This window comes from Coregonus clupeaformis, chromosome 32, assembly GCF_020615455.1.
Source record: "Coregonus clupeaformis isolate EN_2021a chromosome 32, ASM2061545v1, whole genome shotgun sequence".
Taxonomy (NCBI): Eukaryota; Metazoa; Chordata; class Actinopteri; order Salmoniformes; family Salmonidae; genus Coregonus; species Coregonus clupeaformis.
The window spans coordinates 4,856,612-4,928,700 of record NC_059223.1 but is presented as its reverse complement, the minus strand read 5'-3'; positions in this window follow the sequence as shown (position 1 = coordinate 4,928,700).

Below are 72,089 nucleotides of genomic sequence, written 5' to 3'. Positions count from 1 at the left end.
CTCAGTAATTCCTGTGGTGTAATTACTAGGACCCCAACCCTATAATGGATTTTTTACATGAAAATGTGACATTTAGAACTAGAGTACCAAGTGAATGGCAGCTAAATTGGCAAGAACTTAGTGGAGAAAATCACTTTATCAAAAGTCAAAGTGTCGTTAAGGGAGAATGAGAAAATGAGCAGCCTTAAAGGAACATTTATAGAAATACAATATCAAGAAGTATGACTCCTTTTGGTAACACAAACTGGCAATTAGCTCCTCAAAAAGCAAATATCTGAGCCTTCTGGAATAGCAGGGAAACACTCCAGCCAGAAAAGCACTAGTGTTATTACTCAAAGTGCTAAATCCTCTCACTGTATGTTTCAGAACTGTATGTGTACAAAAAGCGATCATAATAAAGCAGGAAGTCAAAAACTGAAGTTACCATTACCGGATAATCTCTGACCATAAGAGGCTTTTCAAAAACACATGCTCATTTCAGGATAATCCTACTGCTGGTAGTTATTTTACTGAAAAACAAAATGCCACTCAGGAGTTCTTTATCCTCCAACCCATTGATGCAAGTGTATAGTGAGTACAATATGATTGTGACAGCATCAATCCTCCTTACCAGCATCTTATCCCCTTCTAACAAAACAATAAACCACATTTATTGATGAACACATGGAACTCATTGTCTGACAAATACTGCATCTCCTCTGGCAGGTTTTTCTAAGGATATTTCCAGTAAGGCATGCAATCATTTACATTTTAGTCATTTAGCAGACGCTCTTATCCAGAGCGACTTACAGGAGCAATTAGGGTTAAGTGCCTTGCTCAAGGGCACATCGACAGATTTTTCACCTAGTCGGCTCGGGGATTAGAACCAGCGACCTTTCGGTTACTGGCACAACGCTTTTACCCACTAAGCTACCTGCCGCCTGTGCTGTCATACACTTGGGCCTGTGACCAGTGTCCAGAAACCACTTTTGGCAAGATTGCTTGAGTTCAAAGGTCATCTAATGACACGGGGGTGGCAGGGTTAAGGACAACCCTTAGGTAGCGTACTTGAGTTGTGTCCTGTTCAGTTTGACCAATGGTTTAAGTTAACACCCAGCGTCTCTCATAAAGGTGTAGATTATTTTGACTGTATGTTTCCCTTGAGCATGATGAAAGGAATCCTATGAAGCTACAGACGAGCAGGGTGAAGCTACACCCCAGAGAATGTCAGCCCCAATCACCATCAAATATTAAGAACCCTCAAGGGTAGAATAATTATATGTCACACAATATTGGGTCAACTGGGGGGTGGGGATAGACATAATGGGCTCCATTTTAAATGGGATATGTACAGCCTGTGCTGTCATACACTTGGGCCTGTGACCAGTGTCCAGAAACCACTTTTGGCAAGATTGCTTGAGTTCAAAGGTTACTTTCTAAGGGATCAGTCCACTAGGCTGGCCAGTCTGGACCATAGCCACTTCTGTCATGTGTAATTAAGTTAAAGCAATGTGATGAGTCTCCTTTGTGGATATGGGTATGACCCCATTATGGAGAAGTGAGAGCATGACCCTTAGTCTGCATGGTCTGGAGAAGGATTTCACCACCTGTCCCTGTCATGGTATAGTTAGATTACTGATGCTTGAGGTAGGGCCTTCAGCATTTACATTCATAACACAATTTTGTCTGATCTAGACATTTAGAGTTATGTTGATTAGTTATTAGATCCAAAAGCCATTCTAGACATTACACAGAGACTAATGTACAGTATACAGTGCACCCACAAACAAAACCACAACCAAACAACAGAGGGAATACAAGAAGGGATTAATCAGAATTGCATATATCCCTGGCTTAAAACTTTTAACGATTTGCATCAGTGTACATGGCTGCCCTGTACACTGAGGCAAATCCTTGTAGGCGAGATGAGTTCCAGAAGATTGCACAGTGCTAGTTGAGGCTGCTAAATTCATACTGTGTTCAGCCATATGGTACAGAGAGAAACTCAGCTGCTGTCCCTATTACCAGAGAGCGTATAACAGTTATAGATATCTCTCCTTCCCTGGCAAAAAAAAATCTGATTGGAATGCACTCAATGCACCCAAAAGGATGGGGTCCTTCATTCAAACATCTTCCGTGAGCTGGAAAGAGATGAGTTTTTCTGGGAATTTGTATTTGTATGTCATTTTCATGTGGCAATCAGAATACCATGTAATGGTGCATTTTATCCTAATCTGTGGGAAATTCCTTGTTTAACCTTAATACTAAACACAATGATGAAATGTTTGAATCAAATATGAACATGTCTCTTTGAAATTCTCAGAAAGCATGTGACACGCCACCACCCCCCACCCCGCCATTGCGATCTCTGAGTAATAGGCAGAAATAATAGGGTCTCAATTATTCATATTCCCTTTATGTTCTTTAAAGAATTGTCAGAGAAGTGTTATATGTCTTAATCTAATTAGTTGGTGAATCAGAGTGGGAGAAGGAAAACCAAATGAGATGAGGAGAGAGAGAGAGAGAGAGAGAGAGAGAGAGACAAAAATAGGTTATGCCTTGGAGCATTGTAACTCCTCTTCTAACTGATTGTTTTGCTGTTTTTCAGTCAATAGAAGTTGACATACATGCAGGAGTAGGTTTTAGAAGGAGTAGGCATATACAGTGAGGGAATAAAGTATTTGATCCCCTGCTGATTTTGTACGTTTGCCCACTGAAAAAGAAATGATCAGTCTATAATTTTAATGGTAGGTGTATTTGAACAGTGAGAGACAGAATAACAACAACAAAAAATCCAGAAAAACGCATGTCAAAAATGTTACAAATTGATTTGCATTTTAATGAGGGAAATAAGTATTTGACCCCCTCTCAATCAGAAAGATTTCTGGCTCCCAGGTGTCTTTTATACAGGTAACGAGCTGAGATTAGGAGCACACTCCTAATCTCAGTTTGTTACCTGTATAAAAGACAACTGTCCACAGAAGCAATCAATCAGATTCCAAACTCTCCACCATGGCCAATACCAAAGAGCTCTCCAAGGATGTCAGGGACAAGATTGTAGACCTACACAAGGCTGGAATGGGCTACAAGACCATCGCCAAGCAGCTTGGTGAGAAGGTGACAACAGTTGGTGCTATTATTCGCAAATGGAAGAAACGCAAAAGAACTGTCAATCTCCCTCGGCCTGCGGCTCCATGCAAGATCTCACCTCGTGGAGTTGCAATGATCATGAGAACGGTGAGGAATCAGCCCAGAACTACACGGGAGGATCTTGTCAATGATCTCAAGGCAGCTGGGACCATAGTTACCAAGAAAACAATTGGTAACACACTACGCCGTGAAGGACTGACATCTTGCAGCGGCCGCAAGGTCCCCCTGCTCAAGAAAGCACATATACATGCCCGTCTGAAGTTTGCCAATGAACATCTGAATGATTCAGAGGAGAACTGGGTGAAAGTGTTATGGTCAGATGAGACCAAAATCGAGCTCTTTGGCATCAACTCAACTCGGCTATGACCCCAAGAACACCATCCCCAACGTCAAACATGGAGGTGGAAACATTAAGCTTTGGGGGTGGTTTTCTGCTAAGGGGACAGGACAACTTCACCGCATCAAAGGGACGATGGCCATGTACCGTCAAATCTTGGGTGAGAACCTCCTTCCCTCAGCCAGGGCATTGAAAATGGGTCGTGGATGGGTATTCCAGCATGACAATGACCCAAAACACACGGCCAAGGCAACAAAGGAGAGGCTCAAGAAGAAGCACATTAAGGTCCTGGAGTGGCCTAGCCAGTCTCCAGACCTTAATCCCATAGAAAATCTGTGGAGGGAGCTGAAGGTTCAAGTTGCCAAACGTCAGCCTCGAAACCTTAATGACTTGGAGAAGATCTGCAAAGAGGAGTGGGACAAAATCCCTCCTGAGATGTTTGCAAACCTGGTGGCCAACTACAAGAAACGTCTGACCTCTGTGATTGCCAACAAGGGTTTTGCCACCAAGTACTAAGTCATGTTTTGCAGAGGGGTCAAATACTTATTTCCCTCATTAAAATGCAATTCAATTTATAACATTTTTGACATGCGTTTTTCTGGATTTTTTTGTTGTTATTCTGTCTCTCACTGTTCAAATAAACCTACCATTAAAACTATAGACTGATCATTTCTTTGTCAGTGGGCAAACGTACAAAATCAGCAGGGGATCAAATACTTTTTTCCCTCACTGTATGATACAGTGACTATTTAATGTATTATTGTGAATTGGATTAATAATCTGTGAAAATAGTCTGTTTCCTATTTTGAACATTTGTATAGCCTTTATAGTTGTTTTTTTTTCAAATATTGATTTGTTGTCACTTCTCTTTAACAACTTTTCAGATACTGTTTTTGTCCTTTGAGGATAAGGGTGTCAAGGTGGGCCTGAAACAGTGCTGGCAGGTGGGAGTATGCAGTTCACAGATGGAGGTGAGTGAACATATTTTCACCATGCTAGGGGACTATAAGACATGTTGCTATGTGAGCCCTCGAGACATCAGCTTGGTTATTGCGTATTCCATTCACTCATAAATAATAAAGTCCTGTTGTCAACCGAAGTCTGTGAGAAAACACATGCCATGGCATCTCATACACACATAGACATAATATCCATGTCTGTTGAAAATGTAGAGCACAGACAAGTGCATGAATCTAGGTCGTTTTATGGAGTTTAATGGAAAAGGTCAGGATGCTTCATTATAGAAAATCCTTATGATAGGAGAGACTAAGTCTGGTTGACACATGGGTTGGTTGTCACAGTGCATATAACTTGGGAAACCTTGGGAATTGTTTTGTACAGTATACTCTTCATTAGAGATCATCCATGTTGTCCTGTCAGTGTCAAACTTTGAGACATGGACCATTTTTCATAGCTGTTTAATAATGATCAAACGTGATACTAAGTCATTTGAACAAGATACTAAGTTGTTTTGAACGAGATACTAAGAGATAATAAGTACTTCAAATAAGATAATTCCAAGAGTCTATCTTTGTTTTTGCCTTGGGCTTCAGGGCTTTCGTAGATCTGAGACCATTCCTCCATATAAAATCTTTCTAGATTCTTGATATCCTTCATCTGCGCTTATGGACTGCCATCTTCAATTCAAACCACAGGTTTTCAATGGGATTCAAGTCCGGAGACTGAGATGGCCGTTGCAAAATGTTGATTTTGTGGTCAATTAACCATTTATTTCTGGATTTGTATGTGTCCTTGGGGTTATTGTCTTGCACGACAAGTAACAAAACACTGATACACTGATAGACCAGAACAGTTACACAAATGTAAAATACAACGATATATAAACACTACAATTAAATAATAATGTGTGTGTAGATTGTGTTAGAGTGTGATAGTGTGTCTGTATGTGCATGTGTTTGTGTCATTTCACAGTCCCTGAGATATTGTTTTGTCAATTTGTTTAAGGTAATTTTGCTGTTTGCTTGAGTAATTGGAGATGGAAGGTAGTTCCATGCGATCATGGCTCTGTATAATACTGTGCATTGCCATGCATTGGTTTTGGACTTGGGGACTGTGAAGAGACCCCTGGTGGCATGTCTTATGGGGTATGTATGGGTGTCTGAGCTGTATATTATTTGATTATGCAGACAATCTGGAATTTGTATCACAGTAATATTTCTCATAAAAACTACTATAGAAGAGAAGCAGTTAATCTCTCGTCAACCTTCAACCAGGAAAGACTGGCATGCATGTTGATGATGTTAGTAGTGTATGTGCAGTTAAGGCATGCCGCTCTGTTTTGAGCCAGTTGCAGCTTTGCTAGGTCTTTCTTTGCTGCACTTGAACATATTACTGGACAGCAATCAAGATGGGAAAAGACCAGAGCCTGAACAACTAGTACAGTTGATTTTTGTGTCAAAAACGCAGAACATCTTTTTATAACAGACATAACACCCCTACCCATCTTCACAACAACTTTGTCAATATGACATGGCCATGGTAATTGACCATCAAATGTTATACCTAGAAGTTTAGCTTCCTCAACTGGCTCAATGGTCACACCCTTTATGCGCTCCAGTTGAGGTTTAGGTCATAGAGAATGTTTTGACTCAATTACAGTGCTATTAGTTGAGTTGTGTGGAATCATCCGTTGAATTATAAAATATCTCAATTTACAGTACGCAACGAATCAGCTGAGAAGCCTGACTTGTTTGCCACCCCTTCTGCATAATTTCTTTGAACAATAAACTTTTTCAATTCATCATCAATCCAGGGGGCTTTAACAGTTCTCACAGTTAATTTCTTAACAGGCGCATGCTTGTCAACAATTAGCATGAATCGTTTTACTAATACTGCTGTATCATCAAAGGAATTATCTACATAAGTGAGTAATGGGGGTTATTATGCTTATGCATCATTATTGTGACACCAAATCCACCACTGGTGTGCGTGGCCAAGAGCTCTATTTTCAAGTCATCTGACCATAGCACCGGTTCCAATCCAAGTGCCAATGCTGTTTAGCAAAGTCCAGGAGTTTACATTTGTTGGATGACATGAAATTAGAGCTCTTTGGCCATGCACACCTTTGGGGTAGTTGGCATTTAAATAAGGATGCAAAAACCCATATCTACTGTAAAATTTGGTGGTGGATCTTTGATGTTATGGGGCTATTTTGCTTCCACTGGCCCTGGGGTCCTTGTTAAGGTCAACGGCATCATGAACTTTACCCAATACCAGGACATTTTAGCCTGGTTGCCTCTGCCAGGAAGCTGAAACTTGGCTGCAAGTGGATCTTCCAAAAAGACAATAACCACAAGTGCATCAAAAGCCACAAAGAAAGGGTTAACTGACCACAAAATCAACATTTTGCAATGGCCATCTCGGTCTCTGGACTTGAACCCTACTGAAAACCTGTGGTTTGAATTGAAGAGGGCAGTGCATAAGCTCAGACAAAGGACATCAAGGGTCTGGAAAAATTATGTATGTAGGAATGGTCTAAGATCCCTCCCAATGTGTTCTCCAATCTCATAAAACATTTTAGAAAAAGGCTCAGTGCCATTATCGCAAGATGAGGGTTTGAAAGGTATTGAAAGAGGTGGCAATCATTTTGACCCCTATCTTTTTGAAAAAAAAAAGATTACTTTTTAAACAAAATCTCTTTCTCTGAGAAATGTTATCTGTATAAAATAATATGATTTTCAAATTTTTGGGAGCATACAATATAGCTTAGTATTTGTATAATCTATTTTCTACAGTATTTTTTGCTAATCTTTATCATGGGTGCCAATAATTTTGGACCTGACTGTATGTTGCTAGAACTGTCCCACTGGGCAAAAACTGGTTGAATCAACATTGTTTCCACGTCATTGCAACAACAAATAAATTATATATGATGACATTGAATCAATGTGGAAAACTGATTGGATTTGCAAAAAGTCATTAACGTATGGAAATGTTTAACCTAAATCCAATGCGGTGATTTTTTTGTTGTTGATTTCATATTGAAGTCCCTTTAGTTGACAATTCAAACAAATGTAAATCAAAACTAGACTTTTGAATGACGTCTGTACCGGTGGGGTTGTACCTCTCCACATGTTGCAGTCCTCAGTGTTTCCTTTCTCTGGAAGCTTGACAATCTGGCCATGTAACCAGTCTGTGAGCATCTTCTCTGTTCTTCAGATCCCTTTGAAGAGTGAATAGCAAGTTGGTCAGGATGGCAGTGTTTGCCGTGAGCAGTTCTGCAGCAATGTTGTCGGGTTTGATATTTTCATTTTTTTGTACCTTTATGGCTGTCATGATTTCTGAAGAGCTTGGCAAGAGCCTAAGTGAGTTTCTTGGGGCTTCTTTGTAAAATGTACTGTATTTCTAAGATGCCCAAACCTGTCGTAGAAGTTAGTCTTTGAGAGGTTCTCCACTGTCTTGTTCTTGGCAGGTTTTGATGGTTGTAAGGGTTTTCAACCAGTACCAGTGTCCTTCTGTAGCATGGGTAGAATTCTTACTCCAAGAGGTTCTGTGTGGGAGACAGGGAGTGCACGTTTTTACTCCAACCAAGCAACACACCTACTTTTTCTAATAATCTAATCATAATCTTCATTAATCTCTTCTCATTCTTAAATACTTATAATTCACAACCCATTGGCCAACGTGCTGTGAAATGGTCTCAGAATGTATCCCATTTTGTAGTTTTAAGATGGTAATTTTGTGTGCCCACAGAGTGCCGAAAATTGCCTATCCATCAATGTTGGGAACAAATGTTTTTATTTTCTCAAGCTGTCTGAAATCCATGCTCATTGGAATTAACCACAGTGTCAGCACTGGTATCTCCATCATTGTTAATTAGGGCCACATTGTGAAGAGAAAGAGAGCATATCTTGGTCCCTTTATGTCAGGCCTTCCCCTGATTGCCAGGCCTCTCATTCCAGCGGGGTGCAGAACCTTTCCTCCCTGATTAATGAAGTGGCAGCTCAAGTTTGTTTAATTGATAGATTGCCCACTATTTCCTTCTCCTTTTCAAAAGTTCAATTATACTCATACAAAGCAATCCATCATTTAAATGAAGTTGACTGCAGATGTAAATTAAATGTGCCAATTTAAATTAAGACTTTGCAATCTTTGGAAATAGGATCAGGCTGTTGCAAGGTGCAAGAACATGGTTGATTTGAAAACAATTTTTCCTATATTATACGACTGAAATTGTATAACATTAACGGTAACCATGGTATGAACCCACCTGTCCTTACAATTTGGTGTTAACAGTCTGAGTGAACTTGTAGTGGGGTTTTCCTTGATTGATTCGGTGCCAATGTGTCAACGATGACCCCATTTCTAACCAAAGCAACAAATATCTGGGATTGATTTAAAACTTAAAATGCTCTTGCAGTCACTTTGATTCCACTAATTGCTATTCATAGCTATATGAAAGGAGGAGGAGAGGTAGTGCTGGCAGGCAGGTAATGGAGTGAACTTTCTCATCTTCCTTGTGTCTCTACAACATGTTATAATTACCTGACAATCACAAGGGAAATAGCTCAAGCTACCTCCCTACCCAGCAGAGAGTACATTTTGTCACAGCCTCAAATAAGGGACTGTCAGCTTCTCAGACTTGCTGAGCGTTAACTTGATACTGTACATTTGTGGAATAATTGGATATACAGTCAGGTCCATAATTATTGGCATCCTTGATCAAGATGAGCAAAAAATACTGTATAAAATAAATACAAATACTGAGCTATATTGTATGCAAACAAACAATTGGAAAATATATTACTTTTTACTAATATAATTGTTCAGAGAATGAGATTTTGTTTAACAAGTAATACAAACAAACAAACAAAAATTGGCACCCTTGTTTTCAATACTCTAGCTCCCTCCCCTTGTGAGGAAAACATTACATGAAAATAAAGCTATTTGGCACCAAAACGGAAGCATATACAGAAAAGTACCTCATAAAGTATCTACGGTAAAATATGGCGCTTCCACTGGTCCTGTGGCCCTTGTTAAGATCAACGGCATTGTGAACTTTACCCAGTACCAGGACATTTTAGCCCAAAACCTGGTTGCCTCTGATCTTCCAGCAAGACAATAACCACAAGAACACATCAAAATACACAAACAACATTTAATTGACCACAAAATCAACATTTTACAATGGCTATCTCTGTCTCCGGACTTGAACCCCATTTAAAACCAGTGGTTTGAATTGAAGAGAGCAATTCATAAGCGCAGACACAGGATATCAAGGATCTTGTATTGTTTGTTTTATACAGTATTTTTTTCTCATCTTTATCAAGGGTGCCAATAATTATGGACCTGACTGTGTGTAATATTTGTGCACGCAATAGTTTAGCAGAGTATAAAAGACTATAACTATGTTTATCCACCCACAGTGGTAGCCTAGCGATTAAGAGTTGGGCCAGTAACCAAAAGGTTTCTAGTTCGCATCCCTGAGATGGCAAAGTGGAAGAAATCTGCAGTTCTTCACTTGAACAAGGCAGAGAACAACAACAACTGCTCCTCAGGTGCCATGGACATCCATTATGGCAGCCACCTGAAACACTCTGATTCAGAGGGGTTGGGTTAAATGTGGAAGACACATTTTGGTTGAATATGTTCTGTTGTGCAACTGACTAGGTATCCCATTTCCCTGCTAATGAGGTTTTAGTTCTAAGTATTTAGTATGACTCAGAACTGAAGCCAGTCATTACATGCCAAACATGTTTTTATCCATAATATATAACAAATCAATTTGCAAGTGTGATGTTTGCTGTGCCTGCGGGCAGGTTTTGTCTTCCCCAAATTAACCTGTCAGACTACACCTCTTCAGCATTCTATGCATATTGAATTAGTTCCTATTAAACAGAGGCAAGTATGGTTGACAGAAGGTACATTGTATCCTGTCTTTCATGTGCAAAGCATTGCATAGCAATTTTCATAAAAAAAAATGTTTTTCAATAAAACAAGAGATACCCAGACATACAAGCCATATGTGTATGTTACACTACCTAATATAAACTTGGAACATGTTAAACCATTCAGGTTATATCCCAGTTATAGACATATAATTGATGTGGACCTTATTAGGGTATGCAGATAATGAGACAATCAAAGAGGACACATACAAAATAAGGGTTACAGTTCGCAAGCCCCTCAATATATGAATGACTACACCCTTTTTATCCATATAATTGTAAATAATGATACAATTCTGTCTTTGTGACAGTGGTTCTGCTCAGCCAGCAGAACAGGGCCATCTGTGAAGTGTAATCAAGGAAGCATGTGCATTGGTTAACTATTGCATAACATTTATAACATATACAATTAAGCTTTAGATTCGCAATGAAAGATCTGTCATAAAAAATGCATTAAATATGAAAACAATCAGTTGATGCTAAATGGAAAAGCTGAAAAGCGATTAATCTAGACTTCCCCTCCTCTCTCAGACAGAAGTTTAGCAGGACACTTAAAATTAGTATTTGTATGAACATTCAAGGGACAATCTCACTCATTTTGCACCATCAGTACTTTGTATCATGACATGCCTGCTGATTTGCTCTAAAGCTGTATGTTTTCATAAGATTACTGACCATGAGTTCCTGGAAGTTGTACCTGGAATGTATCTCAGGGAACCAGTTAGATATAGACAATGATTGGAGAGAATGCATTTGGAGAAAAGTGTATTTGCCATGAAGACAGTCGAATGCAAAATATACTGTATGTTTAAATATAACTTTTTTTCTGCATATAGCAAATTGTCTTGGGAGTTTCACCCAATCAGGGTAATTCATTAAACATCAAAGGGAGTGTGAAACAGGTAGCTGATGTTACAACAGCCCTAGATAACATGAATGATGTTGAGACACCATTACCCAGCTAATGAGCCCAGATACAGGCAGGTTTATGGGGAGAGGAGAACGACAGCACGGCTGAGATATACCCATTTCAGAGTAATCCTGTGTGGCTACGACTGGCAGCTGCCCTGGTTCTCGACATGTGGGTAGATGCAGAGAGGCAAGAGCAAGTGATTATGCAAATGAGCAGCCCCTCTTGCTGAAAGATTAAACAGGCCACTGATTGCTTTTAGAGAATCTTCACTTGGCGCAGAGACAGCTGCTTTTTACTCCTGTTTGGCTGTAACCCTCCAACACCTCTCCTTTTTATTTCAGCGTGCACAACTTATTTTCATCCGCTCCTTCTGCATCTTAATGTAGCGGGCACAGCGTTCAGATTTTTCATCAGACAGGCTTCAAATATGAGGGGTCGCTGTTCTTGATCAAACAGGTTGATGTGCTTTTTGGCAGTATGTCAAGCTCACCAAAAAAAGACAGCATGAAGGAGCTCTGTAAAAGGTGTTGCTTGCTATTGACCTCAGTGGATATCTTTTCAAGTTGGTAAAAGAACCAAAAGGATCTTGATGGAATTTTATTTTTCCCTCCACAAAGAAGCAATCAATCACTTTTATATATTGTGTGAGGGAGAGCAGTTTCCAGCAGATGTCGTAAGAGCGTGTCGATATTCCTTTCTGGCTAAATGTCATGCTTGAGTTAATGCTTGATATTCTGCTTGTGCGTGTTCTAGTTTACTAAACACCTTTCTTTGTGGTAATTTATTTATCTCAAGATAATGTAGAATGGGATTATATGATTTCTGTTCAATGTAGACTAGTTCCAAATTCCACTTAGGACCTGCTTGGGTTGAGTGGAAAAAACAAGTAAAGCTGTGTAACCTTGCTATTCAGTATCATAAAACTACCTTCATAAGCCGTTTTATGAACCCAATGCTGGGTTGGAGAGTCAATCTATTTGAAATTCCCCATATACATAAATAGTGTAGTTGGATCTAACTCATGTTTAATACATCAGGTTTGACAAGACAAACTGCTAATAGGTATGGTGCTGTCAACTGATAATGAAATACAAACACTATGAATGGCTCTGTGTACATATTAGACATATTATGCAGTGGGCTGGTGCCAAGTTCAGGGGCAAGATAATGGCAGCTGTCAATCCTGTCACACGTTAGATGACAATTTCTAAAGTTAATATGTTGGATATTTCAGTAACTACTATATATTATACGTATTCTTATTTATCAATGTTGTATTCATCGACATTTCATTTTCATTCAAGCAACAGTTTTTGTTACATTATTTGTTTTACATTATTTGGTGGCATACCAGGCCTACTTGAAATGGGGAAAACCATGAAAAGTAACTGAGCTTGTAAGAATTTGGAATTAAGATGTTCTTTGTCATGAATTCATGAAGCCTTTCTATACTTCTTCTCTTAATACCGTATGCTATTAGGATACAGCGGCATGTCATTCTCATAAATGGTTGGGGGTTGTCTGGCATTCTTTCCCCTCCCTTTCTTATCTGTAAAAACAGTCAGAAAACTAGTCTTCCATATAAAATGTCACATTCATGGCATGAGCAGATTGGAGAGGATGAATATGGTCATTTGTGCATTTCACAGCCATGAACACAATGCCATGCACATAATTTTTCTCATGGGATCATGCAGAATTTCAGTGCTTACTGGAGTGTCACTTTATGATTAAACTTAATCAGGGTCTCAACATTGTTGGAATCCCAATTGCCCCAGACAAAATGAACACAAATTATCAAGCCCCAGAACCTCTGTAATGAAATAGAAATGGTGGAATCTATTGTGGAAGAGGTGAGCTGATTTTAATACCTATTAATTCCGTAATGAATAAACATAGGTGTATTCGCAGTAGCTAAATGAGTACTTCATTTCTATCACAGTGTATTAGGTATTCATTAAGAATTGTGGAATAGAACCATTGGCTATGAAATTAGCACTATTGGCCTGTCTATGTTGTTTTGTGCAGGCTATGACCCGTAATAGGCTAAATATCTAGAATCTGCCTGCCAAACTGAAAAATGGTCTAGTTATAGGGAACATTACAACAAAAGTAGTTTTTGGAAAGTGGTGTCATAGTGTCATTGAAACATCTTTGAATTAGTTTAGTTTTTCTTATTATTAGTATGTATAGCAATGTGCATGCAAAACGAAATGAACAGTTTGTCTTACACATTCCATCATGTCAGAGTCCTCCAACCATTCTTAGCCAATATAGCTATAGCCGCCGCCCCCTCATAACTATCAATAGACCTGCATGACAGACTGCCAGTATAATGCTAGCCATGCTCTATTTATGTGCTATAATAAACTGGTAGATTGATTACACATAAGCATTCAGTAAATTCAAGCATTCATCCAAATGCTGTCAAATCTACTGTAAACACAGAGTGTTACATTTTATTATACTGTTGATGTGACAATGAATTACAGTTAGCTAGGGAGATGTCAGTCTGGGTTTGCTCTGCAGTATTGATTTAAATGTGAGAACATATGGCTCGAAGATGATAATGCTATAATTAAGGTTTTCAATTAACTCTACAACTCTTCCAACTATTGACTTTTTTCACAACTGTCACCAGTTAGACGCCAAAACATTGACAACAAATACAGTACATATTGGCATAGTAAATTAAATATAAAGGATATTTCATGCTGAGACCCTCATATTAAACACCAATGGTATTCACTAAGGTGATGGTTTATATTTAGGAGAATGTTTTACAGTTTTGTCATTAAATGTTTTATTTTATTTTATTTTTTACTATATTTTACATGTGATTTACTATATTTTACAAGATAATTACAGACACCTGTGATAATCTAAAGTACCCAAAAGGGTCACTAGATGTCTTGCGATAGATTACATACAATTCTTGAAAGATACCACAATTCTGGTAGTTTACTGGTTAACTTAGAAAGTATCCAGTAATATACCTTCCGTTTGCAACTATGCTAGCAGCCACATTTGCTGCTAAGAGGCAAGCAAACTGTTCATCATGTTACATACATTATGGCGTGGATCAGAGCTACCTGTGATATGTTTTAGGGACATACAATGATTCAAAAACTCAATGAGAGACAACTGTCCATGGCTGGACTGATATTCCTCTGGTGTTTTTTGGGGTTCTGTATGTTTTAGTTTTTTACCTTAATATACAGTGCATATAGAAAGTCTACACCCCCCTTGGATTTCTACACATTTTATTATTACAAATTGGGATTAAAATGTATTTAATTGTCACTTTTTGTCAATGATCTACACAAAATACTCTGATGTCAAAGTAGAACAAGAATAATATTTTTTCTCTGTTTCAGGAAACCCTAAAGCAGGTTTTTCTTGAGGATTTTGCCTGTGCTGAGCTTCATCCCGTTTCTTTCATCCTGAAAAACTCCCAAGTCTTTGCCGATGTCAAGTATACCCATACCATGATGCAACCACCACCATGCTTGAAAAAAGGAGGCAGTTACTCAGTGATGTGTTGTGTTGGATTTGCCCCAAACACAAGGCTTTCATTTAGGCCAAAAAGTGTATTCCTTTGCCGTGTTTTTTCTTTTTTTCAGTATTTCTTTAATGCCTTGTTGCATACATACAGTTATTTCAGAAAGTAATCAGACCCCTTGACTTTTTCCACATTTTGTTACATTACAGCCTTATTCTAAAATGGATTAAATTGAGTGTTTTCCTCACCAATCTACACACAATATCCCATAATAACAAAGCAAAAATGGGTTTGTAGAAATGTTGGCAAATGTGTAAAAAAATACAAAACAGAAATATTACATTTACATAAGTATTCAGACCCTTTACTCAGTACTTTGTTGAAGCACCTTTGACCGTGATTACAGCCTCGAGTCTTCTTGGGTATGACGCTACAAGCTTGGCACACCTGTATTTGGGGAGTTTCTCCCATTCTTCTCTGCAGATCCTCTCAAACTCTGTCAGGTTGGATGGGGAGTGTCGCTGCACAGCTATTTTCAGGTCTCTCCAGAGATGTTTGATCGGGTTCAAGTCCGGCCTCTGCCTGGTCCACTCAAGGACATTCAGAGACTTGTGCCGAAGCCACTCCTGCGTTGTCTTAGCTGTGAGCTTAGGGTCATTGTCCTGTCGGAAGGTGAATCTTCGCCCCAGTCTGAGGTCCTGAGCGCTCTGGAGCAGGTTTTTATCAAGGATCTCTCTGTACTTGGCTCCGTTTATCTTTCCCTTGATCCTGACTAGTCTCCTTGTCACTGCCACTGAAAAAGATCCCCACAGCATGATGCTGCCACCACCATGCTTCACTGTAGGGATGGTGCCAGCTTTCCTCCAGACGTGACGCTTGGCATTCAGGCCAAAGAGTTCAACCTTGGTTTCATCAGACCAGAGAATCTTGTTTCTCATGGTCTGAGAGTCCTTTAGATGCATTTTGGCAAACTCCAAGCAGGCTGTCATGTGCCTTTTACTGAGGAGTGGCCTCCGTCTGGCCACTCTACCAGAAAGGCCTGATTGGTGCTGTAGAGATGGTTGTCCTTCTGGAAGGTTTTACTATCTCCACCGAGGAACTCTGGAGCTCTGTCAGAGTGACCATCGGGTTCTTGGTCACCTCCCTGACCAAGGCCCTTCTCCCCCGATTGCTCAGTTTGGCCGGGTGGCCAGCTCTAGGAAGAGTCTTGGTGGTTCCAAACTTCTTCCTTTTAAGAATGATGGAGGCCACTGTCTTGGGGACCTTCAACGCTGCAGAAATGTTTTGCTACCCTTCCACAGATCTGTGCCTCGACACAATCCTGTCTCTGAGCTCTACGGAATATTCCTTCGATCTCATGGCTTGGTTTTTGCTCTGACATGCACTGTCAACTGTGGGACCTTATATAGACAGGTGTGTGCCTTTCCAAATAATGTCCAATCAGTTGAATTTACCACAGGTGGACTCAAATCAAATTGTAGAAACATCTCAAGGATGATCAATGGAAACAGGATGCACCTGAGCTCAATTTCGAGTCTCATAGCAAAGGGTCTGAATACTTATGTAAATAAGGTATTTCTGTTTTTATTTGTAATAAATTAGCAAACATTTTTAAAAAACAGTTTTCGCTTTGTCATTATGGGGTATTGTGTGTAGATTGATGAGGAAAAATAAATAATTCAATCCATTTTAGAATAAGGCTGTAACGTAACAACATTTTGAAAAAGTAAAGGGTTTTTAATACTTTCCGAATGCACTGTATACATATTTTTATTCTGTTTATTTTTATTATTCTTGTCACTCAGTCATTTAGGTATTTATTGTGGAGTCACTACAATGTTGTTGATCCATCCTCAATGTTCTCCCCTCAAAGCCATTGAACTCTGTAGCTGTAGCATGTCTGAACTAAACCTTACACTGACCAGATAATGGTTACATTTCTCAATGTTTACGTTTTTTTTTTATCAAGTTGGTCCATGGACAGAGGTGGTGTAGGAATAACATTCTCATCATTTCATTGACGAACCATCAAACAGGCAAAGAGTCAATACAGGACTAAGATTGAATCGTACTACACCGGCTCTGACGCTCGTCGGATGTGGCAGGGCTTGAAAACTATTACTGACTACAAAGGGAAGCACAGCCGCGAGCTTCCCAGTGACACAAGCCTACCAGACGAGCTAAACCACTTCTATGCTCGCTTCGAGGCAAGCAACACTGAAGCATGCATGAGAGCACCAGCTGTTCCGGATGACTATGTGATCACGCTCTCCGTAGCCGATGTGAGTAAGACTTTTAAGCAGGTCAACATTCACAAGGCCGCAGGGCCAGACGGATTACCAGGACGTGTACTCCGAGCATGTGCTGACCAACTGGCAAGTGTCTTCACTGACATTTTCAACATGTCCCTGACTGAGTCTGTAATACCAACATGTTTCAAGCAGACCACCATAGTCCCTGTGCCCAAGAACACCAAGGTAACCTGTCTAAATGACTCCTGACCCGTAGCACTCACATCTGTAGCCATGAAGTGCTTTGAAAGGCTGGTCATGGCTCACATCAACACCATTATCCCAGAAACCCTAGACCCACTCCAATTTGCATACCGCTCCAACAGATCCACAGATGATGCAATCTCTATTGCACTCCACACTGCCCTTTCCCACCTGGACAAGAGGAACACCTACGTGAGAATGCTATTCATTGACTACAGCTCAGCATTCAACACCATAGTGCCCTCAAAGCTCATCACTAAGCTAAGGATCCTGGGACTAAACACCTCCCTCTGCAACTGGATCCTGGACTTCCTGACGGGCCGCCCCCACGTGGTAAGGGTAGGTAACAACACATCTGCCATACTGATCCTCAACACGGGGGCCCCTCAGGGGTGCGTGCTCAATCCCCTCCTGTACTCCAGGTTCACCGATGACTGCATGGCCAGGCACGACTCCAACACCATCATTAAGTTTGCCGACGACACAACAGTGGTAGGCCTGATCACCGACAACGATGAGACAGCCTATAGGGAGGAGGTCAGAGACCTGGCCGTGTGGTGTCAGGATAACAACCTCTCCCTCAACGTGACCAAGACAAAGGAGATGATTGTGGACTACAGGAAAAAAAAGAGGACTGAGCACGCCCCCATTCTCATCGACGGGGCTGCAGTGGAACAGGTTGAGAGCTTCAAGTTCCTTAGTGTCCACATCACCAATGAACTATCATGGTCCAAACACACCAAGACAGTCGTGAAGAGGGCACGACAAAGCCTATTCCCCCTCAGGAGACTGAAAAGATTCGGCATGGGTCCTCAGATCCTCAAAAAATTATACAGCTGCACCATCGAGAGCATCCTGACTGGTTGCATCACCGCCTGGTATGGCAACTGCTTGGCCTCCGACCGCAAGGCACTACAGAGGGTAGTGCATACGGCCCAGTACATCACTGGGGACAAGCTTCCTGCCATCCAGGACCTCTATACCAGGCGGTGTCAGAGGAAGGCCCTCAAAATTGTCAAAGATTCCAGCCACCCTAGTCATAGACTGTTCTCTCAGCTACCGCACGGCAAGCGGTACCGGAGTGCCAAGTCTAGGTCCAAAAGACTTCTCAACAGCTTCTACCCCCAAGCCATAAGACTCCTGAACAGCTAATAATGGCTACCCGGACTATTTGCACTGCCCCCCCCACCCCATCTTTTTACGCTGCTGCTACTCTGTTAATTATTTATGCATAGTCACTTTAACTCTACCCACATGTACATATTACTTCAACTACCTCAACTAGCCGGTGCCCCCGCACATTGACTCTGCACCGGTACCCCCCTGTATATATAGCCTCCCTACTGTTATTTTATTTTACTTCTGCTCTTTTTTCTCAACACTTTTTTGTTGTTGTTTTATTTTACTTTTTTATTTAAAATAAATGCACTGTTGGTTAAGGGCTGTAAGTAAGCATTTCACTGTAATGTCTGCACCTGTTGTATTCGGCGCATGTGGCCAATAAAATTTGATTTGATTTGATTTGATTCTGCTCTTAAAATGTTCTGGATTCTGCAGTTTTCCTCCCTTCATGTTTCATTGCACTTGCATGTTGTGTTGAAAGCATTTGTCAAGGAAGGTTAGCCTTAGGTAATATGATTCGCATACATTTGCTGAGCGCTAGCTTTATGGGAGCTGGTTGAGGCCTACAGTACACACAGTTTGATGGATTGGATGAAATATATAAGAAACCCATATGAGCAACATCTAGTGATATTGTAGCAGCTCAGATCAGAATTGTTGATTGATTGTTCATGCCTGACTGACTCATACTGTTGATGTGGTAGGCCATAGACAGGGTAGATGAGTCAACATTATTACACAGAGTTAAGGCAATCCCTTGTCTTTTGGTTTTTGTTTTAGAGTGAGTTTCATAGTAAAAACTAACTTGGACACTTCAAAGTCATGCTATTTATATGTAATATGTCTGTCATGGCACTCATATTCATACCACAGAGAAACAAATTATGATTGTCCAGTGCAGCAGACCATGCAACTTTTTGTACGCCTAAAATACTTCGGTTCAATTTCCAGATTTCTGTCCTCAAAAGTACTTCAACAAATGTTCAGAAAATATTTAAGCAGCCTTCCAAGCTGAAAGCACAACGCTGGATGCTTTGGGTGTAAATTCCTTTTAAAACAGAAATATTCTCTATTTACACTCTGTTGTCAATTAAATGCATTGGTAGATATCTGCTCCATGGCCCAGGCTACTCGACTTCTACATTGGAGAAAGCAAATGCAAGAGCTCTCCTTTTGATTGTCATTAGATATGTAATGTGTTCCATTGTGCAATTCCTAGATGTCATAGTGACACCTAGTGTTATGGCAGATAAATTGCAGCCTCCCTCAAGGTCACCACCAATCAGTGATTTTGAACAGCATCAGATTATCATGGTTTTAATGAGAGAGACAGCTAGCGATTTAAAGAAATTCAGAATTATTGTTAATTGGGTATAGTTAACAATTCAGTACTTTCAATAACATTTGATAAATTAAAAGGTCTCCATCACTACAGTCTCTGTAAGTCTGCCATGTAAGATTACTTAGACCTCATTATTAATAAAGGTACTTTCTGGGAACATTTAAGAATGATGAATAATGTTTTGTAATCATGCAATCCTGTACTGGACTGTATTCTGGGAGTTTGTGTCTCTCCCCAGTGTGAGTGAAACAGTGTTTTAGTTGAACAGGTCAATTTAATGAGAATGAATGAGCCACACATCGCTACTGCTAATGAAGTCCCGGTCTACTGTTTCTAAAGCATGTCGGTCAAATGAGTTTGGCATTGAAACTCCCAGGCTTTAATTCAACCAAATATTGGTATCACTATGCTTTGAGGTTTACCTTATAAAGGGTGTAAAAGTAGTTAAAAATGATACATGTATTTACTTTGTTTATAGATCATTTTTAAATCAGTACAAAACAGTTTGTATTGTTTGAAGTTTTGAGGTAATTTGGGAAAATTATTCTGCTACAGTAAGGAAGGGTTGGGGGGGTGGGGGGAGGGGTGATATCCTCAATTAGGTTGACCCTCAATTTACATTATAAACATTGAGAAACAAATCGCTTTGGATATGATTAAATTGCAGATACACCCAATGATTTGAGGCCAATTAGCTTTTCGTTGAATACACTTCTGAAATTGATATCTGTGAATGAATACTTCATAATGGGAAATGTGGCACATAACACTGGTCAATGTTGTTCTTGCTTAGTTGAAGTAACTAATGACAATTTTTATTAATGGTAATAGATGGCTGAACCAGCTTCATAATTCAAAACTTTATGAGTGTATCATTTAAGTGTGCCATTTTCCATTATGCCAATGTTAATTATATTTTGTCCTCTATTAAAATCTAATATGATATATCAAGCCTGAGAAAGCATTACACCCACTTAAATGGCTTCAGTGACATTTAAGGTTTTAACAAACTTGTTATCAATATTTGTATCTAAATCATAATACAACATTAGGATGGCAAGACTTTGTTTCATGAGCATGAGCCTCAGATTAGCAGCAACTGAATTACAGGATGCAAATTATTTGCAATACTTCCATATTTAATTAAAACTAGAGCAACTCAAATCCGACAACCATTACTAAAGCATTACTTGTAAGATTTGATTTGTCATGTATGTGCTTAGAACACTAGCTTTTCCTAATGGTGATATTACTATCTTGAATTTGCAATTTTCTCCATTAATATGTTTGGCAATAAATAAGAAACATACACCTGACAAAAACGTCAAACATCAAACAGACAAACCACATTCTAAATACAAGCATGCATCCCTCTGCTGGCTTTCACTCTGCTGGCTTTGTAAGGCAGGGCCTGCCTGAATTCTCTAGTCCTATTAACTTCTACGGGCAACAACACCTCTCCATTTAACACTGTTTTGAACATTTATCTTCACTTCATTCCAGGTGGTTCCTGATTCCTCATCATTTGATCTTCTCCATGCTTTTTCTTGGACAGCCAAGCCTTCTCTTCGCCGATGGGTTCCAAACCAGTTCTGTTAAGTTGTGTTGTGGCCCTCTCAGGGTAAGACAAATTAATGTCATTTTTCTGTACTTCAGTTGGGTAGATATTGCCCCTGGTTTGTTTGCTGCCAGTGGTCTTAGTTGCACATTATTTCTGGTTATCTGATGTGTGAAAGAAGATACATTTTACATTGTGTTGAGGGTTCTCAGGCTTTTTTTGAGATAAAGTTGAGGTTGTATTTCAGATCAAGTTTGGATTGTTTTATAGAGAAAGCTTAGAGTCTTCTCCTTGATCCTATTCTGTTATCATTTCAGATTTTAAGAAACAGTGTTGCACGTGCAGGTTCTTAGAAACCTGAGCTTGATGCACTGAAACCCTCCCTACAGCCTGGTGTAGTGCAGCGCTCAAGGCAACATGTAGTGATCTCAGGCCACCATCAGATGGCAGTGTTGATACACCTTGGTAGGAATAGTCAAGCAGCTCTGATGAATTACCGTGCTATTGCTTCATGTACAGTAGGCAAATGGAAATATATATTCAGATGCTTTTCTGCATATTTTCTAAGTACAATCAAACTCAAAATAAGACGCTGTACTGTATGTGTCTCGGGAACAAGGACATAAATAATCAAACAGACTAGTCAGAGAGATAAATAACCTTGAAACAAATTACTCTCTTCTGCTAAGGCCTGTTCAGACAGCACTGTCAACTGGCAAGGTCTGAATGTGAGTCTGGAGCTAGTATTTTTCGCCCTTGGGAAGCAAATTTCAACTGTGGGAACTCTGGTGTAACCATGTGACCAGAGGTCAAATAGATTTTGGAGCAAAATGCTGCACAGTTCCACAGTTGCTCCTCGCCAACTGTGATGCTTTGTGGGAGGCACATGTTCAATCATAAGGGTGTTTTTGCTTAACCCAATATTTATGGACTGAAACAGAAACAGACGTAGCTAGTTATAGTCAGTGTGATTATCCAAAGTCCTCTCATATATTGATTTTACCAAAATACAGTTGGAGGGTGTACTGTACGAATGGTGTGGAGGTACAGAGGGGACATTTTCTCATTCTAAGGCAGAACTTTAGAAAATCGAAAATAGCAGCCATTTTCAACTGACATGTTGATATGTCCATCTTAATAGACAAGGCAAAGTAAAAAAGCATCACTTTAGACCAATGATTGGGGTTTGCCCTTCAATTAAGCCCATGCAACCCTGCAGTGAGAGACAGCGCCACTCCATCTTGTGTTTGTTCCTTGCTGTGTGTTGTCAGAAAAAGATAATCCATTTGCAGCTAGTTTTCCCATGAGTGTACCTTAACCAGACAAGATGATGTACAAACAAACTACCATGGATGGTGCTGCCGCATGCATATACTAGAAGTCTGTTACAATGGATGAGGATTTGCTTCAGTTCAATAACAAACCAATTAACAATCCAAATAATCAATCACTTCATTATTGATGAGATTGATCAGAATGCAGTGCCAACATGCCAATGCTATGATTTTAGATGCTTTTGAGTAGAGCGAATCAATGTCTGGCTACAACAGACTTTCGAATCGTACATTTTATGTTTTTCATTTGCACAGAACCTGTTTTTATAAATGAATCTTACTCAAGTTCCTATTAATCTTTTCATTATTCCCATGCATTCTTATTCATTATGCATCCCAAAACTAGTCCCAACATTTTCAAAATGTTCTGTGCATCTACAATCACATCTACTATCACCTCATGCAGATAATTTTCATTTTCCTTAATTCCCTCAAAAACCCTGCACCTCATTGTTTTCACCCACTTAAAGCTGATAATGAAATGTAGGCACTGGCGACACAAGCGATTAATCAGAGCAGATGTGTATCTAGGTGAGTGCCAGAGCCAGGTCTCTGGAGCATAGCCATGTGGCTCGCTCCGCTCAGTCTGGCTTCAGGAAAAACTTTGAGTGAGAGGAGCCTGAGCGCAAAGCAGTGCTTCTCACCCACCCCTGTCACCAACACACGCGCCAGGCTCATTACAATTAATTAGCCGCCGCCGAAAGGTTCTCACACTTCAAAAGCCATCACATCTCACCTCACCCAATGCAATAAGCCGCTGCCGGGCTGTTGTCACGTTTGCTGGCCTGGTAAATCCAGGTCGACACTGGCGCACCTTTCCCTGTTTTTGTAGCCTCCATTGAAAAATTGCTTTGGTCTGGTGTGTTCTCATTGACTTTGCTTGCCTTCTAATACAGGCTAAAACTAAATGTGTAAGCCCTAGACAAGGGTAGTCTCACCGATGACGATGAGACAGCCTATAGGGAGGAGGTCAGAGACCTGGCAGTGTGGTGCCAGGACAACAACCTTCTCCTCAACGTCAGCAAGACAACGGAGCTGATCGTGGGCTACAGGAAACGGAGGGCCGAGCACATCGACAGGGCTGTAGTGGAGCGGGTCGAGAGCTTCAAGTTCCTCGGTGTCCACATCACTAAGGATATATCATGGTCCACACACATCAACGCAGACGTGAAGAGGGCACGACAATGCCTCTTCCCCCTCAGGAGGCTGAAAAGCTACAGAGGGTAGTGTGTACGGCCCAGTACATCACTGGGGCCGAGCTCTCTGCCATTCAGGACCTCTATACGAGGTGATGTTAAAGTAAGGCCCTAAAAATTGTCAAAGACTCCAGCCACCCAAGTCATAGACAGTTCTCTCTGCTACCACATGGCAAGCGGTACCGAAGCACCAAGTCTGAAAACAACAGGACCCTGAACAGCTTCTACCCCCAAGCCATAAGACTGCTAAATAGTTAGCTAAATAGTCAACCAAATAGCTACCCGGACTATCTGCATTGACCCTTTTTTAAATTATTTAAATTATTTAATTATTAAGTGTTTTACTTTTCTATAATTTCTCTATTTTCTTTCACTCTGCATTGTTGGGACGGACCCGTAAGTAAGCATTTCATTATTAGTCTACACCTGTTGTTTACGAAGCATGCAACGAATAACATTCTATTTAATTTGATAGTGCTTTAACCCCTGTAAGTCTAAGCCATTGAATATGGCCTTTACTACTATAGCCCATAAAAACACAATGAATAACGCATTCATAAATGGCAAAAAATACAGTACAAAAATTGATCATAAGGAACAAGGTCTGTCCAATATCTAGCAGATATGAGAAAGCTCAGGAAATAATATTATACTTTTTTTTTTACACCAAATGTATACCTTTTTTTGGAGTAGGCACAAAACTACATCTATACTTCCATTCATCTTTTTTTATCGGTACCGGTCACCTTCAGACGAGTCCCGTGACACTTGTGATGGTTGTAGAGCAAAACGGAGAGCACCATCGTTTCGTGAGAGTCTCCCCTTTCCGTAGACACTACAGACATTTTTGTGAGAAGACCGATTTTCGGGATATCTCATGGTCTGATAAACACTGCTGTATCTTGGCCACCTTCCACCTCAGATGCGGATGTGGTGGATTGAGACACAGCCCACGCAAAAAAACAGATACAATATCTCTAGCTTCAACTGATGGATTTTGACGGGGATTGTTTTATTATGTTACTTAGATTGATGCACTGGTGGGTTTTAAAATGGAGGGATACCACAGTTTACAAGCGCTTTATGTTGAATAACCAGACATTTTAGTTTTATATCCCGATAAATTGCTATTGGACTGAGACGTTATCTAAATGGAATCAGTCAACTCCATCCCACTGGGCACAGACATCATTTCAACATCTAGTTTTGATTTACATTTGGTTGAGTTGTCAACTAAAGTGAAATCAACAAAACATTTCACCATGTCATTGGATTTAGGTTAAAGATTGGCTGAAAAAGACATAATTCCATTACTTAATTCCTTTTTTCAAATCCTGTCAGTATCCACATTGATTCAACGTCATCAAAAAAGAATAATAATAATCAAATCAAATCAATTTTTTGTGGTCACTTACACATATTTAGCAGATGTTATTGTGGGTGTAGTGAAATGCTTGTGGAAACAACGTTGATTCAACCCGTTTTTGCCCAGTGGGATGTTTGTCAATGCCTTACCATATGGAATGCTATATACTGTATACTATGGCACACCCAGCAACAACAGGCCAAGTTATTATATATTCATTCCATTCCTCCCAAGTAACACCCCCTGTGCCCTTCTGACTGGGGCTGCTCTCCATAATCAAAGGTGATTCCCCAGTGATGTTGAAAAGATGGATGGTCTCAGGGCCGGGGGTTGTCATGAAAGGTAAGATCAAAAACACAATAGCTCCATACACCCACCTCTCTGCCCAAAGAACTGGGCGGGAGTAGTTGATCTTTGTGGGGGAAAAGCTGACAGGCTTCATTTGTCTGACCAGCGAGCGCTGCCCCTGGTGTCACATAATATCTCCACATCATCCTGTCACCTCACCAGGCAGACAGCAAGCAGAGTGTGTTAGTGCCAGCCATGTTGTTGACTCCATCACATAGTTACCCACGCACACACACGTAACTGATGTGAAAATTGCTAGCTAGTAAACTGTTCGCTAGTAGCATTCAATCGGTGATGTCACTTGCTCTAAGACCTTGAAGTAGTTGTTTTCCTTGCTCTACAAGAGCCGCTGCGTCTGTGGAGTGAGAGGTAACAACGCTTGATGGGTGACTGTTGTCGATGTGTTCAGAGGGTGCTTGGTTTGAGCTCAGGTTGGGGCGAGGAGAGGGAGAGAAGCAACACTGTTACACACACACACAGATTACATTGAGTATAGGGATGTGTTTGTGCTGGGTGAGATTGATGTCTGTCTACAGCTGTTAAGGATTTTATTTTATTTGCCCAGCCATTGAATCAAGTTGTTATTCAAGAAAGGTACAGTTATCTAGGTCCATCTGTCACAGATGAAAGGGATGAAGTGTATGAATGAAAGTACTGTGACTCATGCTCTCGTGTGTTGAAAGTCCCTTTCTATTATTGTAATGCCTAACCAAGCTCAAAACGGGTTCTATCATATATGCAATTTCATGTTGGATTGAAAGTCAAAGCTATTGTGGTATGAAGGCAGTCGGTTACTTGGAGCATTCTAAGGTAGTCACTGGCGCGCTGGTCCTTAGCTTTGCATGTCTCGTCAAACCTCAGGACCTGTCCACAGTCGTTATAAAAGAAATCACTCCAACGCTGTCAAAGCAGTTATTAATGGGGGTATGTATTAATCTCCTAATCAACTGTGACAATTAACATTTCAGCTGGATCAAGATGAAATGTATGACAAACACTACACTCTGATAAATAGATGCCACTAAGACACTTTGTCTTGGCCAGAACTAAATCACAGATTTGATGTTTTGAATTTATATATGTTTTTTACACTTATTCATTTTGTTGTCTGGGATAATCTCTGGATTAGGTTTATCCTATGTTTGGTCAAGGTTAAATGTTATTGGAAAATTGCTATTATTCTTGAGGCAGTAGTCATGTATCTATTTATTCATTTTTCTTGAAATAAACACACCAAAAAGGCACATTGCTTTACCCTGCCAAAAGCATATGTATTACTGTCCATTGCGTGAAATCCCTGAGGCTAAAACAGATAACATAAACCCTTGGGCTCTGTTGGTGCTCAGCCGATATGCATTGAACACTGATGCATCTGGCTCTAGAATCAGTTAAACAAAAGCTGATGGTTTTAGAAAGCCACCAAGTGGGAGTAGCGTGTACATGGTGCCCTACATTCACAGTACATCACCTTCTCTGTCACTTTACAGGCCACGCTTACCTGGAAGAGTTAACAGAGACAAGCACAAACTATCCTATTTGAAGCCTGCTCAGTGGATTTTTGTCACGTTTAAAATTCTAATAATTTACTGGAATGTCAGGACAAGAGAGAAGGGTTGGAGAGAAGAGAGAAGCTTAATATAAAACCCAAATCCCATTAGAGATGGACCCAGAGAAATGAGGGGAGGAATTATGTCACCTTAACACAAGACACGAGGAGAGGACTGTTTGATGGGGGTCAGAGATGATGTCCCACAGTGTGCACATTTTTGTTTCTACCCATCACCCGAAAATCGCCTAAAGTGAAATGTATCATTATAGGATCTCTGTCCACAGAGGAGTGAGGCTAGAAGGAGCAAGTGACTTATCTGCCTCCGACGGTCGTCTTTGGGGTAATATAGCATGCATGAGAAGCTGTTCCCACCTTTGAATGGGGTATGTGTCATTCAGTCCCTCTGTAGCCTGCAGACTCTCTGAAGCTGTGGCATAGCAGAAGCAGATAATTAGTCTCCCGCTCCATGTTGGATGTGTTTTATTAGAGTACCTTGATGGCTTTACTACTTTACCGATCTCTCTGTCTTTCTCTCTCTCTGTCTTTCTCTCTCTCTGTCTTTCTCTCTCTCTCTCTCTCTCTCTCTCTCTCTCTCTCTCTCTCTCTCTCTCTCTCTCTCTCTCTCTCTCTCTCTCTCTCTCTCTCTCTTATTTTGTAGTTATTGACCTTCACCTGTAGAGGGCAAGACCAGATGTGCTCTACATGATGTGTAATTTGGTTGGTACACTCCAAGCTGAGTTTCGAATACTCTATAGTGATTGCACCGCGTGCAATGCATTTTCACGCTGTTTACTTAAAAGCCTTGTTAAATAATAGACGCATCCTCACTAGTCTCAATGCCTCACCACAGCATATTGTAGTCACAGAATACCGGTACACTTTCCTCATTCAATTAAGAAATAAATGACAGTGGCATGGGAGGGGGCAAAGTGGTTTTGCTTGCCTGCATCATTAAAGAAATGATTAATTAGAGGACATACGGCAATATATCAGGAGAACATGTCAGCTTGGAATATGTGGAATGATAACCAATCGCAAACCTGCAGTCTTACAGTTAGAAATTATTACTGCTCTCAAAAGAAATTGCTCTAGTTTTATAGATTCAGCGATTTCCCTTACGACATAAACTAATTGATGAACCTGAGTTTATTCCATTTTTCAACATTCCATCAGAAAAAGTCAATTGAAAAGATAACTGTAGCATACATTGGAGGTTCCTACCAAATACTATAGTAACTACAGCTCACCAAGAGTGTGTACATAAATGTTTAGCTGTGACTGATTATGTTAATCATACATATTACAACTTTTCCATTTTCAAATTCCTCCATAAAATTGAAAGTGGCATATGGTGAAATCATTGTTAACATTTATCAATTCAATTGATATTTTTCACATTTACTTTCAATAATCTACATAGTGTATCCATTTTAAGAACATTTAAAATAATTTTGAGGTTTTCCACAAGTGGTAACGGTTTCCTGAACTTATTCAATGTATTTAAGGCACGGAGTCCTATCTTACTTTTTAATTAATTCCATAAATCATTATTAATAACCTTTAAAGCTCCCCATCTGCATGCCTGTAATCACCATAGTCAATCTTTGGTGTCAGTTTTGATTGCCAATCCATGTCCTCCTTTAATTGACCTTGTCCACCGAGGAAAGAGCGAACAATATTGCCTTTCCCTTTGGTAGTCCATTCATTTCTGCTCCAAATTAAGAGCGCAGAGAGTTTGTTCAGGAGATTGAATTCAATCACTGTACTTTTTATGGCTGACATAACCAGAGCAATTTCATCGCATTGAACGTATGGGAACTGAGATATGGTAGAAGTAATAACAGTCTAATATGGAGCTGTCTATTCATGAAGAATGTGTTTAACTGATTCTGCAGCTAACCATTATGTTTATCTGCTCCCTCTGTTGATACAAAAACTTGGAGACAAGTCATTAGGAGAGTACTTCAACCCATGGTGTAGCCTGCATCTGGCATGCTACGTAGTTACAGTGTTTTTGTGTGGACTCTTTGGACTCCTTCAGTGTTCTTTTACAGTAAAAGGAAGGTTGAAGTGTACCACCTGCAGACCCCAGTGGTTCTGCATCTGAGCTTTGAGTTCAGGTTAGGCCAATGGAGACTCCTGTCATTGCCATAACTGTGCTGGGCTGAGCGGAGAACAGGATGTGAGCTGTGTGATTGAGTTAAGGAGAAAGGCTCAGATTCTTAAAATGCCATTTAGTGGAGATGGCAGCCAATAATAAATCCTCGTCAAACCTGGTGCCTCCTGTTGGCTCGACCCTGCATAGCGACAGCTTTTTAATAAGCACTGTGTGGCCCTCTATGTGTGGATCACACACCCTATGTAAACAGGCTGTATGTGCATAGAATGAGAATGTGTAGCCTAACCATATCATGTCCACTTTTCAAGGTGTATGGTAATTGTTGCTGTAATTAATTAATTTGTTTTAAGTGCAAATAATGTTTTATTTGTATGGAAGTTTATGTATGGAAATAGTATAGCATTACAGGTATACAGAGAGTTATCCTCACCTCTTGCTGAAGTCACGTCCTCTTGAGGAAACTCCTTTGTCGCGGTTTTCTGTTTTACTGAATCTGTAAGCAGAAAGATACCCAGGCCCAATTAGATGGTGTAAATAACATTTGCTCCATAATTGCTTCAATAAAGATTAATCACCTCTTTTCCATTGTTCTCTCTCTCTCTCTCTCTCTCTCTCTCTCTCTCTCTCTCTCTCTCTCTCTCTGATGAGTGTCTGGAGGAACTTTGATTGGCAGACAAATTTGATTGGTTTGTGAAGCATGTGCACACCCTGAATAAACTAGTTCTCACAGTTGCATGTATAATGTACTACTCGCCACTGATTTGCACACATATTGTTAATTTACTTTTTTAATTGATGGCCATCTCTCTTTTTTAAGTATAAGTAGTTGTTGTTGTTTCACACAGCTCTTTGAACCAGAAGTTTATCAGTTTACTGTTTTTATTGCCATTTTAAGAGGTCTAGTGTTTTCATATGTTTTCCATCTCCTTTCCAAACACAAATGCAGTGTTCTCTTGTCGGGTGAATTAGGGGTTGAACCTTTCCCTCCCTCCTTGTATTAATAGCTCCTCTGGAGAGGGCCTGTACGTCAGGGTGTATCTCAGGAAGAAAAGAGTAAAGCTAAATGAAGCCTGAACTTGAGAACAGGCCTACCTAGCCTCCTCAAGGGGATGCTTGGAGCACATTAAGTGAAACAAAACAAATGGAGGGATGTGAAAACCCCCAGTGACTTCCACCACCAGCTACGCTCAGCTCCTGCCATAAATCTCACAAACCCTATGCACACTAGTCTCTAGACTAATACAAGATTAAGCAGCAGCAGGATTCCTTCTGCTGGTTTTCTACTGAGTGGAAGGACACTAACATCAGACTGAAACGTCTCATTTGCGCATTTAGCTCTGACTTAGGCTTGTTGTCTCAGGGCCAAGTGGCTTTTCAGGCATACTTTCAGCTAACTTAGGCGCTATTATCCAGTTATTCTGTTCTTCAGAGTATTGTAATCCCGTCTTCAATGACAGTAGATTGGGTTTGTACATTTGGATAAAGCACAGGACTGATGCAATTGGAGTAATGAAGATGCACTACTGTAAGATAATTAACAAAACTCCTTGGCATGGTATACTACCAGGGACTCCTGGGTAAGGTGGGTGCCAGCAGTGTTTCCAAAACAAGCCTTACATTGCTCCCTTGAAACCAGTAATATAAAAAGCTGTAAACCCCAATGTTCTGTCTTAGTAAATCAGACCAGGCTGAGCATCAGAGAGACTCTCTTTATTCAGCTAAATCAGTTAACATCTGACATCCATGATATCACCTGGAGCTGTACTTTTCGCTGTCTTCACACTGGTCTTCCAAAAGCTATAGGCTGTATTTCTTTCCCTACATTTTAATAAATATCACACACACAGTGGCATTGGCTAGTCATTTTTATTCAACCCATTGGAACAAATAAACATGAATATATTAGGAATGGAAGACATAGCTGTCCACATTGCTTATCCAAAATACCCAGAAATAAAATGAATATATAGAGATTTGATATTACACCTTTGCATACACAAATCACTGGCACTTACAATGTCACATGCCATTTGTCTGCTCAATAAAGTTGACTGAGCAGTTTGCAGATTGTGTATGAATTACCATTTTTCTTCTCCCCTGTGGCCGTTGCCCATGCCGATTGGTCAGAGTGGTTTGACTGGCCTCATTTGCTTGTTAATTGCATTTTAGAGTTGAGCTAAAGACCTGTCATCTGTTTCTGTGGTTTCATTTATCTTACAAATAACATAGAGAAGGTGGATTAAAGTGGCCTACCTGCTGAGGCCAAATAAGCTTTTTGTGTGCATGCCGTACATACAGGTAGTAAAACTATACACTTCAGTTATTAGTTTTCCTTATTTTGTTGGCCCCCAAAAAATATATTATGTAAAATGTGCCAATTCAATACTTTTTTATTTGTATATACTGTGTGAGATGGTAGAAAAACATCATATATTTTGGAATTGAAATCAATCTGTCCTTAGAGCACGATCTCATACAGAAGTAAAGCACATAAACTCCACATTGAGTCTTTTATATGTATAACATACTGATACCATTTTGCCACCCATGAAGAGTGGATCTATCGACGAGCTGCGTTTTTTTACAGTGCAAAATAGTATTCTGCAGGCGTATATATATAGACTCCTTTGCCTTCCATCTTTGAAGTGTTAGAACTGGTGCCTCTTTTTTTTCACAGCCTATACATAGTGTGCTGTATTATATTTCAATATAAAAGCTCCAAACTCCCCAAAAGATGTACTGTACAACAGCCTATGGAATGTTTTTCTCTTGTTCCAGACAGTGTATCGTCCTACTGTGCACACTGTCCCATTCCTTGTAATTATGTAAATTACACATTAATGAGGTGTAATTGTGAATTCATAAAACAGCAGGGATAATCTGTAAAAAGACGCCACGTCTTAATAAAGGGGAATGGGAGCTTCCTCATTGAGGGGTGGCAGTGCTAATTGTTTACCCACCACTGTTCCTTAAACACAACACATTCATTTGCAGGTCAGGGGTGTATTTATGACTCTTTGTATAATTTAATGAACTAGGTTAAATGCTTACCATGGTGAGCGTTATTTATATTGGACTTTTTAAAAAGACATTAAGCAACCACAGTGCAGTAGCTAGGCGCTAAATGGCCAATACAGCAATCCCTGATTAAATCCTATTGCCTCACCTCAGTGTGAAACAACCCAAGGTGGGAGAGATCCCAAGATGATGCCATGGATCTTAGATCACTTGGATTATAGTGCACAGGTAGAGGCCTACTGAATTCTCCTTTTGAGCTTTACAACACTTGGCCACAGTGATTCAAAGTTCTAACCTTGAGAATGATCTGTAACCTGTGAATTAATATTAATTGTGTTGCCATTGAATTGGAAGTATTGCTATTACTTATTTAATAAACATGTAACCTAGTGTAATGCCACGCTTCGTTAGGGCCTCACCAATGATAAAATAAAAATACAACAAGCTAGAACAGGTAAGATATCGGTAGGTGCCCCTCAATCGATGAAAACACACACATTTTGTGCACATTGTTTACCCTCTTCTGTATTCGCCAAGAAACATAGATAACTGACGCCAAGTGACTGGCAGGCAGGGTGTGTTTCTGTGTTCTTGACACATACAGATGTCTAAAATCAACTGCACATGTCATGGCTTTAATTACTTTCTACACTAAATCGATGGGGGCTGATTAATAGGACAGAGGCGGGAGCTAAGGTTGAACCGGGTTACTGAAACTAGAGAGCTTGCTTAAGGAGAAAAACTAATTGTATGAATTATTGAGCAAGCTGTCTGTCTTGAGCAATGATGCAATAGGATTTTACCATACAGCTAGTAGCCTTTAATTTACTTTTTCTTGATCTTTCACCAATGAAAGAAAAATAACCACGCCTGAAGAGTAACAAGAAGGATAACTATATAATAGATGTTAATAACAGTATAATACTATTACTAGGCTAATTACTCCGTCATATGTATGTATACAAGTATAAACAACTTAATGTAACAAGCAACACAATAGAACGACAACTAATGTAATCCATGCGTAGGCTACCATATATACCATTATCCCATGTGCTGCCTATACATAATTATTAATGGGCATTAGTGTGCAAACGCCTACAGTATGTCACAATTTTTATACACTCCACTTCTTTAATCAGTTACAGGTTTGTTCTAATTTGTCATTGTATTAAAGCAGTCCTATAATAGTCCTGTCTTCCAGCGATGACTTTAGACTCTAATTAGACAGGGTTAACAAAAGGAGAATGACCCGTACACTTCACCCCTCCAAAGGATATTTTCACTAGCCAGCTTAATGGCTATTCTCTCATTTGATTAATGTGTCCATGTCCATGGGTAATTTTGGCAGGGTCTTGTCTAACATGTCATGAAAGTTCAATTGTATTCATGGCAAGCAGCATTTAATTTAAATGAGCACATTACAATTGCAAATGGTACAGCTTTTTTAGAAGTTCATAGTCCAAGAACAGTGTGTTATTAGGATATGCTTATAAAAAAGGAAGAAACCACTGTGTGTGTGTGTGTGTGTGTGTGTGTGTGTGTGTGTGTGTGTGTGTGTGTGTGTGTGTGTGTGTGTGTGTGTGTGTGTGTGTGTGTGTGTGTGTATGTGTGTGAGTGTGTGTGTGTGTGTTTGTGTGTGTGTGTGTGTGTGTGTGTGTTTGTGTGCATGCGGTAAGTGATGGCGTTGGAGACGGGGCAAGGTTACATTTTCTAATAAAAAAAATGCATTACTCAGGTGTAATGTATGTGGACATTCGTGTGGAAGATGCCTTTTATATAGTATTACTTTTCTGGAAGAAGATTACATTATAACCATGTTCAGTGGTTGATATTGAAGTTACTTATTATTCCAGATATTGGCATGAACAGGTGAATATCAAAATGCTTAAAACTTCAAACAAATATACTGTAGTTATTTCAATTACTGTACAATTCAGTTCACCTGTAACTTAAGGCATGCACTTTCTCTGCTATGTCTAATTTCAAGTGTACTTAACTGTGATATGTATCATAGAAATAGACACTTTCAGTGTAGATTGCCTGTTAATCACTTTGGAATTCTTCTCCCTATGTGCCAAATATTTCTTAGTGTTCAGAACTTTCATTTGCATGTTAATGAAGGTTAAGGGCAGAAGCCACTAATTACAATCCAGTAAAGTCCTGCCTAATGGTCCACTAAAGACATAGCATGGCTCCCATAATTCCATTATGCAAATGCTATTCAGGAGTGAAAACCCATGCAAGGCCAAAGCAGACCAGACTGTTGCTAGAATCTTGCCTTTGGGTAAGGGTACAATGCTAGCAAACAGGACTCTAACATCTATTAGCCTCAACAGAGAACCAAGCCACCACAAATTAGCTGTTCATAGCATGAATGCATCTAAACATTATTTTGGGGGCAGGTTATCAGCAAAAAAATATTCTTTATTCAGCTCCAAAGCCAAATGTGTCCAATCACATCATTTGCAGGATAGATGGCTGGTGTTGCATCACTGCTCAACTTATGTTTTGTTGTTTTTGTTGGTCAAGTGACTTCAGCTACATAATGTAAGGTGGCACTGCCAGGGACGGATGGCAATGCTTCGACAGTCAAAAAGGCCACACATTAACCCTGCACATCTGCCTTTAGCGAAAGAGGAAAACAGTAAAACAGATGAACAAGCCCATCTGGCCAATTATAAGTGAAATCCTTGGTGAATTCAACCTTAATTATTTTGATACCTCTTACTATGAACAAATCATCTCTGCGTAAAGGACATCTACTCCATGGGAAGTGAAATCCTACTGTATCTGGAGATTTGTTGCCCTCACTGATCAAGAAAACTTCCCAACTGTAAATATTCAAGCTTTAACCTTGCCAACAGGGACTATGAGTGGAAAAACAGCCGTTTGGCTTGATGAGCAAGCTACTGTTGCAATGCGTTATGACTGAATAAACTCACTGTCAAATTTGTTCCCTTTGGGTGCTTTAGAAAGCAGCTTCTTGATATTAACAAACTGTCCTTAGTATTGGCATAGAGAACACGACCCTGCAGCTAATGTTCACTCATCCCTCTCGAAAACAAGCAACCAACTTAGTACTGCTGTTGTGCTGCATGTTGTTCCCTCTATCTATTGTATTTGAACTACACAAAGGGATACAAAGCACAGTTTTTTACTTAGAAACACATATTTCCCTGGTATATTCTTAATTTTGGTCTTTATAAGACCAAACTTTATAAGACCAAACTTAGTACTTGCTTAATTTAAAGGATGGTATGTTCCAGTCCATGTCAAAACAGAGATAAAGAAGAGAGATGGTTAACTTCTCTCTCCTCTCCTTTGCATTCTAACCTCAAATGCTGTGGGTCTAAACTTGTTCAATGTGAAATGCGATGCTTTGTGCATAGCAATGACCTTACATTTAGAGAGTGCTGCCGCCTATAATTTTTCTCAGTCATTCTTCACTATCGTAGAGGTGGAGAGGCTCATCCTCTCACTTATTTCTTTGTCTCTTTTAGGTCTGACAGACAACTTGTTTTTGCCTTGCTTTTTTGTTCTTCATTTTTTTCATTTTAGTTTTCTAGTTTGGTGTTCAGTTTCTTCATAATACCAATGAGTCTTTTAATCATTGATTATTTGGAAGATTAGATTGAAGGAAAATAGACCTAGGGCTAATCTTTCTCAAGCTGACCCTTGGAAGAGCTTACATTTAGCATGTTCTACAGCTAGGTTTGCAAAGCTACCGGCAATTTACCAAAGTTACTGGAATCTTCAGTAATTTTGGTAGTTAAGAGAAAATGTATGGCAATATATCATAACTTTGGTAATTTATACTTGGATAACTGTAAAAAATATATATTCATATATAATATTCGTTTATTATATTGTGTCCATATTGTCAATGAGTTTTTAGACCATCTGGTTAGAGAGAGAATAATAAGGCCACACAGAGGGCAAGAGACTATTACAGACACCTGTGATAATCAGAAGTACACTCTAAAAATAAAAGGTTCCTAGAGTATCCTTTAGGGGATCTTCAAAATGAAACTGTGGGGGAACCCCTTTAAGTTCTTAGAAGAACCCCTTTTAATGGATCCTCAAAGAACCTTTTGAAAAACCTTTTGGGGCACATTTTTTAACTGCCCCCCTTATTATTATTATTATTAATAATAATACGCATCACAATAACAACAATAACACAATATTTTAGTTGTTTATTATGATTTTAGTGGCAAAGCAGAATAAAAAATAATAATAATATGAGGTAAACTCCCAGCAGAGGCCCAAGTCCAATGGATACAGTGGCTTGCGAAAGTATTCACCCCCCCTTGGCATTTTTCCTACTTTGCTGCCTTACAACATGGAATTAAAATTGATTTTTTGGGGGGTTTGTATAATTTGATTTACACAACATGCCTACCACTTTGAAGATGCAAAATATTTTTTATTGTGAAACAAACAAGAAAAAAAGAAAAAAAAAAAAAGAAAACTTGAGCGTGCATAACTATTCAACCCCCCCAAAGTCAATACTTTGTAGAGCCACCTTTTGCAGCAATTACAGCTGCACGCCCCGTGTAACTCAGTTGGTAGAGCATGGCGTTTGCCATGCCAGGGTTGTGGGTTCGATTCCCACGGGGGGCCAGTATGAAAATATATGCACTCAGTTAACTGTAAGTCGCTCTGTATAAGGGCGTCTGCTAAATGACTAAAATATAAATGTAAGTCTGTTGGGGTATGTCTCTATAAGCTTGGCACATCTAGCCACTGGGATTTTTGCCCATTCTTCAAGGCAGAACTACTCCAGCTCCTTCAAGTTGGATCGGTTCCGCTGGTGTACAGCAATCTTTAAGTCATACCACAGCTCAATTCTTCCATATGTTTGGGGAGTCTCCTACATGCCTTTTGGCGAACACCAAACGTGTATGCTTATTTTTTTCTTTAAGCAATGGCTTTTTTCTGGCCACTCTTCCGTAAAGCCCAGCTCTGTCGAGTGTATGGCTTATTGTGGTCCTATGGACAGATACTCCAATCTCCGCTGTGGAGCTTTGCAGCTCCTTCAGGGTTATCTTTGGTCTCTTTGTTGCCTCTCTGATTAATGCCCTCCTTGCCTGGTCCGTGAGTTTTGGTGGGCGGCCCTCTCTTGGCAGGTTTGTTGTGGTGCCATATATCTTTCCATTTTTTAATAATGGATTTAATGGTGCTCCGTGGGATGTTCAAAGTTTCAGATTTTTTTTTATAACCCAACCCTGATCTGTACTTCTCCACAACTTTGTCCCTGACCTGTTTGGAGAGCTCCTTGGTCTTCATGGTGCTGCTTGCTTGGTGGTGCCCCTTGCTTAGTTGTGTTGCAGACTCTGGGGCCTTTCAGAACAGGTGTATATATACTGAGATCATGTGACAGATCATGTGACACTTAGACTGCACACAGGTGGACTTTATTTAACTAATTATGTGACTTCAAATCAAATCAAATCAAATCAAATCAAATCAAATTTTATTGGTCACATGCGCCGAATACAACAAGTGCAGACATTACAGTGAAATGCTTACTTACAGCCCTTAACCAACAGTGCGTTTATTTTAAACAAAAAAAGTAAGAATAAAACAACAACAAAAAAAAAAAGTGTTGAGAAAAACAAAGAGCAGAAGTAAAATAAAGTGACAGTAGGGAGGCTATATATACAGGGGGGTAACGGTGCAGAGTCAATGTGCGGGGGCACCGGCTAGTTGAGGTAGTTGAGGTAATATGTACATGTGGGTAGAGTTAAAGTGACTATGCATAAATACTTAACAGAGTAGCAGCAGCGTAAAAAGGATTGGTTGGAACATACCTTATTTAGGGGCTTCATAGCAAAGGGGGTGAAAACATATGCATGCACCACTTTTCCGTTATTTATTTGTTAGAATTCTTTGAAACAACTTATTTTTTTAATTCCACTTCACCAATTTGGACTATTTTGAGTATGTAAATTACATGAAATCCAAATAACAATCCATTGAAATTACAGGTTGCAATGCAACAAAATAGGAAAAACGCCAAGGGGGATGAATACTTTTGCAAGGCACTGTATATCCTCTGGCGTGTTGATGTTCTCCGTATCCATAGCCAGAATGATTTTGCAGTGCAGGGTGATCGAACAGGTTTCTTGTTATATTCATCAGAGGTGTAGGGAGGGTGAAGTCTGTGAATCCAAAAAATAATAGTTATACAGATGATTAACAAAACATGCACATGACAGTATCCATACCTTGGTTTTTGTGGTAAATGTGAATGAAAAAAACTGTTTTAATAATGGTTTTCATACACATACCTTGTCCATAATGTAGAGGCCTATGGGATTTTCATTGAAGAGGTAAGGGAGGAGGATGGTACATGTGATGTGCATAACATACCAACACTAATTGATGTACCTTTGTATGCCTCCTCGTCTGTATACCTGCAGACACAGACACAAAAGTGAACAGTTCACTCATCTGCACCCAATACAGCTAGCCTTAAACATTGTGAGAGTGTGATTTGAAGGAGTCAGGCCCAGGAGGGTAAATCACTGAATACAGAGTTTATTTCGCAGGACACAGTTACGCTGGATAGCGTCAACAAAATACAGGCACACGGGGAACAATATCCCCGGAAATACAAGGTACGGGTAGCTCAACCGAGCTACACTCAACTCACAAATAACAATCACCAACAAGGACAAGGGGGGCAGAGGGAACACTTATACATGTACTAATGAGGGGATATGAACCAGGTGTGTGTAATTGACAAGACAAGACAAATGGAATGATGAGATATGGAGCGGCAGTGGCTAGTAGGCCGGTGACGACGAACGCCGAAACCTGTCCGAACAAGGAGGGGAGGCAGCTTCGGAGGAAGTCATGACAGTACCCCTCCCTTGAAGCGCAGATCCAGCAGTGCACCGACCCCGGCCTCGGGGACAGCCAGGAGGACGCGGAGCAGGACAAGCCGGATGGCGATGGTGGAAAACCCGCAACAGGTACTGAAGGTCCTCCACCCGACGCCTCGAATCCAGGATGGAACGGACGGAGTACGCCGGGAACCCCTCGATGTCCAGAGGAGGCGGAGGGACCTCCCGCACCTCAGACTCCTGGAGCGGACCATCCACCACTGGCCTGAGGAGAGACACATGAAACGAGGGGTTAATACGGTAATCGGGGGAAGTAATAACCTATAGGTGACCTCGTTGATTCTCCTCAGGACTATAAACGGCCCCACAAACCGTGGGCTCAGCTTCCGGCAGGGCAGGCGGAGGGGCAGATTCTGGGTCGAGAGCCAGACCCGATCACCCGGTACGAAGACCGGAGACTCACTGCGGTGGCGGTCAGCGTTGGCCTGCTGACGACACACAGCGCGTTGGAGGTGGACGTGGGCAGCGTCCCTCATCTCCTCCACACATCGAAACCAGTCATCCACCGCAGGAGCCTCGGTCTGGCTCTGGTGCCACGGTGCCAGAACCGGTTGTACACCCAACACACATTGAAATGCCGTTATGTTAGTGGAGGAGTGCCAGAGAGAGTGGCAAGAACACCGACCACTCCCCCGGCCGGTCCTGGCAGTAGGACCACAGGAACCTACCCACATCCTGATTTGCCCGTTCCACCTGCTCATTAGACTCGGGGTGGAACCCAGAGGTCAGGCTGACCGAGACCCCCAGATGTTCCATGAACGCATTCCAGACCTTGGATGTGAACTGGGGACCTCGGTCAGACACTATATCCTCTGGTACCCCGTAATGCCGGAAGACGTGTGTAAATAGGGCCTCCGCAGTTTGCAGGGCCGTGGGGAGACTGGGCAGAGGAAGGAGGCGGCAGGCCTTGGAAAAGCGTTTCCACAACGTCCAGGATGGTGGTGTTACCTTGGGAGAGGGAAATATCAGTCAGGAAATCAACAATTAGATGAGACCATGTTCGTTGTGGAATTGGTAAAGGTTGTAACTTACCTGCTGGGAGGTGCCTAGGTGCCTTACTCTGGGCGCACACCGAGCAGGAGGAGACATACACCCTCACGTCCTTAGCCAAGGTAGGCAACCAGTACTTTCCAGTCAGGCAGCGCACTGTACGACCAATACCTGGGTGACCAGAGGAGGGTGATGTGTGTGCCCAGTAGATCAGAGCAGGCACGTACCGCAGCCCAGCTGGACACTAAGGTGGAGCTAGATCTGTGCATAATGCCTGCTCTATATCCGCGTCCATCGCCCATACTACCGGCGCCATAATGCAGGAAGATGGAAGTAGGGGGTGTTGTCTCTGGGCCTCTCCTCTGTGTCATACAGCCGTGACAATGCGTCTGCCTTCACGTTCTTCATACCCGGGATGTATGACAGTGTAAAATCGAACCGGGTGAAGAATAGGGCCCACCTGGCCTGGCGAGGATTCAGCATCCTCGCTGCCCGGATGTACTCCAGGTTATGGCGGTCCGTCCAGACGAGGAAAGGGTGTTTTGCCCCTTCGAGCCAATGCCTCCACACAGTCAAAGCTCGGACAACAGCCAACAGCTCTCGATCACCAACGTCGTAATTCTGCTCCGCTAGGATGAGCTTCTTAGAGAAGAATGCACAGGGGCGGAGCTTGGGTGGCGTGCCCGAGCGTTGAGATAGGACAGTGCCTATCCCTACCTCGGACGCAGCCACCTCCACTACGAACGGTAGTGATGGATCGGGGTGGACCAGTACCGGGGCTGAGGTGAACAGACCCCTCAGTTTCCTGAAAGCCAGGTCAGCCTCAGCAGACCAGCGGAGACGGGACGGCCCACCCTTCAACAGAGATGTAATGGGAACTGCGACCTTGCCAAAGCCCCAGATAAACCTCCGACAGTAGTTGGCAAAGCCCAGAAAGCGCTGCACCTCCTTAACCGTGGTGGGAGTCGGCCAATTACGCATGGCTGAAATGCGATCCCCCTCCATCTCCACCCCTGATTTGGTAATGCGGTATCTAAGGAAGGAGACGGACTGCTGGAAAAACATACACTTCTCTGCCTTGGCATAAAGGTCATTTTCCAACAGTCGGGCCAGCACTTTGCGAACCAGGGACACATGCTCGGCGCGCGTAGCGGAATACACCAGAATGTCATCGATGTAGACCACTACACCACGACCAAGCATGTCCCGAAACACCTCGTTAACAAAGGACTGGAAGACGGATGGAGCATTCATCAAACCGTAAGGCATCACCAGGTATTCGTAATGCCCTTTGGTTGTGCTGAATGCTGTCTTTCACTCATCCCCCTCCCGAACACGAACCAGGTTGTATGCACTCCTGAGATCAAATTTGGTGAAGAAGCGCGCCCCATGCATTGACTTGATCACTGACGGCGTGAGAATGCCCTGTCCATAAAGTTCCCAGCTGCACCTGAATCGACTAGCGCCTTACACTGGGGAACTACCATGTGATCGGGAAAGTAGATGGGTAGGGTACAGTGCACAGCAGAGGGCTCTGAACGAGTGTGGGTGTTCGATACCTGGGGTGATGTGAGAGTGCCCTGCCTGCCGCCTCCAGACCCAAAAGAGCTTTGACGACTCCATGTGGTGTCCTGTCGCTGTCGTCCTCCGCTCTCTCGGATGGCGGCTCCACCCAGCTCCATCAGCTCGGGATCCAAGTCAGCCGGGGTGGGAACGAGCAGACCCCTTCCAGGACGTCCTCTGGCTGCCAGCAGGTTGTCCAAACGTATGGCCATGTCCACCAGTTGCGTGAAAGACAACATGGTGTCTCGGCAAGCTAGCTCCCTTCGGACATCCTCCCGCAGATGGCACCGGAAATGGTTGATAAGGGCCCGCTCGTTCCACCCGGACCCTGCTCCCAGAGTCCGAAACTCCAAAGCGAAGTCCTGCGCGGTCCTCGTCCCATGCCTCAGGTGGACCAGCCACATGATATGGAACTCCTCGTAGTTCTCCAACGCGGCTCCTCCTTCGTTCCATATCATGTTGGCCCACTCCAGGGCTTTTCCTGAGAGGCAGGAGACGAGGGCGGACACCTTCTCCCGCTCCGATGGGCCGGCCTGATGCTGGAGAAATAGAGCTCCAGTTGGAGGAGGAATCCTTGGCAGAGCACCGCCATCCCGTCGAACTCCCGTGGTCGGGATATCTGGATCCCTCCGGGTGCTGGGGTGTGGGTGGCTGGATCCGGTTGACAAGCTGGTCTCGACAGATCGGGTCCTCTCCTCTCCAGGCATTGGACGACCTGAAGATCCCGATCCATCGCTTCCCCCAAGCTGGCCAGCATCATGGAATGCTCCTGGACACGTGCCACGACTCCAGGCATGCTCTCCTCTCCCGCTGACTCCATAGTGAATCTGTGAGAGTGTGATTTGAAGGAGTCAGGCGCAGGAGTGTAAATCACCGAATACAGAGTTTATTCCGTAGGACACAGTTACGCTGGATAGCGTCAACAAAATACAGGCACACAGGGAACAATTTCCCCGGAAATACAAGGTACTGGTAGCTCAACCGAGCTACACTCAACTCACAAATAACAATCACCCACAAGGACAAGGGGGGCAGAGGGAACACTTACACATGTACTAATGAGGGGATATGAACCAGGTGTGTGTAATTGACAAGACAAGACAAATGGAATGATGAGATATGGAGTGGCAGTGGCTGGTAGGCCGGTGACGATGAACGCTGAAGCCTGCCCGAACAAGGAGGGGAGGCAGCTTCGGGGGAAGTCGTAACACTTATAGCCTACAGAACATTTTCTTACCTCTTTGTTGATTGATATCCATTGAATTGTGTCCATTTTCTGTTTTAGAAAGATTTGCTCAAATATGTCATAAGAAAACAATATCAATTTAGATCATACAAGGGACAAACCTTACCTTAAATTGAGGAGATCTTTATATTTTTCAGTTAAGTGCCTGCATCTGCTGTCCTTTCAAATTCAAATCCAAATATTTCAGTTGGGCAGTTAGATTCTTGCAAGAACCCCCACCAGCTAAGGAGGTTCCTCGATGAACCCCACCTCCTATGGGGTTCTTGGAAGAACCTTTTGGGTGCAATTGTCAGTGCAAAGAACCCTAAGGTTCTTCGAAGAACTTTGAGGATCTTAGAAGAACCCTTGTTGAACCCCTAACTTTTAGAGTGTACCCAAAAGGGCCATGAAATGTCTTGTGATAGATTGCATAAAATCCTTGAAAGGTAATGAAATTCTGGTAGTTTACTGGTAAACTTTGAAAGTTTCCAGTAATATACCCTCCCTTTGCAACCCTTCCTACCAGAAATGCATGCTTGATGCAACTCTAAAGCAAATCAACAATCCCACACACCTTCTCTTGCCCAGATGGACAGCATCAGTGAATGAGAGCTGTAGCATTTCTTAGTTGATTGCTTCCTGTTCGGACCACAATGTCGACTTGAAATAATTATTTACAGTGTCTCAGATGACGTGATACAAATATGCTAATGACATGGAATTAACTAATCCGCTGCTTTAGGCTATTCATGTGTCATGATTTTCACATGACATGTGCTGACATTCTGTCTGCTGATAAACAGCTCTCACACTACTCAAATCGTTGCCAAAGCAGCCATAACATTTAACATACATGGATGGGCATAACCCACCTGTAGAAATAAAATGATATTCATATTTTACTGTTAGAAATGGATCTGTGGAGTTTCTGTTATTGTTTGATAACTGAAACCGTGAAGAGATTAAAGGCTCTGGGCTGACACAGGTTGGATTAGACCACGGTTGAACTGCCTCTTGAGTGTCTCAACGTCTTATTCAAATTCCATACTCTGCACCTGAAATTGTTGAAAAATGTTCTTCTGTTATCTACAGTACAATACTGTATTTTCACAGCTTGACAAATTTTTGTAAATTGTATTAGTATTGGGCATTGGGAAACCAGATTCCTATTTGGTGGGAACGACTGAACACTTTTTGAGTTTGACTTTCAATGACTACCAACTCCAACTTTAAGCAAGGAACCCATGCCATTTTTTAAGACAATAGTGAATGTCATCCAACTATCAAGCATGCCAACTCCCCCATGCTGAATTTGTAATACAATGCAAAGGAACCACTAGGTTGGGTAGCAGTGCTGATGAGAATCAGCTTAAACAGCTGTGGGTGAGCAACAGTCACTCACTGTCTGACACTCCCCAACCTCAGTGACGGTTTAATGGTGTCAACAAGAGAGAAAGGGTCCAGACTCCTGTATCTTAACAAAATCTTAGACCCATCACACTCAGTAATTGCAGAAGTGGTGTTGGCAGTATGGAAGCTCAGCTTCACTCCACTTGACCGAACAGGTCAACGTAAATAAATGACTTTCCCCAGACCAGGCATGTCACTGCCATATCCGTTGGTCAAGGACAGGGAGGCTCAATCTGCAGCTCTGAAACACAGATAAAACAGACTGCTGTTAAAACCACCTTTTTACTCTGTCTCTCAACCCAGCTGTCTTATCTCTCAGCAGCCATCCATCAGTGCTCCCCCACCCACCACATATAAAGTATATGCAGTGATTAGCATAGCTGTGAAAACACATGAGGTGAAGTGCTAGTCCTACCAGTCATAAGGTTTGTTTACAGGTGCAACAATATTATTCTTACACACTTCTCTGCACATCTGGCAATGTCAATGTTGAGAGACATTTGGGGGTATTTGCTTGGGTGTGTAGTGTTCACACCACGCTATAGAGAGCCACTCCACTTCCCACCGGAGATATAGGAGGCAGGCGGAGGTGCTGGCACAAGCAGACATGGCAAGTGGCACAGCAGATGGCCTTCCGCTTACCATCATTTCCTCTCCCACAATGCTTTGGGAGCGCAACACACACACATAGCAGCATCCCTTGGGAGGAAGTAGCTACAGGCCACTCATTTTTATGGACTGAACAAGGCCCAAACACTACAGAGAGCCTAATTATTTACCAAAATACCCAGATCTGGTGCCTGATAGATTTTTGAGAGCGACACAGGACAAGTTGGAATAAAAAACACTGAGTGAGTAGACCGGTGCGATGATGCCTTCTTCCTGCCGCCACCTGCCTCGTTATCCGCCTTGCCCTGTGCCAGGGAACCCGGACGACATATCCAGTTTGAGCTTTTCATGATGTTCCCCTTCTCTCTGGCTCCCACAATCCCTGTTCTTTTCATGAGCTGCCCGAGTGCCAGATGGAACACTTCATTTCTGCTCCACCTAGCCTCTGATTTTCCTTTTGAACAGGTAGAGCGTGACCTGGTTTTACCGCTCCGGCCAACTCTGAATGTATTCAGTGACTAGCGAACTTAGCTGGATTGTAAAGATTGGCAGAAATGAGTACCTACAATGTGTTGGGATTTTCTATGAGTTGTCTGAGATTATTTAGAATTTTCACTATGGTATTTCTGTTATTAATCTGTTTATCACACTGAACCAGCTCCATAGCGCCATGCATGTCCCGGCTGCCACCACAGTCAGACTGTCTCCAGATGGTGGTCATCTGCTAGTGCTACTCTCATTCATCCGCTGTCCCACTTCTAATGAATCCATTGAAGGCCAGCAGTGTGTCTGTGAATTTGCATGTAATGCATTCATACATAGCCTACACATGCATCTCATGAAAGGTATTCATGTAAACAATCTAAAATTAAAGACATCCTTTGTTTGTAGAATGTTTGTAAATGTTCCATGCTATTTGAACGAGAATAGAAGGGAAATGTGAAGATAACCTTCTCTATTAATGCATCTGAACACATCTGAACATCACGAGTGAATCTGTTATTCTAATAAAACGTTTTAGGGCTGTGATCAATACGTAGCGCCGAAGATCAGCGTTGTAGCGCGGATGAAATTTACAGGCAATTTTCGATTGAGCCGACATATGCAGCGTTTACCGTGAATGCAGTATCCGCGAATGTGGAAATATTGCCTTTAAATTTCAATTAACCTACAATGTTGATCCTCTGCGCTACGGATTGAATCCAGCCCTTTGTGTTTGGAACCATTATTTCCCTCAGTGATTGGCTTTATGATTATAAATCCTCTCAAAAGGAGGGGCAAGAGAGACAAGGATTTCACACTCCTCAGTTCTCTAATGTTGTTAATGTGCTTGGAAAAGTTCTCAATCACAATGAGTCGACGTAGGCTGAAAGGATAGTTAAGTGTTTTGTTATTTCTGCTTTATTTGCTTAGAGGCGAAGAGAGAGAGAGCGAGAGAGAACATGAAAGAGAGAGAGAGATATGAAATATGTCAGATCTGTATGAGGGGTACTTACTGTGTAAAGTACATTGACACACAAGAGAGCTCCATCTTTTCATCCTACTGTAAGGTATTAATTTAGCTGAGCTCAGATGTCTCCTAGTAGTCCCTTTAGTTGTCTGTAGTTGGCATGGAAGAATGAGCTAAGTTACAGTATAGTATAGCAGAGGCAGCACATGGACATTTCTTCTTATGGCACTTAAGTGTGAGCAATACACTCCTCTGTGGAAAGGGTTCTACATGGAACAAAAAAAGGGTTCCACCAGGAACCAAAAGGGTTCTACCTGGAACCAAAAGGGCTTCTTCAAAGGGTTCTCCCAGAGCCATACATGCAGTATATAGAGAGTTAGACCATGTTAGCGCCCATAAAGAACTTTATTCTTGAAATGTTGGTGATGTAACATTACGAGAGCTCCTCCGACAGTCCCCTATGAAATGACCCGCTGTAAACAAGCAAAACAGAGCAGTGAATTTAACAGACGTTTTTGTTGATTAGCATTCGGGATAATGTGTATCCAAGTCTTACTGTGTTGTAGTGTCAACAAATTGGATATCTGCTTTCACTGGTTTTGAAAACTATCAGAAGTAAACAGCACAACATGGAAGCATTAATTATCACTTAGCAACGGCTATGGAGGAGAAAGTGGCGCTCTCGGAACGTTCAACCACGTTGGCCTAACTCTCTATATACAGTGAGCTCCAAAAGTATTGGGTCAGTGACTCATTTTTTGTTGTTTTGGCTCTGTACTCCAGCACTTTGGATTTGTCTATGAGGTCTATGAGTGCAGACTGTCAGCTTTAATTTAATTACAGCACATTTATTTTTATTTTTTGTGTACGTTTTAAAAAATATGTATATGTATATTTAAAAACGTATAAAAATATATTTAAAAAAGTGCTGTAATTAAATTAAAGCTGACAGTATAAGGGACGGTTGAGCTAATGTGCGCTAATGTGATTAGCATGACTGTTGTAAGTAACAGCAAACTTTCCAGGATGTAGACATGTCTTATATGGGCAGAAAGATTACATTCTTGTTAATCTAACTGCACTGTCCAATTTACAGTAGCTACTACAGTGAAAAAATACCATGCTTTGTTTGATACAAAAAATGTATCACAGCAACTGGTTTGATACATTCACCTCTGAAGGTAAATTATGTACTTACGTTGAGTAATCTTGCTCTGATTTGTCATTTTAAGGGTCCCAGAGATAAAATGTAGCATAGATTTGTTTGATAAAATGTAGATGTGGGAAAGTTAGTGTATAAGCTAATGAGGCATCATGTACAGTGGGGGAAAAAGTATTTAGTCAGCCACCAATTGTGCAAGTTCTCCCACTTAAAAAGATGAGAGAGGCCTGTAATTTTCATCATAGGTACACGTCAACTATGACAGACAAAATTAGGAAAAAGAATCCAGAAAATCACATTGTAGGATTTTTAATGAATTTATTTGCAAATTATGGTGGAAAATAAGTATTTGGTCACCTACAAACAAGCAAGATTTCTGGCTCTCACAGACCTGTAACTTCTTCTTTAAGAGGCTCCTCTGTCCTCCACTCGTTACCTGTATTAATGGCACCTGTTTGAACTTGTTATCAGTATAAAAGACACCTGTCCACAACCTCAAACAGTCACACTCCAAACTCCACTATGGCCAAGACCAAAGAGCTGTCAAAGGACACCAGAAACAAAATTGTAGACCTGCACCAGGCTGGGAAGACTGAATCTGCAATAGGTAAGCAGCTTGTTTTGAAGAAATCAACTGTTGGAGCAATTATTAGGAAATGGAAGACATACAAGACCACTGATAATCTCCCTCGATCTGGGGCTCCATGCAAGATCTCACCCCGTGGGGTCAAAATGATCACAAGAACGGTGAGCAAAAATCCCAGAACCACACGCGGGGACCTAGTGAATGACCTGCAGAGAGCTGGGACCAAAGTAACAAAGCCTACCATCAGTAACACACTACGCCGCCAGGGACTCAAATCCTGCAGTGCCAGACGTGTCCCCCTGCTTAAGCCAGTACATGTCCAGGCCCGTCTGAAGTTTGCTAGAGTGCATTTGTATGATCCAGAAGAGGATTGGGAGAATGTCATATGGTCAGATGAAACCAAAATATAACTTTTTGGTAAAAACTCAACTCGTCGTGTTTGGAGGACAAAGAATGCTGAGTTGCATCCAAAGAACACCATACCTATTGTGAAGCATGGGGGTGGAAATATCATGCTTTGGAGCTGTTTTTCTGCAAAGGGACCAGGAAGACTGATCCGTGTAAAGGAAAGAATGAATGGGGCCATGTATCGTGAGATTTTGAGTGAAAACCTCCTTCCATCAGCAAGGGCATTGAAGATGAAACGTGGCTGGGTCTTTCAGCATGACAATGATCCCAAACACACCGCCCGGGCAACGAAGGAGTGGCTTCGTAAGAAGCATTTCAAGGTCCTGGAGTGGCCTAGCCAGTCTCCAGATCTCAACCCCATAGAAAATCTTTGGAGGGAGTTGAAAGTCTGTGTTGCCCAGCGACAGCCCCAAAACATCACTGCTCTAGAGGAGATCTGCATGGAGGAATGGGCCAAAATACCAGCAACAGTGTGTGAAAACCTTGTGAAGACTTACAGAAAACATTTGACCTGTGTCATTGCCAACAAAGGGCATATAACAAAGTATTGAGAAACTTTTGTTATTGACCAAATACTTATTTTCCACCATAATTTGCAAATAAATTCATTAAAAATCCTACAATGTGATTTCTGGATTTTTTTTTCTCATTTTGTCTGTCATAGTTGACGTGTACCTTTGATGAAAATTACAGGCCTCTCTCATCTTTTTAAGTGGGAGAACTTGCACAATTGGTGGCTGAGTAAATACTTTTTTCCCCCACTGTATGACATTCCTGGGAGTGTGTAAACTTACATTTTGTATTACAATATCATTTTTGTATGTTCTCTATAGTTATGTACTTGAAAATGTATCAATTGACCAATTCGGCACATTTGGGCAGACATGATACAAAATAGTCCAGTACTGCAATGCTTCACTGGATCAATCTGAAACTTTGCACACACACTGCTGCCATCTAGTGGCTAAAATCTAAATTGCACCTAAACTGCAATATTATATTGTGGCCTTTCTCTTGCATGTCAAAGATTATTTTTTTTAAAAGACAACGCATGTTTTTTGGTTTGTATTATCATTTAACAGATCTTATGTGTTATATTCTCCTACATTAATTTCACATTTCCACAAACTTCAAAGATTTTCCTTTCAAATGGTGTTAAGAATATGCATATCCTTGCTTCAGGTCCTGAGCTACAGGCAGTTAGATTTGGGTATGTCATTTTAGGCGAAAATTGAAAAAAAAGGATCCGATCCACTGGTTACAGCTGAAGAAAGCACAATTCTGTGCCATACATGTCAGATGTCTCCAGAGTATATGACAACAGACAGTGAGAAACTTCAATTATAATTCACAGCGTCAAAATGTAAGTAAATTGCAAATAAATGTAAATCATCCACCACACAACCCTTGCAAACACTATGCAAGAGCAAATATGATATTATTATTATTTTTTACTTCTAATGTTCACCAGAAGATACATTGTTCCCTGAAGCCATGTCTATTCCACCCCATACCCCTCACAGTTCACTGTGGGAGCACAATGTTCTTTCCAGAGTTGTGCTAAAGGGCTAAACCAGATATACTGAGGAAGAGTGGAACCCTCTATCCATCAATATTTTACAAACACTATGATTACAGAGTCCATGATTGTATGGCATAAATCAGGAAGAACTGAGGTTATTGAATAAATCACGGAATATTAGAGGGGGCTCTTCATTTTTAATGTAATGATGGCAGGTTTATAATCATTCCACATTTATCACAATGTAAAATGCACAATAAATCAACTGTATTATTTTTCATTTTCTCATTAACTAATCTGTGATGAGTTTGAGCAGTAAATAATAATATTGTATAAATATTTTCTTTCCAGTCAGGTCAGGACTGTGTGATGTGCCATGTAAGATATCGCTGGATTGACTGTCATACCACTCCAACCTAATTGGGTTTGTGCGGAAAGGCAACGGTAAACATTAATGTAGCGATGCACAGGGCGGTTGGGATTGACCTTCAGAGCGGATGCCTTGGGCACCTTGCTGTGCAGGCTGTCATCGGCCACTCTGACACCAAGATTTTTTAGGAGAGTAATCAGATTTTGGTCCCACAGTGCTTTGCATGGAGGGCACCTTACCAAGAGATCACAGGTTCCTTGTTTAATCAGGGTCATCCTTATTTCTCCCACAGATAAGGCCTGGTGAGCAGTGCCTCTGGACTGCACCACACACTGAAACAGTGATTACTAAACATGTCCAGCAAGGATAAAGCATTCAGCCTACTGGGTAATTTTTGAGGCTGGTACAGAAGATGAGGAATATGTTCAGATACGTGATGGGCATTGGAGAGACAACCCAGAGACAATTCCATGGCATATCAGCTCACTGTCAAATTCAGGGCCTGGACCTTTCACGCACTGTGTGTTTATATGGAGGATTATTGTGGATTATTTAGATACAAAGATGTCAAATAACTAATAATGTAATACAGAGCCATATATTTAGAGAGACAAACTTTTAATTCTAGCATTGTTTAAATATTCCCCATGTAATGTTAATGGGGAGCCTACATGGCTGCCATAGAATGTTGAGTTGTCATGTATATGCATCATAATACAGAAACCTCATTGGCCCAACTCTCTAAATATATGGCTCTGATGTAATATAATTCAATATATCTCATATATATACACTACCAGTCAAAAGTTTGGACACACATACTCATTCAAGTTTTTAATTTTTTTGGACTATTTTTTACATTGTAGAATAATAGTGAAGACATCAAAACTATGAAATAACATATATGGAATCATGTAGTAACCAAAAAAGTGTTAAACAAATTAAAGTATATTTATATTTGTGATTCTTCAAATAGCCACCCTTTGCCTTGATGACAGCTTTGCACACTCTTGGCATTCTCTCAACCAGCTTCATGAGGTAGTCACCTGGAATGCATTTCAATTAACAGGTGTGCATTCTTAAAAGTTAATTTGTGGAATTTCTTTCCTTCTTAATGTGTTTGAGCCAATCAGTTGTGTTGTGACAAGGTGTGTGTGTGTGTGTGTGTGGGGGGGGGGTAGCCCTATTTGGTAAAAGACCAAGTCCATATTATGGCAAGAACAGCTCAAATAAGCAAAGTCCATCATTACTTTCAGACATGAAGGTCAGTCATTCCGGAGAATTTCAAGAACTTTGAACGTTTTTTCAAGTGCAGTCGCAAAAACCATCAAGCGCTATGATGAAACTGGCTCTCATGAGGACCGCCACAGGAATGGAAGACCCAGAGTTACCTCTGCTGCAGAGGATACGTTCATCAGAGTTACCAGCCTCAGAAATTGCAGCCCAAATAAATGCTTCACCGAGTTCAAGTAACAGACACATCTCAACATCAACTGTTCAGAGGAGACTGTGTGAAACAGGCCTTCATGGTCGAATTGCTGCAAAGAAACCACTACTAAAGGACACCAATAAGAAGAAGAGACTTGCTTGGGCCAAGAAACACGAGCAATGGACATTTGACAGGTGGAAATTTGTCCTTTGGTCTGGAGTCCAAATTGGAGATTTTTGGTTCAAACCGCCGTGTCTTTGTGAGACGCAGTGTGGGTGAACAGATGATCTCCGCATGTGTATTTCCCACCGTAAAGCATGGAGGAGGAGGTGTTATGGTGTGGGGGTGCTTTGCTGCTGATACTGTATGTGATTTATTTCGAATTCAAGGCACATTTAACCAGCATGGCTACCACAGCATTCTGCAGCGATACGCCATCCCATCTGGTTTGGGCTTAGTGGGACTATCATTTATTTTTCAACACGACAATGACCCAACACACCTCCTGGCTGTGTAAGGGCTATTTGACCAAGAATAAGAGTGATGGAGTGATGCATCAGATGACCTGGCCTCCACAATCTCCCGACCTCAACCCAGTTGAGATGGTTTGGGTTGATTTGGATCGCAGAGTGAAGGAAAAGCAGCCAACAAGTGCTCAGCATATGTGGGAACTCCTTCAAGACTGTTGGAAAAGCATTCCAGGTGAAGCTGGTTGAGAGAATGCTAAGAGTGTGAAAAGCTGTCATCAAGGCAAATGGTGGCTATTTGAAGAATCTCAAATAATAAAATATATTTTGATTTGTTCAACACTTTTTTGGTTACTACATGATTGCATATGTGTTATTTCATAGTTTTGATGTCTTCACTATTATGTAGTAAAAATAAAGAAAAACCCTGGAATGAGTAGGTGTGTCCAAACTTTTGACTGGTACTGTATGTTCCTGACTCGATTATGATATCAATCGGATCCCTTTTAAACTCCATTTTTAGCATTTTCTGTGCAAATATGGATGTAACGTGGGCCTCTGTTACTCCTTGCCCATTGCACCCAACCTCCACTCCATCTCCATCAGCCTGCATGTGGAGTATTAATGGGACGCTTTAATGGCCCTTATGCATGGTTTGCTATGGCATTTTATGATGAATGTTAGGGGACTTAATTGGGAATAATGAGGCCGTTATTGGGACATTATTCCCTACCATGCCAATGAAATGAGATAGAGCCACATAGACCAATAGCATTTCAAAATGTGTGTCAGAGGTGCTAAGGTACTGTATCTCCCCCTGTTACAAGTCAAGCACACTTACTGTAGAGCCACGATATCGAATGGATCACAATCTTTCTATCCCATGCATAGACCAATTTACGATTGCATCTTCTCTTTGCGTCCACTGCCAATCTTTTAAAATGTATGGCATTTAGACATGATGAATTCTTAGATGAAAGTTAGATCAAAATATTAATTGCCTTTGCTTACTTCGTAATATGTACACTAGGTCATTTAGTGTAGTATAGATCACATCATAATAACGTTGATAACTTGCATCCACTCTATCTTAATTAGGAACCTGAGATGGTTCCAACGGCTTTATGAGGTCAAATGTATTGATTTCCCACCCAGCCGGGAGTTTTCACACATCTCTCTTAGTATTGACAGTTGTGGATAATCATATTGGTGACCTCTTCTGCTCTTCACTGTGTACCACTGCTGTTGGTCTCTAATGGAAAGCATTCTTCCCCTCTGCTTGCTCTGGAGAGGCATCAAGGATCTTCTACAGCTAAAGCTGTCAACAGTGTTTATCTGACAATGTCAATCTGACAATGTCAACAATGTCTATCTGACAAGTCGGAAGCATCAAGCATGACAATCATTTTGGGCTGGTAATCTAATGCCTTGGCTCAGAAAAAACATATATATATTACTGTATATATATACACATTTATGCAACAATATGAAACACAATAATCAAATAATCTATAATGACAACATTAAGGTGTACGCTATGCTGAAGTAAAACATGCTAGTGCTGCTACCGTTGGCTGCATTGGTTAACATATTCCATTACCTTAATGTCTCATACCATTCTATCCCTATTCCCTGTACCTAAAACCTTCTAGACACCTCAACCTCCCTTCCCCGCAGGGCCAGTATGCAGAGGGACAGCTTGATGGAGTGGAGTGGAATGGGAGAGAGACAGACCAAACGGCTGAGAGACTTCAAGTGTGACACATTACCCTTAGAGCTGGAGCAGGGGCAGTCACATGAAACCTATTAGCGGAGGCATCTACAGTGCACAGCTCAGTGGCATGACCACCCCCATGCTCTTCCCCCAGCCCTCCACCAGCAGTCCCTTTCACCCCGTTTCCACCGATTAGGTAAAAGGAGCACATGGACTCCATGAGGATAATCCACTACGTCAAGTTGGGTCGTGCTCCATTACAGACACCCTCATCTCATTATTTGGAGTGGATGTTTTAGATTCAAACATCAGCCTGTGATTACAAAAATAGAGATCGTTTCCTCTCACTTTTTAATACATACAGTATTGCTAGAAACGAATACGGATCACAGCCTAACCCTATTGCATGATTGAATGTGGTGTGATTTTATGATCTTGACTGTATATTGTGCTGCTGGTGGGAACCTGCACTCCTAAAAGGGAACCAGGAGAAAAGTATGTTTTGCTGCCCTCATGTGGATTTTCCAGAAGCGATGGAGTTGTGTGTGGATTTGCATACACTTGTATTTGCAGGATGTATTGTGAACAGAAAGGTGTAAAGAGATTATGCCTCCCCTGAAATGCTGGAAGATTCTGGTGAGCTGTTTTTCCCCACTACCCATCTCAAAAGAGTGTCAAAACACTCTCATAGGAACTATAGGGGTTCTTCTAGTGAATGAATCACTCTGTCACCTGCACAATGACTAGTGTAGTGTTTGAGGGTGGACTACATCACACTGCTCCAGACGAAGTTCACACTAATATCACAATCATGGATTGAGATGGTGGCCTACCTTGACACATGACCAAACTCAGCTACTTCTAATGCATATAAACCTGTAGCATACCTCATGAAGTATCTTACAGTACACTGATACCTGGTGTAGGGATGACTAATCGGCTTACTCATATCTGTTGTAGGGGAAGTCTCTAATCTGCAGCTTTCTGCTCTGACTGTCGGCGTGGGTATGTGTGTGGTTAATCTCTAACGGTGACAGGCTTTAGATGGTTGGGGAGGGAGGCAGATCACGATGCCATTTATGGATGACGTTTTTACGGAGAGACATGGCAAATTAACACTTGAATCATTAAAGCAGTCATTTGTACTGCTCATGAATGTGTTTTTATTACTCTGCCATTTTTAAAGTTATGCCCCCCATCGTCCTTGACTTTTCCTAAATAAGTGTATATAATCTTAACATCACAAACAGAAATGGAGCTATAACCAGAGTGGTATACTACGAAGCAAGCTAGATCTACTTTTATAAAGCTAGCCAGCTTCAGTTAACTTCACATTCCAGCTCCGACCACGGTGGATATTGCTCGTCCGCCAGCCGCTAACGCTAGCAGGCTTGCAACTGCGCTTGCATGTTGCACATGGCTAGTCAAATGCCAAACTATTCCTTGAGACAATGCTGAACCATCAATCCATGGGTGAGTCAGTGCCAAATTGTAATTGTTGCCGAAATTAACATGAAATAAAAGTTATCTTGCAAATTCAGCAGGCTATGAAGTGTCGTCTTTATTTTATTACCTATCGTTAATGCCGTCTTTGATGTGCTTTGGTGTGCTTATCAATGCACAAGCACATTTTTTCCCATCGATAAAATAATTGTATAAAGCCATACAAAAGTTGGTAACACTTTACTTGACACCCAGCGTCATAACACCTTCATAACCATGTCATAATATGACATAACTTGTCATAACCTGTCATGACACATATATTTAGAGCTGTTGTGACATATATTGCGTTATTTTATGGCTGGTTATGACACCTACATAAGAGTGTCAAAACCAACAAAACCCTACCACACAAGGCAAAACATTCCATTACACCATAGCCTATGTGTCAACAGTATGTTTATGTTATATATATATTTTTTAAATTGACCATATTAAATTATCATTGTAATTGCGTACACATTGATGTCAGACATGCACCTATCCCAATACTCTGTTGCTGATGACGGATTAATGCAGGAGCAGATTTCAGGTTTTTAAGGGCATGGACATGATAGGCCTACCTGGCTTATATGATTATGATGGTCATAATGCTTCTTGACAGTGTCATAAAGTGTATCTTCTTATAAAAAATATAATGAAAAAACATGACTGTAAATAATTAATTTCAACCACAACAAAGGATTTAAGAAACAAACTTTTAAATGAGGAAACTTTCAAAATGAAAGGGCACTCTTATGTAGGTGTCATAACCAGCCATAAAATAACGCAATATATGTCACAACAGGTGTAAATATATGTATGGGTGACAGTGTTATGACCCTATTATGACAGGTTATGACAAGTTATGTCAGCTGTGATGACATATGACATGGTTATGACCGTGTCATAATGTGTTATGACACTGGGTGTCAAGTAAGTGTTACCCAAAAGTTTTACTGGCGTGAAATTTCAAATGCATTCTGTCATTAATTCTTTAGAGTCATGTAATGTGATACATGTTAACATACAAATCATTTGATTAAGAAAGTTGTCTTCCTCAAATGAAGGGAATCTTTGCAAGAGGGAGGGAATCTGATTTAATTGGTCCTCAACTCGCGGCTCAGTCATTTCATTCAGAGTAAGTGGAGTTAACTGTGAGTTAGCCTGCCCTGGAGCAGGTTAGTTCTGAAGGATTCGTTGCCATTGAAATTTACCTGGCGAAAAGGTGAGCCAATTTCGTTTGACTGGTTATCCTGAGTTAACTCCTCCAACCCGATACGTACTATACCCCTCTGGTGACAATCCGGTGACAATGCTACAGGCCGATTATCAGCACAAAATGTCATTACTGAGATAGCAGACCCTACATCTCAAGCAAAAAACAACATCAGCAATGCCCTCACCAGCTTTCGTTGTTTATGCGACATGGACATGCTCCAACTGATGCCATTGCGTGAAGACGAACACCATGTAAGCACGAGTGGACAATAATTGACTATTTCTGACTGCTGTCATATCAACACTTCAAATGAAATCACATTTGTCACATGCTTCGTAAATAACAGGTGTAGACTAACCGTGAAATGCTTACTTACCTTTTTCAACAATGCAGAGTTAAATATATTTAAAAAATTGAATTTGTAACACAAGGAATAAATACACAGTGAACAATTAATAACAATGACGAGTAAAAATAACATGCCTATACATCAAGCACCAGTACCTAGTTGATGTGCAGGAGTACGAGATGATTGAGATAGCTACGTACATATAGGTAGGGTTAAAGTGACTAGGCAACAGCTATTTACCAGTCTTGTTTATCAGAGGCCCATTGGTTCTAGTGTTAAACCTTTCTTTCTTTCAGTCTGTTGAATAAGAGGAATGATATTCATGTGTTCATAAGCTCGTTGACTTACTGTAACTGTATGTTTTTGTTATCATGTTGGTAACACTTTACTTTGAGTTGGTTTTATACCTGTGTAGTAATACTGTAATTACATTGTTGTTACATAATATTTTACGGAACAGTTTTTGGCAAGTGTACTTTGTTTTGTTCTCTTTTACTCTGATATATTCACACAATATTACTCTGTTCAGTAGCTTTTTCATTTGCATTTGTAGAATGTTTGGATTCATGATGGACCACATTTTGTCATAGCATTTACATAGGACTTCTATTGCTATAAACTGGGAAAGGTGTTTGTTTACTGTTGACGGAACAGTGATCAACAAGTATTTACACTAATCCTAGAATTACACTGGAATAACATAAAGGTAGCATTGTGTTAATGTTTACTCCGTTTATTAATGCTATGTAAAATGGCGATGAACCCTACATCTGTACACAAATGATATGTTGTTTTCTTCTTCTAAAAGCATTCCATTGAAAGGTTTATGACTGTTCTTGAAAAAGCGGCTTGAAGCTGTCAGGGCCTGTGCTGCGATAAAAACCTGAGGAGGAGAAGGACACCTTCACAGTGTCACATGAAAAGAAATCAAATTCTCCCAGGCCCACTGTATGGAACAGATAGGCTTCCATTTCTCCCCCCACAAACATTCCACCATATTCACTTATTCAAATAAGAAGTCAAGTCACAGCGTTTGAGCCCAGACCTGTCCAAAAGAGCACAGCTCAATGAGAGAAAATCGAGGTGATTGTACTTTGGAATGAATGCTTTTTTATCTCCTCCTCCTTGCCATTGATTCCTAATGAGAAAAGTTAGAGAAGGGGACAGAGAAAGAGGAAAGAGTCTGCAAAGAGACTGAATGTGCTTATAGAAGTGAACGGCTGACTTATTGACCTGATCTAATGATATTGAAGGCCAGCCTGTCTCCTAGAGGGAGTCGTTATGCAACTGTCAGAGTTTGTGGCCTTTCCTCCTTCCTTTCTCCCTTTTTCCTAGCCATTTCCTTTCAGCAATCAGGACCCCAATCAGAGAGGTGAAAGGTCACCTGCTGATCTCTGTTTCACTTGAATATCATTGTCAGCCCTGTACAGTATGTGCGTATATGCCATTTCAGTGCCCCCATTTATTGTAGCTCAGACTTGATGATAATATATCATATATTATTCTGAGCCTGAGTGATTGGGAGTCATTGCAGAGGTTAACAGCGGGAGTCAGAGCACCAGTATATACTAGTAAACAATGGTCTACCCTTTAAACCTGCAAGACAATGAAAGCTGTGTGACTTATCCACCGTAAACATTTTCAGATTTTGTTTCCTTACTTTTAATCGTTTCTTGTGTTGGAGACTTTATTTTCTTCTTAGAAAACGTCCTATTTTTCAGTCCTTCAAGAAGAGCGATCCCATGCTGTGCGGCAGATTGAAGACAACACATTTGAAAATCAACTGCTTGGCTAGGTAATTTGGCTAATGGACTAATCTGAGCTCAACTTTGTAAATGAGGGTTTTATGAGGTGACTCAGGGAAAACATTCCACCAATGTCATGGATGATGAACATGAAATTGAGCAATCACATTGAGAGAGAAAATCTACAGTGCCTGAGGAGAAAGAAGCGCCTGGCTTGTGCCACTTTTAATAATGACACAGTACTAAATGTAATGTATGGATATGGTAGATCTCACTTCTGCACTTCAATAATGGATTTCAGAGAGAACAGTGTGAGCAAGATGATGAGCAGGTAAGCTGTAGACCAGCTTCTTTTATTCTATTCTAGAATGCGTACAGCATACAGATGCATTGTAAAACATAGAATGACACAGAGGTTTTCTTTTGAGAATGTGTTTTATGTGCAATATTTAATTTTAGACCAACGTTTGGCCTTGGTGATTAATGATTGTTCCAATGCTCCAATTGTCCTTCCAGGACATTCTGAACCCAACACCTTTGTCCCCCAAGGGTTTGCAGCTGACCCAAAACTTGCTATAAACTACCAATGCCAACCAATGTACTATTAATGTTACCATACTATATACTATTGTATAGTACAAGTGGCTGCACCTTTGTTTTATAAAGCAAATTTACATTTTGGATCAACAAACAAAAAAACATTTGACAAATAATCACCAATCAGTTTTTATTACACATTACAAACCTGCTAGAATGAGTACACACATCCTTCACACAGTCAAACTCTCTTCTGTTGCCACAATCTCTTGTGATCAAATTTGGAGACGTAGTAAAACCTTCTGTATAACACCCTGTTACACTGGGCGAAGCAACAGAGAACAATATGTCTGTTTTTATTTAGAACTAACCAGCAATCTGATGCATTAGGACAGGCCCGGTGGCTGCAGTGGCATTTACAATCTCAGGGCTTGAAGAACGACTCAAATTGTCTCATCTGGAGGTCAAAGCACTCTCAATATAAAGCCTAGTATATGCTTTGTTTACCTGCTGACTCTGGATATTGAAGATCCGTGTCCAGTCTTTTAGCGATCAGCCGGTGATTGGCAGGTAAGTGGTTCCTCTGTGTACATGGCTGTCAGATCAAGGACACACTGTCCTTGACCTCAAGTCTACCTGAGTTGCATACATTTGGTAGTTGTGCCATCAGTATCAAAGGCATTCAGAGGACTACTGGCTTTTGTTTTATCAAGGCAACATAATCTGCAAGAATGGGAATTGGAAAATAATGACTCCTAACAGAAAGATAGTTCTGTACAATGGGTAATGACAATGTTCTGTTGAATGTTCAAACAAATCACTGCAAATTGCTCTAAGTGTCTGTTCTTCCCTACATTAGTTCAAATACCATTTCTATTATCTTGTAGCATTTGTGTCATGCAATAATGTTTTAATGATAATTGAATTATTCTGTTGAGTTTTGAAACTCTTACTGTAGTTCAAATATATGCATTGAATGTAGTTGATGTCATACTGTTCTTCTGTTGAATGCATTGAAAGCATTATTGAATGCATCTGCAGTCATACATCAAATACCTATCAGATATCATCAGTTATTCGAATCAGGTATTCAAAGGGATTCAATACAATCCTTGAAAGAATAGCCAGAGGGTGTGTTTTAAACCAAGGGGTTGTTTTCCCCCACTTGAATAACCATGAATACCCTTTCTAAGTGTTAACTTAGTAAACAGCCAAGTGACTCTTTGTTCTGCAGCCAAGAAGGTTGCTGAATGTTGGGAAACAGGAGATTGACAACCTGGGGAGAGACGCCTGGGGAGGGCAGAGTTGGGAGGGGGAGAGGATGCTGCAGGTGTTGCTCTGATGGCAGCCGGACCGCAGTCTCCTGCCACTCAAGCGCCTGCTTGCCCTGCAGGAGGGCTTTGAGTGTTTTCTGGTGCCCCTATACCTCGGGCACGTGCCCACCTCCTCTCATGAGTCAGAGTGCCACCTGCAGCTAAGGGATGATCCCCACCTGTCAAACACATCCAACTTATTTACACTGGCAGAAATCAACAGACTGTTCTGTGTTTGTGGAGACAAACCTGTCTACTTCCCTGCTGTGATTCAAAGTGAGTGTTGGTATGGTTGTGTTTGAATCTGAAAGCCTGTGTACAGTATTTTTTCTATGTACATTTCTATGTTTATTTACTGTTCTGTATTTCAGAAATGTTTTCTATATTACATTTATATGAATTTAATATATATGAATGCATTTGAATGTATGTATTTTGTATATTTTGTTTACTTGTATGTTTGTGCCAAATAAACTGTGTGCTTCCCATTCCCTAATAGCTTTTGTCATCTTTGAGGCCATACTGAGGTATCACATTCTACCCATGCCTTACCTGACCACACTACTAAAACACTCTCATTTACATTTAGAGTGAATGCCATGCTGCCAGTGGTTCTGTGCTGCTTGGACAAAGACTCTTCTTGCAGTTGTCATAGCAGGGAATTAAACAATAGTCATTTGTGTTGGGTGTGAATCTTGACATCCTCATTTAGAAGTATTTTGGCTGCATTTCTGGGCTAATAACCGTTTATTTTTAAAGCTGGAATCCATAGCGGTAAAACTGCCACGTCCGTTTGCGATATTACAACAACAAAGATGATACTTCAAATTATTTATTTTTTTTCTCAGACTTCATTGCACATCATTGCACGTGCGGTAAACAGCATAGTATCTACTACTTTTTTATCTTTTATTTTTTTTTACCACGATGCTGGATGTACATTTCCTAAAAACAAAAACAATAACAAATGCGCCTGGGGCAGCCAGTGGCGTTGTTTCGCCTATCGTGGATCTCATCATTAAGTGGACATACAAGTCTAGGTAATTCTAAAATCATCATCTCATTAAGACTAACCTGGAAGTCCCTAAATGAGTTTGAAAGATTCAAGGCAACGTAACCTGATGAAAACCATCATTCATACAAAAGCAGAAGTATTTTACATTTGAAACCAAACGGCATATCAATAATAAGTACAGTATCTTCAAACATTTCATTTTGTAGGTTGGGTTATTTCACCTGTTCTGTTTTGGCCATGCTGGGTCTTAAGCAACAGTAACACCTGGCGTCATGCAGAACGACTGCCCTCCTGCCTCTTACAGACGAAATAGGAATTACTCCAATGAAATCAACTCGTCAATCTGTCACTGTAGAGGGATTGGAAAGAATTCCACAGTAGACAAGTACATCTTTGCACATGTAATAGGACAGCAGTCTGTACCATTGACAGGGCAGATAACAGCATGTGAATAATGTATTGTGGGTGCCATCATCTCTATGGCTTTTAGTGTTAGCCCCTCTGGTCTTACTTTAGTTGTGTAACTGAATAAAGGAGTTAGGGTGGTTTGTCGTGGCAGGATACACTAATTACCCCTCTAAGTGGTAACAGCATTTATCGTCAGAGGTTTTCATTTTCCGGAGGGTTATTTGTCAAATATGGTGTGGGACTAGAAAATCAATTGCAAGTGTCACAGATTAAATTGTACACATCATTCCAACGGGTCCCTTGAGACAGGTACGGTAATAAAAAAAAAAACACCTTACTACTGTGGATAGTAATGAGGAAATTGTCCCTCCATCTGATCCATGCAGGCTGCTTCGCTAATGCGTCGGTGCTCGGTAGAATGTACAGCACATACGAATAGAATCATATCATTTTAATGCAGCTTTAATTTCTGTACCTTAAAGAGCCACTGAACACGTTGATTGTCACGTGTTTCTTTCTGTTGCTCATTAGAAAAACGAGATTTCAGTCTTGGAGGTGTGTTTCCTGACCGATTCCGCATTTGGTTAATTGAGGGGGTATGAGAGGGTTTGCCATAGGCTTAACTTTTATTGAAGAAAATGGCAAAAAGCACAGGCCTACCCCTTGTTAGTGTGAGATTTTGAAGAAAATAAAACGGATCCGATTTATAAAATGGATCCATAACAGCGCTTTGGTCCGCGATGCTTTATGCTACAAACAAGCTGTAAAATACCCGGGGAAGACGTGAATCTGATGCATATGGGGGATATCATTGTTTAGTTTCTTTGACATTCAGCGGCTGAGCTATAACCTTCTATAGCCGAGGAGACAAAAAATTAACTTTGCTTGGGAAGTAATCTAATTCTGTCACTATCAATTGATTCAGTTATTCACTTTCTGTACAATAGAAGATGTTTAAATCCAGACAGCTTTTAGTGAAACACTTGTGACCTTCTCTCGTTGGGTTAAGCCACGGAAGAAGAGTAGCCAGCAGCTAAAGCTTACATTTTTCGGTGTCGGTAGGCCTACTCTGTATGGGGTGGAAAGGTAGGCCTAACTTTTGAAAGTACCATGCTCAGATTCCTAATGACGTCTTAGATTTAATTATTTGCAAACAGGAACAGTTTTGCTGCAAACAAGACACACTGATTTTGCATTGGTGAAATATGATAAGATGAATACATAGGCATATCTCTCTGTCCATTCTTTATTTCGGTAATTTGAGTGAAATTAAAAATATTCTGCTAATGTGTAAAATGACCTAGAATTGCAGGAAATGTTTATAAAAGGACCTGCAAATACGATGATAGATTAATGCAATGCTTTTACTATAAAGGAGATCTTTCCACCCCTACTCTTGTCCACGGTGGTCTGTGAATGTGAACCCATAGCCCTCTGCACTATCAAAATTCCTGCCTTACAATGTAATGCTTACAAGATTAAGTTTTTAAAACTGCATATCTAAGGCTCTGGTCTGTCCAAGAAGTGTGAGTAAATGGTAGGCATGTTCTCTGCTATCCACTTAATGTTTTAATTATTATTCTGGGTATAGGGGAGGGTCACTTGTTTTCTTTTCAATTGTTCAGGGAGGGTTTAGGTAAAATATATTTTGCTGAAGGTAGGGCCATCCATTTTAATTTCAGAGAGGTCTGATTTTCTCCATGTAACCCTTATTATGAATAATGTTCACTCCCTTATGTAAACAAAGTCGGGCTGCTGGGCATGTCTATCTCACTGTCTTTGCTATTGGATAGAGAGCAATCACTGCAGCGGTTCACCCCATGTTAGTGGGCAAATGTACATCGTCAAATCAAAGCCCAACCTTAATTTACCAGTTGTGATGCATTGATGTTCTAAACTCCGTTTTTGGCGAGACTGACTTTATGACCAAAATGATCCTATTTACAATTTGGACACTTGAATAACTGTTTCTGACTCATATCGATGCCACACAGGCCGTTTTCAAAGGGATTCATTGCTTTTAAAAGGCAGTCACTCTTTAAAATGTACACTGAAGGACATACTATACAAATACGTGACTCGTTTCAGGAAGCTAGGCGTATGTCGCGCGTCACTAATTCACAGGTGAGCCATTTGATCGTAAAAATCTAAATGCGTCTTTTGGCAGAAATGCCTTCTGGAACATGTGAACTTTCATGTGCCTTAATAACAAACTTTTGTGCCATCTGTAAATAGGAATAAAATTGTTAAATTACGAGCCTAGTTGGTTTAGCCATAGAAAGAGACATTACATCTTCAAACTAAGGGCAACCATGGCATCCATGACAGAGAGGGAGAAGCGTCCAAACATGTATACTGGTAAGAGAGTCTAGCTAGCTACATTTTCAGATATTACACGTTTCTAGTTTGTCAGAAAGTCGTTTTCATTTCAATTTAAAGTGTACTGTTAGCTAGTTAGCTAACGTTAGCTGTCTGGCAAGATAGCTAACGTTACGTGTATGATCTGTGTAGTAATATTACTTGTATCTCAGAGCCATTTGCATTGCTAGTTATAGCCTAATGCTAGCTAGCTAACATTGAACCTGGTTGGTTAGCTACCTGCAGATTCATGCAGCGTAGTAACGTTACGAGTTGGGATCATGGTTCATTGTTTAGCTAGCTAGCTACATGTCTAAACAAAAGACTCCACTATGTAAATAAATATTTCAATAGAATGTTTATGATGTCACTGCGAAAACTGTCGATAGACGTAGCTGGTAAATTCGCTCTGGCTATCTTCTCCGGTGCTTGACTGCTGTTGTTAGGTCAGAACGCTCGGATCAATCCTACTTTTCGGCCAGAGCGTTGAGTGTGCACTCTGAACGCTCCGAGAGCGAAACGCTCTGAATTTACGAACGGCCAATCTGACAAAGCTCTGAGTTTACGAATACCCAGAGCACACTCTGGCACTCCAGATTAAATTTAAAAACACACCCGTAGTATATGCCAGCCTTTAGTCTTGAAATCTTTGGTTGTTTAGTACATAGCCTCATATGTGAATCCTTAAAGAGATGGGTGGGGCTAAAGCTTAAAAGGGTGTGAACGATGCTGAATGTGTGTAGACAAAGAAGGGCTCTCCAGTAGGTACCAAAACATTCAAGGGCCATTTTCTCAAAAGTGAGGTTACAAGTTTATCAACTTTCAAAGCAGAATTACTTTCCCATTGTTCCTCAACTGTAGTGTATGATATACCATTTTCTAGCTCTGAGTCTGTACTTTTATCCAATGTAAAAAACACAATTTCAAATATTACTACATAAGACCGAATCGAGCCGGCCGGTCACATATGAGGATACCATTGATATTTCCCATACACCATGCAAAGTGTTGAACAACTCTCCTTGATATAGCTTTAAACCGTTGTTCAACACTTATTTTGAGCTGAGACACAAGAATGTGATTATTTGCCTTCCAAAACTGGGATCTGATTATCTCCTACGTGTTTGTAAATTTTGATTTGGACTTTACAGAGGAACTGAAACCTGAGTTGAATAGATAATCTGGTTAAATTGCTCCTTAAGGCTGTTACTTTGAGTCAGTGCTTTATTAAACGTATAGGGAGAAAATGTGTACCGCTCTGTTCAAGCACTTAAAAGGAAGACATCTGTTCACAACCATTAGCATTCTACGAAAAACAGTCATTACAATGAAATGTTCTGGTATAATCATTAAATTGCTTACACAGGGTCAAAATAGTGTCCAGGATACAATAATGATTTATGTAAATCTTTTGTGCTTTGGTCTTCTGCTTTTACATTCTTTGATTGTTGAGTTGTTGCCTGATTTTCCCGTTTATATGTAAGAATAATTTTTTTGTGAATAAACAAGAATATTACAGACTTAAGCCACACAGTTGCGTTCTCTTACCTTTCTCATGGGAAGATACCTCTTGTGTAGGCATCAAATGGTCTAGAGCAGGGGCTTTCAAACTGTGGTCCGTGGAGGTACTGCAGGGGGTCCGCAATTTTGTAAATATTTTATTAGGAAAAATATTTTGGGGGATATTTCATAGGGAAAATAATAAGGTTTTGAATATCGCTAGCTGCAACAGAATACGATCGTGGATACCATTATATTTCTATGCATCTAGTATGAAGAAAGTTAGAGGTAGTTTCACAAGCCAATGCTAACTACCGTTATCGCAATGACTGGCAGTCTACAGGAACAGTTCGCATGCTAGCTGTTCCTGTTCATCCGACTCTGAAGTAGATCAATAGTTTCATTGCCAAAATCTCGAACTATCCCTTTAATATGTAGGAAATTACAGTCATCGGAGCTACAGTAGTTACAGGGTTTTTTTCTGCATAGAAAATTCTTAGGAGGGCCGTCTAAATTGTAATTTTTGGGATTAAAATAAAGTTTCAGTGTTAATATAAATGACCAAAAACAGATAGAAAGCATGCAGAAAAGATTTTGAACTATATTTTATAATAATACCATCTTTAGGAACTATTAATCAAATAAAAGCTAGACAGTCAGGGAGAATCGAAAATTCTAGAAACCGGGCATTCAGGGCACATGCCCATTGATTTTGCTTTAATGTTTGAGCAGAGGAACACAACATTAGTCAACATTTATAGAAGTGCAGGAAATTAGCTTTAAAACTGCAAAATTGTCTATCAGCTCCATGACAAAATGTGTAGAATTGCTGTAAATTAGCTTCAAAACTGCAAAATGTTCTCTCAGCTCAATGTAAAAATGTGTTGGATTGCAGAAAATGTGCTTTACAACAGCAACATTTTCTCTACGTCACCAAGATACCCAGGCATGAATTAATGCAGGGCTCCTGGGCCCAAAACCATAGGGCGCCTGGTTTTTAACCACAAGGGCCCACTCTTGATGTTCAAAACACACCAGAGAGCAACATTTAACCACAGATGATCAATAGTTTGTACAAAAAAAAAAGAAAGTGAATTAAGTTATATCACGATACATGTAAATGCCAAAATCAAGTGTTTTAATAGGGTGTTGGGCCACCACAAGCTGCCAGAACAGCTTCAGTGTGCCTTGGCATAGATTATTTGTATTATTTTTCTTTAGGGAGTAGATCAGCTTTAATATTGCACATAGATTGTAACTTCCATCAATGTAATTGTCTGCATCACTTCCAATCCCCCATATGTTTTTTTCTCGCAAATATATATATATATATATATATACATACATACACATACATGTACACATACATACATATAAATACATATACATACATATATTTACATATCCTTTAAAAATATATATTTCCCTTTATTACTTTCCAACCCCACCACCCCTTCCCTAATTGGAGTAAACTAGTGAACAACAATGCTTAGGCCTCTACTTCATGCTTATACATACTATATAAATTTTATGGACACAGTCAATTTTACAATAATTCTATTTTGTTTGTTTTTACTCCTGAACTTCCTCTACCCTCAACCTCTCCGATTGTTTTCATGATGTCCATCCGGTTTGCTTCTATATGCCATATCTTTCTAACTGTGCTTTCACAAAAGCTCTCAACCTATAACCTCTATACTTATTATGGACACAGTATGCTTTACATTAGTTATCATGTTGTTATTAGTTGTTGTTAGTTGTTATTAGTCCCATCCTTCAACTCCATTCAACACCTCCCATTTATCTCTTAACACCATCCATATTGGATTTCTATTTGCCATATATTTTTCAACTGTACTGTGATGTTTTACAAAAGTTCTGAACCCTTCTATTCTCATTGTTTCTACAGATTGTACATTGAAAATAAACATTTTTGCTAAAAGTATTATTATATTATTGATCGATTGACTATGACATTTCAGATCACCCAGTAGTGCTATCTGCAGGGTTAGCTCCAGGTAAATATTGCAATCCTTTAGCCATTCCTGGACCTGTGTCCATAAACAAGCTATAAATTGACAGTACCAAAACAAATGATCTAATGATTCTGTCTCTTCGCAGCAAAATCTGCAGAACTGGGAAGATTGTATCCCCCATATAAATAAAATTCTATTGGTAGCAAGAATTTTGTATAATCATTTATATTGAAGAATTCTAAGTTTTGAATCCGGCGTCGTTTTGCGTATCAGTTCATAAACACTATGCCATGGAATCATATACAGTGGGGAGAACAAGTATTTGATACACTGCCGATTTTGCAGGTTTTCCTACTTACAAAGCATGTAGAGGTCTGTAATTTTTATCATAGGTACACTTCAACTGTGAGCGACGGAATCTAAAAAAAAAATCTAGAAAATCACATTGTATGATTTTTAAGTAATTAATTTGCATTTTATTGCATGACATAAGTATTTGATACATCAGAAAAGCAGAACTTAATATTTGGTACAGAAACCTTTGTTTGCAATTACAGAGATCATATGTTTCCTGTAGGTCTTGACCAGGTTTGCACACACTGCAGCAGGGATTTTGGCCCACTCCTCCATACAGACCTTCTCCAGATCCTTCAGGTTTCGGGGCTGTCGCTGCGCAATACAGACTTTCAGCTCCCTCCAAAGATTTTCTATTGGGTTCAGGTCTGGAGACTGGCTAGGCCACTCCAGGACCTTGAGATGCTTCTTTACGGAGCCACTCCTTAGTTGCCCTGGCTGTGTGTTTCGGGTCGTTGTCATGCTGGAAGACCCAGCCACGACCCATCTTCAATGCTCTTACTGAGGGAAGGAGGTTGTTGGCCCCATCCATCCTCCCCTCAATACGGTGCAGTCGTCCTGTCCCCTTTGCAGAAAAGCATCCTCAAAGAAGGATGTTTCCACCTCCATGCTTCATGGTTGGGATGGTGTTCTTGGGGTTGTACTCATCCTTCTTCTTCCTCCAAACACGGCGAGTGGAGTTTAGACCAAAAAGCTATTTTTGTGTCTCATCAGACCACATGACCTTCTCCCATTCCTCCTCTGGATCCTCCAGATGGTCATTGGCAAACTTCAGACAGGCCTGGACATGCGCTGGCTTGAGCAGGGGGACCTTACGTGCGCTGCAGGATTTTAATCCATGACGGCGTAGTGTGTTACTAATGGTTTTCTTTGAGACTGTGGTCCCAGCTCTCTTCAGGTCATTGACCAGGTCCTGCCATGTAGTTATGGGCTGATCCCTCACCTTCCTCATGATCATTGATGCCCCACGAGGTGAGATCTTGCATGGAGCCCCAGACCGAGGGTGATTGACCGTCATCTTGAACTTCTTCCATTTTCTAATAATTGCGCCAACAGTTGTTGCCTTCTCACCAAGCTGCTTGCCTATTGTCCTGTAGCCCATCCCAGCCTTGTGCAGTTCTAGAATTTTATCCCTGATGTCCTTACACAGCTCTCTGGTCTTGGCCATTGTGGAGAGGTTGGAGTCTGTTTGATTGAGTGTGTGGACAGGTGTCTTTTATACAGGTAACGAGTTCAAACAGGTGCAGTTAATACAGGTAATGAGTGGAGAACAGGAGGGCTTCTTAAAGAAAAACTAACAGGTCTGTGAGAGCCTTAATTCTTACTGGTTGGTAGGTGATCAAGTACTTATGTCATGAAATAAAATGCAAATTAATTACTTAAAAATCATACAATGTGATTTTCTGGATTTTTGTTTTAGATTCCGTCTCTCACAGTTGAAGTGTACCTATGTTAAAAATTACAGACCTCTACATTCTTTGTAAGTAGGAAAACCTGCAAAATCAGCAGTGTATCAAATACTTGTTCTCCCCACTGTATGTGACGGCTGTCAATCCTTTGGTCATTAAATGAAACTGGTATACTTTTTTAGTTATCCATTTTTTCTTTAACCAATTATGTTCTTTAATGCAGGGCCGACAGACAAGTTCCTTACTTTATCCTCCTTCCACTTTCCTCTTCCATTTTTGCGGTAATCCTGCAATTATTTGGTTGTAATTTTGGGCAGAGTAGACATTTCCATATGTTTTTGTTAGCTGCATGTGCAACATAACTCCACCAGTCCTACCTATAATATCATTTACGAAGATTATACCTTTTTTAAACAAAAAAATATGTTTTTTTTAATCAATTAGTATATTTGAGTTTAACCACAATTTTTGTTGCATTATTTGTTCTGTAGTTTCTGGAGGATTACATTTAAATTGCAACCATCTTTCTATGGCTTGTTTCAGAAATAGTGATATTTGGGAGATGATTGTCACGATCGTCTGAGGAAACGGACCAATACGCAGCGCGTGGAGTGAACATGATGACTTTATTTAAATAAAAGCAACCACGAAAACAACAAACAAATGACGAATGTGAAGTCCTACGGTACACTGACCAAAAGGAACAAAAACCCACAAACCCAACAAGAAAACATACAGATTAAATATGGCTCCCAATCAGAGATAACGAGCCGACAGCTGACACTCGTTACCTCCGATTGGGAGTCTTAGACCAAACCTAGAAATGAACCCAACAGAAAGGCAAACCTAGAAATACACACAACAGAACTACCAACATCGAAATACACCCAAATACCCAACAAAACAAAATACACCCTGGCTCAAATATCAAAGTCCATGGAGCCAGAGTGTCACAGTACCCCCCCCTAAAGGTGCGCACTCCGGGCGCACCAGCATACAGTCTAGGGGAGGGTCTGGGTGGGCGTCTGTCCATGGTGGCGGCTCTGGCCCAGGTCGTGGTCCCCACCCCCACCTTAGTCACTATCCGCTTCCGTAGCCCCCTCCACATGACCACCCCCAACTAACCCCCACTGGATTAAGGGGCGGCACCGGACTAAGGGGCAGCACCGGACTAAGGGACAGTACCTGACTAAGGGGCTCTGGCGGATCCTGGCTGGACGGCTCTGGCGGATCCTGGCTGGACGGCTCTGGCGGATCCTGGCTGGCGGAAGGCTCTGGCTGATCCTGTCTGGCGGAAGGCTCTGGCTGATCCTGTCTGGCGGAAGGCTCTGGCTGATCCTGTCTGGCGGAAGGCTCTGGCTGATCCTGTCTGGCGGAAGGCTCTGGCTGATCCTGTCTGGCGGAAGGCTCTGGCTGATCCTGTCTGGCGGAAGGCTCTGGCTGATCCTGTCTGGCGGAAGGCTCTGGCTGATCCTGTCTGGCGGAAGGCTCTGGCTGATCCTGTCTGGCGGAAGGCTCTGGCTGATCCTGTCTGGCGGAAGGCTCTGGCTGATCCTGTCTGGCGGAGAGCTCTAGCGGCTCCGGTCTGGCGGACGGCTCTGAAGGCTCATGGCAGACGGGCGGCTTTGCAGGCTCAGTACAGACGGGAAGTTCCTGCGGCGCTTGGCAGACGGACAGTTCAGACGGGCGTTGGGCAGACGGGCAGTTCAGACGGCGTTGGGCAGACGGACAGTTCAGGCCCCGTTGGGCAGACGGCAGACTCTGGCCGTCTGAGGCGCATCGTAGGCCTGGTGCGTGGTGCCGGAACAGGAGGTACCGGGCTGAGGACACGCATCTCAGGGCTAGTGCGGAGAGAAGCAACAGGGCTTGCTGGACCCTGGGAACGCACATAACGCCTAGTGCGGAGAGCCGGAACAGGGCATGCTGGACCCTGGGGACTCACATAACGCCTAGTGCGGAGAGCCGGAACAGGGCATGCTGGACCCTGGGGACTCACATACCGCCTAGTGCGGGGAGCCGGAACAGGGCATGCTGGACCCTGGGGACTCACATAACGCCTAGTGCGGAGAGCCGGAACAGGGCATGCTGGACCCTGGGGACTCACATAACGCCCTAGTGCGGGGAGCCGGAACAGGGCATGCTGGACCCTGGGGACTCACATAACGCCTAGTGCGGAGAGCAGCAACAGGACGCACAGGACTCGGGAACACACAGGAGGCTTGGTGCGTGGTGTATGCACTGGTGGTAAAGGGCTGGAGACACGCACCATAGAGCCAGTGCGTGGAGGAGACACAGGGCTCTGAAGACGCACTGGAAACCTGGTGCGTGGTGTAGGTACTGGTGGTACTGGGCTGGAGCGAGGAGGT